At 51.4% G+C, this 70,083-nt stretch overlaps 1 protein-coding gene and 1 long non-coding RNA gene across 5 annotated transcripts; one reads left to right on the plus strand and one right to left on the minus strand.

Annotated features, from left to right (window-relative positions):
* Window positions 1-16,780: 16,780 nt before the first annotated feature.
* Window positions 16,781-29,917, minus strand: LOC118569947. The gene is made up of 3 exons (XR_004943105.1): window positions 29,873-29,917; window positions 28,828-28,941; window positions 16,781-16,928 (listed from the first exon to the last, which is right to left on the minus strand). It is a non-coding gene; the product is annotated as an uncharacterized LOC118569947 (long non-coding RNA).
* A 6,394-nt stretch (window positions 29,918-36,311) lies between these two features.
* Window positions 36,312-48,251, plus strand: Vegfa (vascular endothelial growth factor A). 4 transcript variants are annotated; one of them, XM_036167333.1, is made up of 7 exons: window positions 36,312-37,672; window positions 38,403-38,451; window positions 41,238-41,434; window positions 42,217-42,293; window positions 42,656-42,685; window positions 45,605-45,736; window positions 47,863-48,251. In XM_036167333.1, exons 3-7 carry the CDS (start codon window positions 41,249-41,251, stop codon window positions 47,882-47,884), a joined length of 447 nt encoding a protein of 148 aa, XP_036023226.1. In that variant the 5' UTR covers window positions 36,312-37,672; window positions 38,403-38,451; window positions 41,238-41,248; the 3' UTR covers window positions 47,885-48,251. The 4 variants fall into 4 exon arrangements, with proteins under 4 accessions (XP_036023226.1, XP_036023227.1, XP_036023229.1 ...); XM_036167334.1 differs by lacking the exons at window positions 36,312-37,672; window positions 38,403-38,451; window positions 41,238-41,434 and adding an exon at window positions 44,411-44,482 and having other exon boundaries at window positions 41,471-42,293; XM_036167335.1 differs by lacking the exons at window positions 36,312-37,672; window positions 38,403-38,451; window positions 41,238-41,434 and having other exon boundaries at window positions 41,472-42,293.
* Window positions 48,252-70,083: the final 21,832 nt, after the last annotated feature.

Here is a 70,083-nt window from a genome sequence, read left to right on the forward strand (position 1 = left end):
CCCAGCCCCAGTTACAGGTGATGGCTGCAGGGGCAACCAGGAGAGTCCACAGGAGGAGGGGTGTGGCCAGGCTGCACTTTTTGGTCAAGATGCTTTTCCAGAACCCCAGATCAGCACAGGATCTTGGGGCACATAACTCTTTATGGGATTACACAGTGACTGAGCTAAGACTAGAAACCAGAGTCCCAGTTCCTTCGTCTGTAGAGGGATGCTTAGAAGGTTTTCAGACTTCCAGTCTGGATCTTATGGGCTTGTTTGGAGCCTCCCTTCTGGCCTCCTCTTGTTTTCTCTCTATGAGGTGCCTGGGCATACCGGTGCAGCCAGGTAAAGGAAGTAGGCCCCTTCACAGGTTTGGGGGGCCCTGTTTTCACAATGCAGCCCTCACTGTTGACTTAGGGAGGGTGACTGTTGTGACAGTGAGGTTTGGATGGTGGCTCGATCCCTTCTGCTCGGTTCCTAGCTCAGTGCTTTGCACTGGGACATTCAGCCTGCAGCCTGACAGGGGCCTTGTATATGACCCCTGTCCACCCGTGATCCAGGCACCTCAAGGATGTGAACAGATGATGAAGGCAACGATGTGAGCAGGAGTCTGGGGTTAGGAGTCACAAAGCCAAAGGAGGCAGGTAGAGGAACATCTTTAGATGAGACCAATTGAGGCAAGGTGTGCACATGGACTTTTGCCCTGCCTCTGCAATGCTTAGGACCCAGGCCAGTGTTGGAAGGTGTTTGAGGTCACAGAGATCTATCTCCCCTCTCCCAGCTTTCAACTACTCTGCTTGAAAGAGTGAAAGGGTCAATGAAGGTGGATCTCGGGTCTTCTCATTGGCCGGTGCTGTAGACTGCGTTGTGTCTCTTAAGATCACATCTTACAAAGGTCCATTCCCAATGTAATGGTATTTGGGGATAGGGCCATTGGAGGTGATTACATTTAAACAAGGTCATGGGGATGATGTCTCCATGATAGGATTAGTGTCTTTAAAGAAAATACTAGAAAGAAATAAGGGAGAAAAGATACTAAAGTGTGCCCCCCTTCAAATCCACACTCCAAGGACAAGCAAGAAGAAGAGCCCTCATTAGGAACCAATGGGCCAGCGCCTTGAGCTTGAACTTCCAACCTCCAGGGCTGTGAGCATGAAAAGCCGAAGTTGAAGCACTCAAGCTGTGGTTTGCACAGCCTGGGCTGATGATGACATTAGTGTTTGACAATGGTCTTCCCCTTCATGGACTGCATGTGACTTCAGGTGAGTCACCTGAATATGGGTCCTTGCCCTGCCTCTCTTGACTGAAAGTCAGGATGGGAGACTCCAGGAAAGAGAGGGTGTATTCTGGGGCAAGACGGTCTTCATGTGCTGCCTACCATCGCCTCTAGCCAACCCTGGGCCTCAAGCACTCCCGATTTTAGCGAGTCCCTGACACAGGAGGAAGCAGTAATGTTGCTCTCATGGGAGCCATCTGGAGCCAGGAGCAAGTGCTGGAACAAACAGAGGTCTCATCTATACTCAAGGGAGGCAGAGGAGACGCCGCTGATGGCCACGCCAGATATAGTGATTGGCAGGCTCTTTTGCCTTGTAAAACCCCAGAAGACCCATCCCAACCAGATGAAAGGCAGTTCTGGTCCTGCCTTTTCTTCTCTTTTCTCCCTCTGTCCTTACCTCACTACCAGGTACATGTCCTCTGCTACCAGGCTTGGAAAGCCACAGGGCTTTGGCATTAGTGTCCGGGGCTTAGCTTGGCACCTGCACGTGCGAAGGTTCATGTGGTAAAGCACATGATGAAGATGGTAGAGAGACCCATTTGCAGCCTGACCCCCTCTTCCTCAGACCAAGCCCCTTGCTTGGCTGTGACTCCATCAGGGATAGGAAGTTTCATGGTCACCAAGCAAGTGATGAGGGAGAGATGAAGGCTGGGGTGGGTTGAAGAGAAGAAGAGAGAATCAGCGTTTCAAACAAATCCTGATGCACTGGAGGATCCTGGTAGACACCAAAGACGGTGGTTGGCAGGGGCCTCTAAGAATTGTGCATCCCTGTCCCTGCTATCTAGTTTGAAGCTGTATGCTGTGGGGTGGGGTGCTCTAATATCAAACAAGCACTTTCAGAAGCTGCTGCCAATCTAGCTGAGGGGCTTAGAGCTATGTGTGGGGTTAGTGTGTATGTATGCACATTTGGGTATTGTGTGTGTGGCACATGTGGAGGCCAGGGGGCTGACTTTGGGTATTGTCCCTCAGGATGTTGTCAAGCTTGTGTTTTGGTGGAACTTGGTCTGGAACTTGCCAATTCAACTAAGCTGGGTGGCCAGCAAGCCCCAGGGAGCTGCTTGTCTCTGCATCCCCAGCAACAGGATTGCATGCATGCCACCACACCTGGCTTTTAATGTGGGTTCTGGGGATCAAAGTCAGGTCCTCATTCTTGTAAGGCAAGCACTTGACTGGCTAAGTTATTTCCCCAATTTCACATGTATGTATGTATGTATGTATGTATGTATGTATGTATGTATGTATGCATGCATGCATGCATGTCTCAAACACTGCTTGAACCAGGGGTTCCTTCATCTTTATTTACTAACTTTGGTAATCTAGTCCCAAATCCACCATAGCTTTGTCAGAGGCCCTTTTCTGCCTCCTCAACTTGGGGACAGCTTGGGTGCAGGCAGGTTGCTGTCCTGCACTGGCAGACCCTGGACAGGATCCAGGATGTGGCTCCAGGTCAGATGGTGGTGACAGCAATAAGCTGTGATTCAGGGTGTATGTGTGTGTGTGTGTGTGTGTGTGTGTGTGTGTGTGTGTGTGTGTTTGGCGGAAGTGAGCTGGACAGTGACAGAGCCAGAGAGACAAGACGTTTTTCTGTGGGTTCTTGACTCCCCAGACTCCTTGCCACTGTGAGCCTGAGTCACTGGGGGAAGGGGCTGGGACGGGCCAAATTTTTCCACTCAGCCCCTATGCCTGTCACCTGGCTCACCTGATGGGCCCCACCCACCCAGAGGGAAATTCCAGCCTAACCTTGCCTTCTCTTCTGGGCCAGCCAGTTCTCACTGTGGGCTGTGGAGTTCCTGGGGTCAAGGGGACAACCTGGGAGAAGAGAACCTTATGCTTAGAGAGAGGGGCCTGTTGGGCCAGGCCTGGGGCAGCTGGGATGTCCAAGACAGCGACAATGCATGCAAAGATTCCTCTTAGGGCTGGGAAACAGCCCAGTGTGCGAACGTGCTTGCTGTGCTGGTGTAAGGACCCGAGTTCAAATCCTTAGAACCCGATGCATAGTGTGCCTGGAACCCCAGGACTCCTATGAGAAGATGGGGGGCACAAAATTCTCTGAAAGCTGGAAGGCCAGCTTGTGTGGTGTACACAGTGGGAAAATAACAAGAGCCCCTGTCCTGAGCAAGGAACAACATTTGAGGTTGTTCTCTGACCGCTACATGTATGCTGTAGCCTGTGTGCATTTGTGAACACACACACACACACAATTTCTCCTGAGACCTTTTGGGTACAGCTAACACCAATTTAAGACTATCCCCAGCCCAAGGGTGTATGTACATGTGTGATTGTGTATGCTTGTACCCTCTCAGCTGAGTGCTGGTGGTGTCCAGTTTGCAATTACAATGTTATTGCAAACACAATGCCCTTATTTTTCAGCTCAAAGTTCAAGGCCTTTTGTGTTCTGACCTCAAAGAACCTTCCCATGGTTACTAGCTGCTAATTCCCCTTGGTGTCCTGGGCTCTACTCCAGGTCCTCTAACTTAAATGTTTACAGGAGCCAGACAGGTAACTGGGACAAGGGAAGTGGGCTGAGAGGTGGGGGAGGTATGCTGTTCAGCCTGAAATGGTTGTGCATTTCTGGAATGCAAGGCTCTGAAGCTCCCCCCATCCCCACTGTTTACCTTCTGGCTGGCAACTGCTACGCCCTCTTCAAGGACTCTGTGTAGCATTGAGGGTGGACCAGATGAAACATGCCTGAGGACCGGATGTGGTCCAGGGGATGCAGCTCTCCCTCCCTGCCACACCAAACCTTGTGAATACCCATCTTATTCTTGGCTTTGTGCCAGAACCGGGTTCAAATGATGACTTGGCTCATTTATGACAGTTGGGTGATTCTGGGCCAGTTCCTTCACCTGAACTTCAGCTTTCCCATCTGCAACATGGGTATGTTAGAGGGCATCTATCTCAGAGGGTAATAGAAGTAATGTAGGCACAGTGATATTTGCTGCACCCATGACCTTGGGCTGTAGGGCCTGAAGGAGGTGGTGATTCCTGCCATTGTACTGACCTCTCAAAAGATCTGCAAGATGGATTCGCTCCCAGTCAGATCAGAGAGTAACTTCAGCTGTCTACTCTGTTCTATATTTTTGAGTGTATTTCCTCAATTTACCTTAATAAATTTCCCTAATACTTCTTAAACAGACTCCTATGGATTTATTGCTTTATGTGGCACCCAACATGGGGCATGAACTCATGACCCTGAGATTAAGAGTCTCATGCTCTACCAACTGAGCTAATTATAATTTTCCTTGATTATGATAAAAGATAAATTAGATGTGAAACTTTAGACTCACAAATATAGGATAGATAATAGAACATTTTCTTTAATTTTGCCAAATACATAGAAACTAGATATTATAACTGTAATTCTTACTTGATAACTGTTCTATTATATGTAATTTTACTATGTTAAAGTTAAACCTCCCTTTTTGATTAGACAGAAAAAGGGATCTGCTGTGGGATGTCTTTCTGTATGCTGTGAATATGTGTTGCTCTGATTGGTTGACAAAGCTGCATTGGCCTATGGCAGGGCGGGATAAGGTTAGGTGGTACATTCCAACTGAAGAGCAGGAGAAGAAAGGAGAGTGGGGGAGACACAAGCCTGCTGCCAAGGAGCAACAAGAAGCCAGCAGACAGGCAACACCATGGCCACATGGCAACATATAGACTACTAGAAATGGGTTGAGTTAAGTTATGAGAACTAGCTGGTAAGAAGCATGAGCCATAGGCCATATAATTTGCAATTAATATTAAGCCTCTGATTACTTTATAAGCGACTGCAGGATCTTGAGGCTGGGCAGGCTGGAGAAATACAGGACCACAGGGCGGGGTGGGACTGGAGAAGCTTACGGCTACATGTAGATGTTATTAAAAGCACCGGGAATTATCCAATAAGAAGAAACCACAACCATCACTATTGTTGTAGTTATTACTGACCAGCATAATTGCTGCCTCCTCCATGAAGCCTTCCCTAGCTCCCAGGTGGGGATCCATTTCTTCTTCCACTGGGATACCACTGTTCCCTATCTGCCTTGTATTGTAACACACCAGACTCTCCCATCCAATGCCCTCTTTTTTGAGGCAGGTCCATGCCTCATTGGTCCCAGAGTGATACATAGAGACACCAAGTTACCAAGTGTCCCAAAGAGCCAGACCTTATGCCAAGGGCTGGAGAGAGGACCGGTGCTTGCCATCTGGCATCATTTTCAGATTCCTGTTCAGAGTGTCTAAGCGTGTAGGGTTACTTGGTGTCTCCTTGTATCACTCTGGGTGGGTGGAACATGATGGGTCTAGCAACACCCAGGCTCAGGCTCCACAGATGATCCCAAGGACAGCTATCCTCAGTGTGGCCCTGGGTTGAGTAGGCACTTAGTGAGCAGTGAGCAGAAAGGGCATAGGTGTGTTCCTTATTTCTGCTTGCTTTGGCTCCTTTGGGTGGGAACTGGGATAAGACCAGTGTCTTAGGGTTTCTTTTGCTGCAATGAAATGCCTTGAGCATAAAGCAAGTCGGGAGGAAAGGGTTTATTTGGCTTACACTTCTACATCACTGTTCGTTATTGAAGGAAGTCAGGACAGGAACTCAAACAGGGCAGGAACTAGAGGTGGTAGCTGATGCAGAGGCCATGGAGGGGAGTTGCTTACTGCTTGGCTTCCCATGGCTTCTTCAATCTGCTTTCTTATAGAACCCAGGACCACCAGTCCAAGAATGGCACCGCCCACAGTGGACTGGACCCTTTCTCTCATTTATCACTAATTAAGAAAATTCCTCACAGCCCTCATGGAGGCATTTTCTCAATGGAGACTTCTTTTCAGATAACTCCAGCTTGTGTCAAGTTGACACAAAACTAGCCAGCACACCTAGCAAGATGGAAACATCCTCTCCCACTCCTGGGTCAGCCCCAGCACCTCAGGAACCAGGCGAGTGGTAAACATCTGGGAGTCAGGAGGGTCAGGAGTCAGGATGATCCTCGGCTACTCAGTGAGTTTGATACTAGCTTGCACTCCATGAGACTCTCTCCAGTGGGAAAGGCTAGTGTGGCAGCACATGCCTTTAGTTACAGAACTCAGGAGTCAGAGCAGGCTGATCTTTGAATTCCAGGTCAACCTGGTCTACATAGTGTGACCCCATCTAAAAAAAAACCAAACCAACCAACCAAACAAACAAAACCAAAAAACTCAAAAGCAAACAAACTCCCAAATAACTAGAAAACAAAAATACAAAAGAAGATATTAAAATCTCTAACTGACCCCAAGACTCAATCTCACACCTGAGCTACAAGAGCAAGATATCTCAAGTTCAAGGTCCAGACTCCCTGGAGTGACACCCAGCAAGTTGCTTGGCTTCTCTGGACCTCAGTTTCCCCATTTACAGCTTATTTGAGTTGGAACCTGGGCAACAATTAGGAGAGTTATGGCCTGGAGACGCTGGGCTGAGAGCCAGGGACTCTACCTTGGCTCCTGGCCCACCTCTGGGTCCCTGGGCAGGTAAAAAAGGAAGGTCCCTGGAAAATCCACCTGCAGATACACAGTGTTAGACAGGTAGAAGGGGCAGTCTTTGGCCCCAGGGCCCAAAGCTATGTGGCTCTGGAGAGGCCTGATTTCATAGTCCTGGTGGCCACCAAGGCGAGGGACGCCGTTCTTTTGGGCTCCCACCTACACTCCAGCAGGATCTATTAATTAGCCTCTCAAGTCAGGGAGTCCGGAGGACGGCCCAAGTCAGCATGAAGAAGAGCTGTCTGTCCTCCCTACCCAGGCCAAATGAAAGCTCCCCTCCCCAGCCCTTGGGCTCCTCGTCCTGGTCCTTATTAATGAAGACCCTAATCCTACCCAAAGACCCCTCCCCCCAAAAGAAGAGGCTCCACCCCCAAATCAGGCTGGGAGGGACAAGCTATTATCTTTGACCGTCCCCAGCAAGCTGGGCTTAGGTATTTGCTGTAGTGGTCAGTGGACGTTCATGGCCCCTAGGGCCCCAGGACAAATGTCCCGGAAAGTATAGGAAGTAGAAGAGGGGCCTTTGGCTGGAGGAGTCCTGGGAAAAGCGGCGAAAGAAGGAGGTGGCAGCAACTTCTGACCAAGTAGGAGAGTCCCTGGCACGAGTCACTTCTCCCTTACTCTCGCCCCTTACCCTTGGAGATCCCCTACCCATGGGGCCCAGAGGGCAGGCTCAGGGATCTGCTCAGCGTAGCTGCTGGCATGGGACCGACAGGCCTTTCAGGACCTCTGTCTCCTTGGCTTTTCACTGGGGCTGGTCTTTTCCGCCTTTGCCCTGCCTTTTCCTCCTGGGCCAGCTCGAGGGCAGAGGGCAAGGCCGAGGGGGGCATGTTTTTGGCAGGTAAACACAGCCTAATTGGAAGAGGCTAGGCCAGCCTTGGTGACGGGTTTGCAATTGGCTCCTGGTCCCGATGGCCCGGTGCCTGGAGCCAGTGTGTTTCCATTGGTGTGAGGTTCCTGGAGAAGAGTGGAGCAACACTCCTCTTCCCTTTTACCTCTATCCCCCATGGGGGCTGCTGCTCTGAGGGTGCTTCCTCCTCGGACGGAAATGGCTTCATTGGAGGCCCAAGGTTTCCTCTGCCTTCATCAGCTTGGCCTTTAGGTGTGCTGGGCTTGTGGTATCCCTGAGCTCTGCGGAAGAAAGACAGCCTCTTTCCCAGGAAGCTCCCAGGTTAATTCACAGGCTCTGTACCCCTGCACCCCCAAACTTGGAAACCAAAATACACGTTCCGTGTGTCGGCCATTATCGATCGAAAGGCATAGATGGTTCACTTAGGTGGTTCACTTATTTATCCAAATAAAATGAAGGCTGCTAATTAAACTATGACACAGTGCCTTCTTGTTATTGGTTGCAAGGGATGTCCTGATTTCAAAGATGCACGAGAATGGGAAGAATGTGTGTCAGGGAATTGAACTAAAGTTAAAAACATTTTCATCAACATCTCTTGTACACATTCTTCTTTCCCTACGGCAAATGGTGTTTACTTAGAATTTCATGGAATTAGATGTGTAAAGCCAACAGCACAGTTCCTGGTTTACAGTGAACTGTGCTCATTAAATGTCAACTCTTCAACACTATTTATATGTATACAACTGTGTTTGTGTCTGTGGATATGCACACACATGTGAGTGCCCTCAGAGACTGGAGTAGCTGCGGGCTGCCTGACATGACATGCTGGGAACTAAAAACTGTGTGCTCTTAGCTGCTGAGCCTCCCCGCCAGGCCTGTCCATGTGTAGTTATTGCTGTTGCAATTTTAGGTATATAGGTTTCATCCACACACGAGAGGCTGTTGCTACTTCATTTTTATCATCAACTCCACACAAACTGGAGTCGCCTGGGAAGTGGGAGCCTCCATGGGAGAACTGCTTCCATCACATTGGCTGTGGAGACGTCTGGGAGACCGTCTTGATTGATGACTGATGTGGAGGGTTCAGCCCGCTGTAGCTGGCACCATTTCTAGTGGGCAGGTGGGCCTGGGCTGTATAAGAAAGCCAGATGAACAAAGCCATAAGTAGTGTTCCTCCATGGTTTCTGCTTCAGCCTCTGGCCTCAAGTTCCTGCTTCCCTTGACTGGCTGTAACCTGTAAGCTGAAATGAGTTCTCCTCCTCAGATTGCTCTTGGTGGTGGTGTTTATCACAGCAAGAGAAAGCAGACCAAGACAGGTGTGATTTGAACCTTGTAGTATTCAGAGGTCTTTGAGGGGTTGGAGGTAGAGGGGCCAGGCAAGTGCAGGGAGCAACTTGGAGGTGAAATCTGCAGCATATTTAAGACCTTTGGAGAAGTTAGAAGCGGGGTTGGAAAGCCAGATTCCAGCCTCATTCATCAGGTAATTAACCAGTTCATTCATTCAGACACTGGTGAGCACCTACACCTGGCACATCACTGCCTCTGAATCCGCTCAGTCAGTATCCCTACCAGACTGGCCTTTTCTATTAAAAGTACCCTGGCTCAGCTGTTCCAGGTGCCAGGCATGTGAGAGGGAGATTGGCCCTGACTCTCTCTGTCAGGGGCTTCTCTCTGTGGATCAATTTGAAGAGGCGGCCATCTCTCCTCTCTCTTTGATTAGAACTCTCTCTTTCTCTGGCCACCCTGCCCTGCTATTGGAAAGCCAGGCACTGTGATGGGCACTGGGGTGGCTCTGCCCTCAGAGATTTGTCATCTATATCAGCAGGGGACCATACCTTCCTCCTCTGGGAGAACTCCTTCTCAGAAAAGGCCCTGAATCTATGCCCCATTACCCAGAGCACACAGGACATTGCCTTACCCTTTAGCAGTCTCTCTCTCTTTCATATATAAACTCTCTCTCTCTCTCTCTCTCTCTCTCTCTCTCTCTCTCTCTCTCTCTCTCGGGATTACATATTGGGCCTTACTCAATGTTAAGCAAATGCTCTACAATGGAGTTACATCCTCAGCCCCTTTTAAAAAAATACATTTTATTTTGAGATAGGCTCTAAGTTGTCTAGGCTGACCTTGGTCTTGCTCTATAGCTCAGGCAGGGCTTGAACTTTTGATCTTCCCACCTTAGCTTCCTGAGTGCCTGAGTTGACAGGCCTGTGCCACCAGGTGTGGCCTGTGGTCCAGTCTTACCTAGCTAGATCCCAGCTAAGAAAAGATAACTCACCTGTCTCTAGGGTACTGTGCTCCTGACTTAAATCCCTATCCCGTACTACAGGCTATTGGGGCACTGTGATGGATCATGGGGTAGCCCTGCCTAAGAGCCCTCTCAGTCTGCTGTGGTAAACATCCTCAGCATCTTCCTCTTGCTTCAGGTCCAGCCTCTCTAGTGGGAACAGACTGTGATACCCCTGAAGGAGTTGTGCTGTTGCGGTGAGCTCATGGTGAAGGACCGTGTTCCTCCAACTCCACACTTACCACACTGCCTAACCTTGTGCCCCTCCACACACACGCACGCTTATGGTTGTTTATTGTTCCACTGCAGACCCCAGGGGCCCAGGCCTCTCCAACACCCAGAACTGAGTTGTCCCGTCCCTGGCTTTCCAAGAACAGGGCTCCATCAAACACACACAGTTGTGAAACCACCCTGCTGGGCTCTCCAAGGGATGAGGCCATTTGCGGGCTGAATGGGCTGCTGAGGGCTGCCAAGGGTCAGGCCCTGGACCCGGGTGTGCCGGGAGTCAGGGCTCCGGGCAGTCACCGCCCTGTGGCCTGGGGGTGGGGAGCTGGGCCCTCCTGTTGTCCTTCACTCTAACTTTCTTCTCCAGAGAGAAACAGACCGTGGAGCTGTAGACAGAAGGCTGCGGGATCAGTGTACCCAGTGCAAATGAAAATGTTAGTCTCTGGTTGGACAGCATAGATCAAGGCCTGCTGATGACAGACCCTGTTCAGTCGAACAGGTCACTTCAGGGCTCACACTGCTGATTGAGGGGGAGTTCAAGCCAAGAAGTGCAGGCCTGCTGTGGCTGCTGTCACTTTGGATGGCGGCAACATAGTTGTCAGGAAGGATCAGGGTCCTCCGTCCCTTGTCCACGGCTTATCCACACTCTGCCGTTCTAGGCAGGCCTTGCTTCAGTTTCACGGCTGGCTTTGGCGTTTGTCCTTGGCCTGTCCACAGGTCTTGCCTTCCTTGCTTAGCCCTGGGCCTCCAGAATGGCCCTCTGCCCGTGCCCATCCACCCTGCCTTGGGAAGGTTTTCCACCTGGTTCAGATTACCTATTTCTACAACAGGAACTCCTTGAAGACAGGGCAGGCTCCCTCTTCAGACTAGGCTACTCCAGGATTGTGGGATTGGAAGTTTTCTTGGAGCTTCCCTCTGCACAGTGGAGGTACCCAGACATTGCACTAGAGAGATATCTCCCCCACCCCCCACAGATATGCGTGTGTATTCCCAGTTGGGGTTTGGTCCTGTTGCCTCCCACCCTCCTAGTCTTTTCCTGGTGAGGTGGTTGGGGGAGGGGAGGGGAGTAGGGGGGCAGTGTGATAGCCTCCTTGGGTGTGAGGAGTCCATGTGGGAAAAGTGGCTACTGAGCTGAGACCAGACACTGAAGTGAGGCTGGTCACTCAGGCAGGGTGTGTGACATTTGGTCCTGCCTGGGAGAGGGGAGGGAGGGAATGTGAGGAATATCCTGACTCAGCGGTTGCCCCCTCCCAACTCAGATGAAACCTGGGGGAGGGATGGCTGCTGAGAAGATGCAGATGGTGGTTCCCCCATCTCCCCTCCCCCATGCCCCTGGGTTGTTTGGAGAGTAAGCCTGGGCATTGAATTCTCCCCAAAGATACTGGGGAGGCAGGGAAATGATTGTAGAGGGGGACACAAGGGTTTTTTTTTTTTTTTTTTTTTTTTTTTTGACACTGTCAAAACTGAACATCAGTGACATGCAAAGGAATGTCCATCAAAAAAGAGGATTATTCCTTTGTGAGATCACTGGGGACAGTGAGAGGATGTCCCATTCTGCTGTGTGTGTGTGTGTGTGTGTGTGTGTGTGTGTGTGTGCCTTTGGGGAGCAAGAGTTTTAGAGGCAGCGGTGGTCACTGGCAATGGTAGATGGCAGCTTGCTTGGGCAGAGTCCCGGCACCTCTCCAGAACTTGGTTTCAGGCTTCATTAAGGCGGGGACAGCTCATAACGTCTCTTAATTGCCTGGCAGCCCCTCCACAGGGCTGGGCACACACGGGCACTCTGCCCAAGCTTAAGTTTGAGCATGGTTAAATTATTTTTAAATCGGTCTTGTCATATCAGATACCCCCAATTAAATTCATAGTCATGATCCCAACTCTTTATTACACAGCTCTTGTACCTTCCCAAGACTTGATAGGTATATGCTTACGTAAGACTGACTTATGTAAACTCAGCCCTGACTCAGGAGCCTCGGTGAGTAGTGAGCAGACACGCACGCATGTCAACCTCCTATGCTCCACAGTAACTCTTGCTCACAGGCAGGGAGAGCTGACAACACCCTCCTTAGACAGGTCTTCAAGCTCTCCCCTCAGTTGACATGGCTGCCAAGCAGATACCTGCTTCATTTATCCTCTGATGCAAAAATGATTCTGACTTATGTAAAGATGGACTTACATAAGACTTGCCAGGACAGAGTGCTCATGAGATTTGGGGACTGTGAGTGTGTATATGCTTGTGTGCACGTGCACACACAACCATTCATTGCATTCATGTAGAAATCTTCCCCCTTTTCTGTGTACGTGTTCGTGCACACCCATGTACGTGGAGGTCAGAGGTCTTTGTCAGTTGCTCTTCACCTTATTTTTGAGAAAGGATTTCCCACAGAATCTGGAGCTCACTGATTTGGATAGACTGGCCGGGCCAGCTAGCTCTCAGAATCTTCCTGTCTGCATCCCTGGTGCTGGGGTGACAGTCCATGCCAGGGAACCCAGCTTTTACCTGAGTTCTGAGAACTGAATTTGGGTCCTCATGCTTTATTGACTAAGTCACCTCCCCATCCATCTTCTTTTTTTGAGACACTTAGCCAAGGCTAGCCCACAATGGCCTTCCTGATCCTCCTGCTTCTACCTCCAGAGTGCTGGGATTACAGGCATGCACCACAACACCAGAATCAATATTCCCAGTTATTTTGAACTAGAAAACCCCATTTTAACAGTAAACACCTTCAAAAAAGTCTAAAAGACAGTGGTCACACAACAGGTAACCCATCATTAGAGAAATATCTGCTGAAAGTTAGGCATAATTTGAAATGAAATTGCATATTATGAATCTCCATGCTACCTATTAAACTTTGCAGGAACACCACCAAATGCACGCAGGCATGCTTTCACTCCACTGTGTGAGCCGAGACATTCATTCCAGCTTCATAATTTAGAGTGAAAGAACTCGGGGTCGCTGAGGGCCTTGTCCCTTATCTGGGTGACATGATTTAACAGGAAGCATGGTGTGTGTGGGCGGAGCTGGGGAGGGGGCCTGTTAGAACACAGTCATTTCTGGGAAAACTTGGGGGAAGGATGAGGCTAAGGTTGAGCTATGCTACCCATTTCTAGTGTGTAGGTGCTTCAGGTCCATTTGAAACCGAGCACTTGCCCTGGAGTTCTTCCTGAGAGGGGAGAGGAGGCTGAAGAGGCGGGCAGGGGCCACATTGCTACTGCGCTGACCCAAAGCGAAGGAGCTGCGATTCCTAGAGCCTCTGGGGAGGCTCTTCTCTGGGGAGGCTCTTCTCTGGGGAGGCTCTTCTCTGGGGAGGCTCTTCTCTGGGGAGGCTCTTCTCTGGGGAGGCTCTTCTCTGGGGAGGCTCTTCTCTGGGCTGCGATCCGTTCTGCTGCAGTGACCGGTGACCGACCCATCTGCTCCTTGCGTTTCTCAGTTGGTCACCGAGCACAGAGCAGTTGCAGATCTTCAGCTGCATTCCCAGGGATCTTTTCCCCAAACTCCAAATCTTAGGAGTCCCAGAAGAGCTGTGGGGATTATGAGGCAGGATATGTAAAACCAGGGCCTGGTGGGAGCACTAGTGGAGGGCTGGGGCCCATTCCCACTCCCTGGCCTCATCTCTTCTTGGGGGGTGAGGAACGGTTAGTTGGAGGCGTCTGTGAGTCTCTGCAGCACCCTGCATGAGGCTCCTCTGAGAGAGCACTTGTGAGCAGTGAGGGCAGGAGCAGGGGGCAGGGGCCAGAATGCTTTTTAATTTCTTGTTAGTGATAACAGCTGGAGAGCTGCAGCAATTAAGGAGGAAGACTCCCCCAGGATGCCAGAGAGCCCCACGCCCCCACCAGAGCTGCACACAGCTTCCTCCCTTTCCATCACCCGCCTCCCCTCTTGGGGCCCAGGAAGCTGTGGACTACAGTTTAGAGGAAGAGAGGGATGTGAGTGGGTTCCCTCTTGGGACTTTAGTGGGGAGAACAGTACAAACTGAGTAGAGGGAACAGGGATCTGGAAGCGGCCTTCCCTTCCCTGCCACCAAACACTTGGGGGTGCTCTGGCCTTCTCTTTGGCCCTGGTACTGAGAATTGTGCCCTAAAAATGACAAAAGGCAGCAAGTTGTAGTAGCTCACACCTGTCATCCCAGAACTAGGTGTACTGAGGCAGGAGGATTGTCCTGAGTTCTAGGCTAACTCAGGCTACATAGTGAGTTCCAGGCTAATCTAGGCTACAATTTGAAGATCTGTCTCAAAAACAAGTAATGACTGGGTTGGGGGATGGTGGTTCAGTGGGTTAAGTGGTGTGTGTGTGTGTGTGTGTGTGTGTGTGTGTGTGTGTGTGTGTCTGAGTGTATTATGTGTATCATGTGTGCAGTGCCCGTGGAGGCCAGAAGAGGGCATCAGAACTGCTGGAACTGGGGTTACAAACGGTTGTGAGCCACTGTTTAGGTGTGGAAACCAAACCCAGGTCTTCTGAAAAAGCCATCGGTGTCTGAACCAGTGAGTCGTACCCCAATGCTCGCTCTTTCTATAGGCCCTCACTCTGGCCTTTGGAATTCTGGATTACAAGACAATGCTGCCACACCTGACAGGAGATTGGAGTTTTGCTTTAAAAACTTACTCACATGTCAGCTTTCTTTCATGGTCTTCAGAGGCTGGACAATTTTTCCAAGCAACTTGCCTTTGGTCAAAAACTTTTGCCCACTTGTAGGCTATTTCCTGGGTATCTGTCTATGAGGGTGGCTGTTGTAGACATGTAGACCATTCTGGAAGCTTTTCAGTGATGTGGGAGGAAAAGAAAACAAAACTCACTCTTTAAAAATTGTTATTTATTTATTTATTTATTTATTTATTTACTTACTTACTTATTTGACAGGGTTTCTCTTGTTAGCCCTGGCTGTCCTGGAACTTGCTCTGTAGACCAGGCTGGCCTCCAACTCACAGAGCTCCAGCTGCTTTTGACTCCTGAGTGCTGGGATTAAAGGTGTGTGCTACCACTGCCCGGCCTAAAAGAAGTCACTTTTAAAGTTATAAATGAGGCTAAAGAGACAGCTCAGAGGTTGGAGGAGTGTGTGCTCCCTTTCACAGGGTCAGAGTTCAGTTCCCAGCACCCACAGGAGATGGCTCACAACTGCTGGTGATTCCAGCCTCTGGAGACCTCCTCGGGTACCCATACACATGTGTATATACACATAAATAAAACTAAAAACCTTTTAAAACTTACAGGTGCCTGTGGCTTCTCACATAGTCTGTTAGTTTTTGTCATGAAACAGATGACACTCCATGTGACAGTCCTATGGGCCAGAAGTCTGGCAACCTGCAAGTAGGCTTTCTGGCCAGGGTCTCACAAAGTCTGACATCGAGGTTTGGACTGGACAGACTTTTAGTGGCACCCACTTCTGAGCTTCCCTTCCTCCAACCTGCTCTGCGATTGAACCCCAGGCCTGGTCTGTGGTAGGTGTGCTCTCTATAACCCGAACCCTTAAGCTCATCCTCCTGGGTGGGTGCAGTCTTTGTGACTGTGGGCTGTTTTCCTGCTGGCTCCCAGCCAGAGCTGCTCCTAAAAGCATCTACATCTCTGCCACATGCCCCCTCCATCTAGAAGTCAACAGGGCAGCTGCATCTGCGCCCTCAGACTCCCCACTTCTTACCTCCTCTTTAACGGCGGGCGATGACTTCCCAGGGCAGACAGCCTCTCCCAGGTCTCACTATGTAAGCCTGGCCCGCTTAGAACCAGGCAGTCCTGAACTCACAGATCTGGGGCCTGTGTCTGGAGCGCTGGAGTTAAAGGCAAGTACCACATTCCTGAGCACTCAATTGTATCATATAAGACAGCCTCACCTCAGGAGTGAGCTGATGAGAACGACAAGTCCTGAACTTATCAAAAGGGGTGCTACTGGGGTAGATTTTGTGGGACTGTCTTAGAATTCTACTTGCCATACTTCAAACTAAGTATTGAATTTCACAGTGGCCCTATAAGACTTACCTTTTTTTAAACTTTATTTTGTTTGTTTGTTGTTGTTGCTGTTGTGGTTTTTCCAGACAGGGTTTGTTCATGTAGCCCTGGTTGTCCTGGAACTAATTCTATAGACCAGGCTGGCCTTGAACTCACAGAGATCTGCCTGCTTCTTCCCAAGTGCTGGGATTAAAGGTGTGCGCCACCACCGAAAGACTTGATGTATTTTGATCCCTCACTATTCTCCTCAACCATTTAGGTTTTATTTAAAAAATGTTTTTTATTTTTTATTTTTGATTATGTGTATGTATGTATGTATGTGTGTCTGTGCCAGGGTATATGTATCTGAGTGCAGCCTTCTGAGGCCAGGGAATGTCAGATCCCTTGAAGCTGGAGTTATAGTTGGTTTCAAGCTGTCTAGTGTGAGTGCTAGGAACCGAAATCAGGTCCTCTGCACAGGCTCTTAAACACAGAGCTGTCTCTCCAGCCATGTTAAGGAAAAAAAAAAAAAAAGCCAGGCATGGCGGGGCCTTTAATCCCAGCACTCGGGAGGCAGAGACTAACGGATCTCTGGGTTTGAGGCCAGCCTGGCCTACACAGTGAGTTCCAGGCCAGCCTGGCTACACAGTGAGACCATGACTTATGAGAATGCATGCACATGCATGTGCACACACACACACACACACACACACACACACACACACACACACTAAATAAATAAATAGAAAAGAGTTACAGGACTCCGTGCCAGCACTGTTTATTCTCTTGACTCTTACTTTCAGAAGAGCTGGGATTGCCCGCTTTAGACCTGCAGGACTACAGGCTGTATGTAGGCTGCTTGGTTGTGAATTCCCCAGGCCAGCTCCACGCTCTGAGGAGGCCCCTCCCCTTCCACCTACAAACCCAAACCAAATGAAACAAGGTTAAGAAAGCCTTCAGCTTTGCTTTAGCACGGTTTCAGGATGAAAGGGAAGCTGACACAGGTGTTCAAACTGCCATGTTTTCCTGGAAGTCTTTACTCTATTATTAGAGAATTTGACTATTACTAGCTCAACATAATTGTACTGAAAACTGAACCAGCTATGCTCTGGGCTTGCATCATCGGGGAGAGCTCCATCTCCAGCACAGGTGCTGGTTGGGATCAGCACACATTTCACTGTATTAAGGAATCAATGAGCAAACAAATGAGCAAATGGGTGGCCTTCAGAATCTTACAGCAGTAGGAAACAGTCCAAGAAGCTGGGTGTGGTGGTGCACGCCTTTAGTCCCAGCAGGAGGGAGGCAGAGGCAGGTGGATCTCTGTGAGTTTGAGGCTAACACCATCTATATAATTAGTTCCAGGCCAGCAAGGGGCTACATAATGAAATCCTCTAACAAACAACCAAAACTCTGAAACAGTCCTAGGCTGGTGAGATGGCTCAGTAGGAAATGCACGTGCTGCCAAGCCTGAGGATGACCTGACTTCCATCCCTGGGTCCCACATTGTAGAAGGAGAGATTTGACTACCAAAAGTTGTCCTCTGACCTCCACAAGTGTGCAATAGCACAGGCACATGCACACACACACACACACACACACACACACACACACACACACACACACACAAACTACATATTTTCAGGCCAGCCTTCTTGAAAAACTCCTAAAGAACCAGAAACAAAGACCAATTACCAGTCCTCCATGATACCAAGGCTTTGTCAGCCCTGGGAACTAAACAGAATGTGGAAATCACCAAAAGTTGTCTAGTGCCAAGCCATGTGACTGGGGAGACTGAGTAAACGGAGCAGGTAATAATAGAACGTTTTTTTTTTTTTTTTTTTGTCTTAAACAAGGTGTGGCACCAAATTGTGAGATTGATTTCCTTGTTTGGTGTACACTAAGTCTGAGGTCAAGTCACAATAAGAGGTAAAGATAAAAAAATGTTTTCAGCCAAGTTGATTTCTCTGGCCTAGGCATGGAGGACTCATGGCTGGTAACTTTGCCTGTGAGACTGATTGATTCTGTCTGTGGTTCGAAGCCAGCCATTCAAGTCACAGAGGGTGCCTTCATTCTCAGAAAAATGAAGCTGGGTATGGTAAACACCTGTGGTCCTAGCACAGGGTGGGGGTGGGAGAGCTGAGAACAGGCAGTTCTAGGCCTGGGTCCTAGGAGTTGGGAGGAAAAGGACACTGTGTGGCACCCCAACAAGCTGACGTGACATTGTCTACAGCCCAAGCATGTATGATGCTCACACTATGCCAGCAGGCACTTTATTTTATATTTATTTATTATTTTTTCATTAAATTTTATTTATTTTGTGTGGGGGGATGCTTGCCACAGTGCGTACAACCAGAGCTCAGAAGACACTTTTGAAGGTTGGTCCTCTCCTCTCACCATGTGGATCTCAGGGACTGAACTCACGTCACCACAGCCACGTGCTATAAACACGTCACCTCATGGACTAGGGATCTCTCCATGTGGAGCCCTAAGTCTTTTTGAAACAGGGTCACGTATAGCTGGCTATACTCTATGTAGCCAACACTATCCTTGAACTCCTGATCCTCCTGCCTCGGCCTCCCAAGTGCTGAAATTAGTCATGAGCACACACTGGGGACTCATAACTTTATGAGTCCCCCCAACATTGTTGAGCCACTAAAAGAGGAAAACAAGGTTTAGATCTATTCCCAGCTCATTTGAGCACGGCGAGACCAGACGGAGGCAAAGGTGAATGGAGGACACGGAGAGTGACGGACATGAGTGTCAGCCAGTGGGGGGTCATCTGGTGGTGACTCCATGTGCTGTGGTGCACAGTTATCTGAGAGTCTACATCTCACTTTCAGTCAGCTGTTCTCATCACAGCTCAAAGACCCTCCTTGTAGTAGACGGCCAATAGCAGCCTAGCACCATGGTGGAGTATCTACGGCATTCAACGTTCTTTATCTCATCTCCTAGGCATGGTCCTCACTTCACAGTGCCACAGTCAGAGGGGTTAGCACTGCACAGGGAGGGTGGGCAGAGAACTTGGCTTTCATCACAGCACACCAGCATGTAATTGTTCAATTTTATTGCTAGCTATTGGTGAGTTCTTACTCCAGTTTATTTGTGTGTGTGTTTTGAAAGCAATATATATTTGTTGTTGGTTTTTTTTTTTTTTTTCCCAAGACAGGGTTTCTCCGTGTAATAGTCCTGGCTGTCCTGGAACTCACAGAGATCCACCTGCCTCTGCCTCCTGAGTGCTGGGATTAAAGGTATGAAAACACCAATTTAAAAAAAAATTTTTTTTGGGTGTGTGTATTATGTGGTATGTGATGTGTATGTATATGTGTATGGTGTGTGTGTGGTATGTATGTGGTATGTGTGTCACATGTATGTATGTATGTATGTATGTGTGTATGTGTTGTATGTTCAGGTGTGCATATGTGCATGTGGAGGTCAGAAGCAGGCATTGGCTGTCTTCCTTGACTTCTCTCTTGCTTTATGTTTTGAGACAGGGTCTCTCACTGAACCTGGAGCTCATTAATTCAGCTAGGCTGTCTGGCCAATGGATTTCCGAGGTCTGCACCCCTCCCCAGCCCTGGGGTTATAGACATCTGTCATTGTGCTGGGAGTTTTACATGCGTTTTGGGAAGAATCTGAATTCTGAGCCACCTCCCTAGTCCTAATCTTGTTTTTTTTTTTTTTTTTTTTTTGAGACAAGGTTTCCTACTGGCCATTAGGCCTCAGGGTTTTTCCTGTCTTCTGGTTTTTCCTGTGCATTGATGTCTTGCCTGCATGTATGTTGCTGTGAGGATGTGGGATCTTCTGGAGCTGGAGTTACAGACTGTCGTGACGGTGCTGGGGGTGCTGGGAATTGAACCGGGGTCCTCTGGAAGAGCAGCCTATGCTCTTAACTGCTGAGCCCCTGACAGTCAGCTTTTTATATGGAGTCTAACTATAACTTAGCAATTGTGTTCCTGACTGAGCTGTCTCCCATCACACTCAGCCTAATGTCTTTCTTCCTTTTTTTTTTTTTTTTTTTTCTGAGACAGGGTTTCTCTGTGTAGCTTTTGTGCCTTTCCTGGAACTCGCTTTGTAGACCAGGCTGGCCTTGAACTCACAGAGATCTGCCTGCCTCTGCCTCCCAAGTGCTGGGATTAAAGGCATGTGCTACCACCACCCGGCTCAGCCTAATTTCTAAACGAAGCTTATTATAGGCACTCACAAGTAGGAAGCTCCTTGCATCTGCTGGATTTCAACATCTACTGGAATCTTAGGATGTACCCTTGAAGGCAAGAGTTACTGCTTAAATATTGCTAGCTGACCAATGCCCATTTAGTGATTCAAAAGTTGTTAACTTGTCAACCAACAAAGGGACAGTTATACTATAGATAGGATCAACAGGAACATGATTGATTTTTCTGACCACCAGAGGATGGAATATTTTTAAAAAGATTTGTTTATATGTATATGGGTATTTTGCCTGCACGGATATCTGTGCACCGCCATGTATGCCTGATGCCCAAGGAAGCATGAAGGGGGTGTTTCTTCCCCTGGAATTGCAGTTTCAGACAGTTGTGAGCCACCAAGTGGGTGCTGGGAACTGAATCCGGATCCTCTGGAAGAGCAACCAGTGCTCTTAACCACTGAGCCCTCTTTTCAGCCCCTGGGCTATCCCCATCCCCAACCATTTGTTAGATGTTGTGAGCCAGGCGGTGGTGGCACTTGCTTTTAATCCCAGCACTTAGGAGGCAGAGGCAGGTGGATCTCTGTGAGTTCGAGGCCAGCCTGGGCTACAGAGTGAGATCCAGGAAAGGCTCCAAAGCTACACAGAGAACCCCTGTCTCAAAAAACCAAAACAAACAAACAAACAAACAAACCCCCCAAACCAAACCAACCAACCAACCCAAAACAGAAGCTGTGTGAACCCTGGTAGACCACTTGAGTGACATTTTCTGGTTCTGGGGTGTGTGTGATGGGGTTTGAGGCCCTGTGCACTCTAACTAGAAACTCTGAAAAAATTCAACTAAAGTTCTGATGTCTGTTTGCTTCTTCCAGCACAGAAAGGAATATCTGATTTGTTGGTGGTTTGGTTGTCTGAGGTACTGAGGACCAAATCTAGGAGCTCACTCCCACCAGACAAGTGCTGAGCTGCAGCCCAATGGTTCATTCTTTATCAGAGCCATGGCGGCTAAGAATGCTACCTTTGGAGCCAGAAAGACCTGTATGGTGCTTCTTCGACCCGTGACCTTAGACAAGTTACTTTCACGGTCTTAGCCTTTGGCTTACAACTGTCTCCTACCTCCCAGGGTTATCATGATATTATGTACCTACTTCCTCTGATTTGATGTACACCGCCTTGCAGGACAGTTCCCTAGTTAAGCCTCAGGGTGTTTGTTCTAAAAAGAGGCTAAACTTTCTCTCCTGCATGGCAGCTTGTTAAGATTGAGGAAGCAACCAACTCCATAGACTCCAGAAGGCCCTGAAACTGACCAGCTACATTAGGCTCCCCACACTTCTTTATATAAGCAATAAGAGCTGCTAAGAAACACACCTAGACAAGTAGATTTGTCTACAAGATTCTTTGACCAGACTAGCTACCTGAATGACAGAGCAGCTAGCTGAATTGCCTGGAAACAGGCTAGACCAAGTAAGCTATTTGGAAGAGACACTGCCCAGACCTGTTGAGCTACCTGAAGATGGTGCAGTGAGCTCCAGGGTTCTAGCTCTCATGAGCCTCATATGCTGGGGTGAACTTTGGCAATGCCGCTGTCTTTGAATCATTTCTGCTCCTGTAACCCCTCACCCATACTCCTGTGAGTAACCCCAATAAATCTCATTGGTTCACCTGGTTGTCCTTTGGTGGTATCCATACTTTGGTCTGTTGTTGGTTGGCTTCCTACCTGAGGGGAGTAGACATTTGTTCACGCTCCCTGGGAATCCTGTCACACAACACATGCTGACTCACGAGAGACTGCTTCTGCCCAGGAGGGACGCAATTAAAGGCAGTAGCTGCCGTGACTATTATGAACATTCATAGAATACAGAGCTGGAGTGTGGCTCAGTGCTTGCTGTGGATGAGGGGCCTTAGTCCCCTCCCCAATCCTGCAAAAAACAAACATTCCCAGAATTCTAGCACTTGGGAGGTTGATGCAGGAGGGTCATGAGTTCAAAGTCAGCCTGGACTACATGAGACTCTGTCTCAAAGCAAACCAAGAAACAGACAGACAAGAAGTGATTCCTGTTCACTCACTCATCCTTGTTCTGGTCAGGTTGGTTCTACACGGGGTTGGAGGAGCCAAGTTTTCTTCCAAGGTCAGGAAGAAACTCCTGAGGCTCAAACCAATGCTCTACTTCTGTGCCCATAGGACCCATAGGGAAGGCTTTACGCTCACATAATCTTTCCCTAGCAGAAGCCCATCTCTCTTTGGGGTCCCCAACAGTACAGGGTAACTTTCTAGTCCATGGACCCTCTCAGGAATCTCCTGTCTTAGCCCTGACCCATTCTTCATGTTTTTGTCCTGAGAAGGCCAGCCTGGATGGTGCGCTTTCCCAGGGGCCAAGGGCCTGTGCACAGAGCCATCAGCATAGGCCCGGGGCATTGCTCTCTAGCGCCCTCTAGAGGCTTGGGGTGACAACAGGCAAAGCATGCAGGATGGGGTTTGTAGCTGACCCAGAAGGCTCCATGGTTAGGTGATTGCCACATCTGAAGCACCTGGAAAGTCTGTCCTGTGGACTTGGGTTCAAGGTGATATCCCCACCTTTGTCAGAATGAGGTGGGCCAGAGCAGCCCTGGAGTAGTTCTTCCGGCTCCTTTCTCCCCTCTGTAGATGCCTGCCCAGCCTTTGCAGCCGTACACTGAGGTTGGCGCTGGCTGAGTGTCATCTGTCTCTAACAGTGTCTCTGGGTTCACACTGACGTTCCAGTGAAGCCTCAGGCTCTGCCCCAAGGAAGCCTTGTAGTATAAGAGTGGGGCTGGGGGTGCCCAGGGTCCTTCTCACCTTCCCCACCAGGAAAGGTCCTCTGTATTTGCCCACAAACCCTTGCTGCTTCTCTTAACAACCTTCTCATTGGATCCCCACCCTTCTTCTGGATTGCTGTCAGCTCTCTGCTCACCTACCCTGAAGCATTCCCGCCCCTATTTCAGCTCTATGGGGGGGGGCAGAGTCCCCACCTTGCATTTGTCTGTGTCTTGCCTCTCATCTTGGCCTAGAAGTGTCTAGACAAACATCCTCCAGCTATCGCCCCACAAATCCTGCAGAGAAAAGGACTTTGGGAGGTCTCTGCCTGTCTGACTCCAGTCTGTACTGCATTTCCTGCTGTTGATTGGTGGCAGTGGACAAACTCAGGCTGTCGTTCAGACAGTTGGCGGAAGGGGCTGTTTTTCTGTGTCCCTGCCCACTGGGATCTGAGTGATCTTTTATAGCACCTTTAAAGGGTGGTACTGGGGTGTCATTCCTGGATAGACTTCTATCTTCTGCAGCCAGCCCAAATGCCAGTGCCCTAGTGTCTACAGCTTCCTCGCTATCCCCTCTGTTCACGTACTGGAACCCTAGCAGGGCTGGCAGTCAGCTTAGGCTGAGGGCACTGAGGGCAGTGTGGTGCTAGGCATCCCAGCACAGGCTGGGAACAGGGACTGATTTTGTGTTTGGGCCCAGATGGGCCTCAAACTGGCTCACTATATAGCCAAAGATGCTGTTGAACTCCTGGTCCTTCAGCCTCTATCTGCCTCTCAAGTTCTGGGACTGCAGACATGCTTTGCCACACATGGTATTACCCAGGGCTTCATGCATGCTAGGCAAGTACTTTACAAACTGAGCTATCTGCCCAGTCTCAGGTCTTGGTTCTGATTACATGTGACTTCAGGGTAACACTCAGACTTTGGCTTCCTGGGCAGTGGCAGTGTAAGGACAGGGCTTAGAAGTCCCACTGGTCCACAGAGTCCTTAGGGTCATTTTGCCTGGACTGGCAGGGTTTCTGGGAATACTCCTGTCTCTTCTATGGGGCCATGTCATGGGTGGTGGGGGTTGTTTGTGTGTGTGTGTGTGTGTGTGTGTGTGTGTGTGTGTGTGTGTAGCTATGTGGTTTATTTTTTAAATAATTTATTCATTTTTATTTAATTTGTGTTGGTATTTTGCCTGCATGTATATCTGTGTGAGGGTGTCAGATCTTGAAGTTAGAGACAGTTGTGAGCTGCCATGTGGGTGCTGGGAATTGAACTCAGGACCTCTGGAAGAGCAGTCAGTGCTCTTAACCACTGAGCCATCTCTCCAGCCCGCTATGTGGTTTATTAGTGCTGTGGACTTCAGCATGGTCAGCTGAGGGATGTACTGGGATAGAAGATTGGTGGAAGGCAGTGAGTGGCTCCCTGGCTTTCATCAGCAATGGGCAGAAGGCAATGTGTCTACCCCTGTCCCCTTTAGAGCCTCAGGTCACAGCAGGGCCTTGCAGGAGGGGCTGGACAGCTCACTCCTGGTCCCCCAGCTGAGCAGGAATGTGGCCTGTACCCCCCAGAAGCTTTCCACAAATCCCCTCAGGTCCCAAGGGATCATGGGGATGAGGGATTTGAAGACCATTTCCTCTGGCTTGTCCCCCACTTCCCAGTGTGTATCCCAATAAGAAATGAGAAATGGGGAGATGTCACTTCTCAGGAGCCTCTTAGAAGCTGAGGCTGCTGACAATCTCAAAAGGGCAGTTAGCCAATAGAGTTGTCCCAGGAAGACTCCTGGGACAAGCAGGCAGGCCAGGAAGAGGGAGGGAGACAGTCAAAGGAAGAGAGGAGGGAGAGAAAGGGAAAGTCCTGGTTACCATAACTGTCCACAGGCCTGCCACGTGGGCTGGAATTTCAATCCTTAACCAGTTCGCCATGCTTTCAACCTGACCCGGAACCTGTCAGTTCATCTCTCCAAGCCTCTAGAGGGTGCTGGAGAGCAAAGATGGACGTCTTGCCCCAGGGGCATATGCAAAGTGGTTGTGTGTGCACACACCCAGAGGGAGGCACTGGGTTTGGATGGTCCCTGCTGTTTTCCATGTTGGTCACACTTGCATCTGGAAGTTAAGTGGGAGCCTTAGCCTGGTCCTTCTAAGAGCTAAGAAGACCTGAGCCAAGAGGGGCCTCAGACAGGCCATGGGCATAGTATTGTGCATTCTACCTCTGAGCAGAGAGTGGTCCAAGGCAGGGTGGGCATCTAGCTGATGTCCTCCATCACAGCTACCTGTGGCAAAAAACTGCCTTGGAGTCCCCTACCCCTATCCCTGTGCCTTTCTGGCTGCTCTGATCCTTTCCTAGGTGCCCTGGGGGCTCTCCTGCAATCCAGAAACTAAAGGGTTTTCCTTAGCACAGCAGATGCCCCAGCTCTCTGTGTAATGTGCCCAAGACACACCAGGAGCTAGATGTTTTAGCCCTCTTTCTCAGAAGGTGGGGAAGGTACCCCTCCTTCCCACGGACTAAGTGTGCCCTTCCTTGCCTCTCCGATGCATCTAGGTGTGTTCTGGAAGGACATGGGTCCTAGTGAATGGACTGGTGTGGAGGGAGATGTAGACAGGCTGACTGACTAGGGGGCACCTACGTAGAGCTGGACATAGGTCATACCAGCTGTGGCCTCAACAGAGAACTGCTTGGGGTGAGGAGTGCCTCCGGGAAGGAGCAAGGAGCCTAGCTGCTCAATGGCTCCAGTGCACACTAACTCCACGGCCAGCCTGTCAGCTCTTGGGTCCAGAAGCCTCAGCATCCCAAAGGCACCTGGCTCATTGCTGGGCCCCCGGTGACCTGGCAGCTTTTGGAGAGGTAGAAAGAAAGACCGGAGCTTAGGTTTGCCTTCTGTTTGGCTTCAGCCAGCTCTGGGCCTCACTTGGCCACAATCAGGGTTTTCAAACTTCCTTAGTAATGAGCAGTTTCTTCGTGTGACATTCCAAATGAAACATCAATAAAGGCAAAGAGATAAAACTGGGGGTGCTGTGCCTGCCCACGCTCACCCCTGCCACTGCCTCCGAGGACCCCAAGGCTCTTAGAGCAAGTCTGACGTTTTCCTGGCTCAGATATCCTATGAGTAATCGCTTTACCCTTTATCTAGTAGGGACAAGGCCAGGAAGGTTCTGGAAGCTAAGGGAGGTCTCCCTGTTCCCCCACACCCAGCCCTCCCTGCACTTCTGGGTGTGGGAAAGCTGGGAGGCTGGTGGGATAACCCCTCTGGGGAGCAGTCATTAGCTTATTATCATTGTGAAGCGTCTTATTGGGCCAGGCTCTCACCTACATCCTTGCTGGGAGAGGGCACTGGACCCTGACTTTTTCCTAACTTCCCTGAAGGAACCCACCACGTTGCTGCCAACGCAGTGATCATCGGTGGCATAGCTGCTTCATGGAACGACTAGAGCAGAAACCAAGTTAACACATCCCCAGCCCTATCATCCAGTGTCCGTTATGTGATCGGTTGATTTCCTCCTTCCTTCTCTCCGCTCTCACCCCTCCATCCCTCTGCCCCTCCCTCCTTCCCTTTCTTCCTTCGGTTTCCTTCCTTTGTGACAGGGTCTCATGTAACTCAGACTGGCCTTGAAAGCAATATGTAGGTAGGATGGTCTCAAACTCTAGCTCCTTTGTCCGCCCAAATTCTGGGATTATAAACATGTGCCCCTCCGCCCCCCTCCGCTCCCCTCCGCTCCCCTTCTCTCACCAGAGCACGGAGTAAATCTATCCCCTCGCCCTGTACGCCCTGTACGACTCTGGCCACATCACAGTGGGTTGTGCAATAAGAGGGGTCAGCAGAGGAGCTGGAGAGGGAAGTGAGAAGTGTGTGAGCTCCACTCTAGGCGGGAAGTTCATTGCATATCCATCAACTCCCCACCTCTCTCTACAACCCTGGCAGGCCGGCACCACCACTTCCGTGTCACAGATAAGAAAACAGGCTGGCGGCTTGGAAGTAGTGAGGCAAAACCTGCTCTCAGCCTGCCATCACTTGCTATGGGGTGGGGAAGCAGTGGGGGCTTCTCACAGTGAGGGGTCCCCAACCAGTGTCTTCATAAAAGACAAGAGCCAATTGGCTGTGTGCATGGCTAATTCCTGTAATCCTAGTACTTGAAAAACCGAGGCAGGAGGATTATGATTTCCACGCCAGCCTGAGCTACATAGTGAGACCAAAAGATAGAGGGAAAACAGAAACAAATCCAAGGGCCCCAGCAGGTGACAGAAGATGGAGTTCCCTGCCTTCTGGGGTCCGGGTGTATGTCTCCTCATTGCTCAGTGGTGTGTGTGTGTGTGTGTGTGTGTGTGTGTGTGTGTGTGTGTGTCCTCCATTGCTCAGTGCTGGGCCCCAGGTGTCACCATTACATTCAATGCTAGATTTGAGATAATTGTCGCCTCTTCAAGAGCAGTAAGGACACAGGCCACTAGAAGATGTGACATTTGGTATCAAAGAACAGTCTCAGCTGTCACAAGTTCCCCATGACTCAGAGCTAGGGAATCCTGCCTAGAAGCTGAGGACCAGCAAACGACCAAGGTCACACAGCATGCAGTTTCTCAGCTCTCCTGGAGATGTGTGTGAGTGAGTGTGTGTGTGTGTGTGTGTGTGTGTGTGTGTATCAGAGAAAGTGTCACCCTGCTCTGTGTTCTGTCTAGCCAAGTGGCCCTGGGCTTGTCCCCGACTGGTGCCCCCGGGACAAACAATAACCCCAGCACTCAATATATGACTAGACCTACCTCTACTGTCTGCCTGTCTTTAAATTCTCTGGCGACACATTGTTGTGCCCCCCCCTACCCTCCAGAGGTGAGGCAGTGGTCAGGGAAGACATCAAGTAACTCACCCCTGAGGGAGTAGTGATGTCCCTGGGCTCTCTCTGTTTGGGATGTTCCCTAAGGCAATCCTGGCCTACCCGTCCAGTCTTTATACTCAGACCCAGAGGAGGACTTGGAAGGCAGCCTGACAGAAATTTCTAGAAATCCCTTGCCTCTTCTTTATCTCCAGTTAACTCAGATAGTTAAACTTCTGAAATGCCTGCTTTTCCCTCAAAACCCAACTCAAAGTGTCACCTCCTCCAGGAAGGCCTCACCTGCTCCTAACAATTCCTTGCCCTCACTGGTTTAGTCTTTCGGTTCCTGGACAAGAAGCCTCTTCCATACTGTGCAAAGCCGGGGTCCTGTCCAAACCAGAGCTTGTTGGGTGAACACAACAAATACTTGTAGCGTGCCTGCCTGCGCCACCCCATGTGGGAAGCCCGGCCTGGCAGCCAGTATGGCTGCTCACTTGGTAACACTGAGAGACCTCTGCCCACCCTTGGTCTGTCCACAGCAACTCTGCAGTGTGACACCTGGTTTTCCATTTCGGGACTCAGGGCTCCCTGTCTCTCCCGTAGCGTTGGCACAGAGCAGGGTGTACCGGGGACATTGGAAACCAGTCACAATTAGAACTGAATTCAGTCCCTAGGCAGGGCTTAGGTGCAGGGAGGACCCTGAGACTACCTTCTTCCCATTGGAGGACACCCAAGACTGGGGGGGGGGCGAGCGGTATGAACAGGGGCCACCATAAACAAGATGGGGGTAGAGTCTGGGAGAGTGGCAAAGAATGGGGTACCAGGCTGTGGGTGTGCCCAGGGTATTGGGTGGGAGTACATCAAAGACAGCTGCTCATACTAGGGGCCATACTGGGATTCCTGAAAGTGGTAGAGACTTGGCCCCTGAGGGCGCGTGGGATGGGGAGGTATGCGTCCTGAGAGAGGGACTGGTGGCAGCCTCTTCTGCGGGTTCATCTCCTGTCCAGCCCCTGTCTGGACTGCTCCTCTTGGTGAGGGGTTAACCTCTCTGGCTGTTGTTTCCATAGCCCTTTTACCAACTAGTCACCATTAATTACCTCTCACGCCCGGCCCAAACTTGCAGACACACAGCAGGCTTTGACACTGGCCCTGGGCGGGAGCCTTTCTTTGTCAACTTCTCTTTGCCCTCTATCGTGTTTCGGTGAAAAGACCTGGAGAAAGAGGGGAAATGAGAGGGGGGGGAGGGGAGGGAGGGGGAGGGGGAGGGGGGGAAGGGGAGAGGGGGGAGGGGGAGGGAGGGGGAGGGGGAAGGGGGAGGGGAGGAGGGGGGAGGGAAAGGAGGGGGAGGGGGGAGGGAGGGGGAGGGGAGGGGAGGGGGAGGGGAGGGGGAGGGAGGGGGGAGGGGGGGAAGGGGGAGGGGAGGAGGGGAGGGAAAGGAGGGGGAGGGGAGGGGAGGGGAGGGGGGAGGGGAGGAGGGGGGAGGGGAAAGGAGGGGGAGGGGAGGAGGGGGAGAGGGGAGGGGAGGGGGGAGGGGGGGGAGGGGAGAGGGAGGGGGAGGGGGAGAGGAGAGGGAGGGGAGGGGGAGGAGGGGAGGGGGACGGGGGGGAGGGGGAGGGGGAGGGGAGGAGGAAGGAGGTAGGGAGGGAAAAGAGGGGGAGGGGAGGGCAAAAGAGGCGGAGGAGAGGGGGAGGGAGAGGGGAGGGGAGGGGAGAGGGAGGAGGGGGGAGGGGAGGGGGAGGAGGGGAGGAGGGGGAGCTGGGAGGGGAGGGGGGAGGGGAGGAGGGGAGGGAAGGAGGGAGGGGAGGGAAAGAGGAAGGGAGGGAGCGGGAGAGGGGAGGGGGAGGAGAGGGGAAAAGGAGGGGGAGGGAGGGGGAGGGGAGAGGGGAGAGGGAGGAGAGGAGAGGCAGAGGAGAGGAGGGGAGGAGGGTTAGAGGGGAGGGAGGGAGCGGGAAGGAGAGGGGAGGGCGGAGGCCGGGAGGGGGAGGGGAGAGGGGAGGGAGGCGGAGGAAGGGAAGGGAGGGGAGGAGAAGGGAGGGGAGGGGAGTAGAGGAGAGGAGGGGGGGAGAGGAAAGAAGGGGGGAGGGGAAGGGAGGGGAGGAGAGACTGATCGAGGCAAGAGGTGGGGACTAGGTGAAGCCTCACTTCTTCGCAGAGTTAAGCATCCCATCCCTGCAGATCTGGGTCCTGTGGCACACGAGGGGAAGAGGAAAAGGAAAGAAGGTCTTTCTTCTATCACAGTGAAAATTCTTCTAGAAAATACCCAGACTGCAGTCTGGCTGCCCAGCTCCCCTCCCCAGGACTGGTACCATCCACTTACCTGCCCACACCCACACAACCCCAAACTCCCTGCATATTGAAGGTGACAGGTCAGGGCAGAGTACAGCTTCCTTTGTCTAGGCCACTGCAGGCTTCCTGCAGTCAGTCCCAGGCTTCTCCACCCCACCTGTCCCTCTTCCTGTGGCCTTATGTGCCAAGTGCAGAGCGATAGGATGTGGCTGGTCACGCCATCCTTCCCTCAGCTGGGACCTCCCATAATTCTGCTGTGCTACTCTTGGCTCTATTGTACCCCCAATTTGTGTCTTCTCAGAGCACATGGGGTGGTACTCTGAGGACTCTGCTCATCTTTTCAAATTTGGTTGTGTGTATGTCACAACCTGTACCCCAAGTCAGACCTGACCACCCATTCTCAGTAAGTCAATTAAAGAGTCAGATTAGACGCCTAAGCAGATAAAGGACTTAGCCACTATGGCCACACTGGGAAGAGGGGCAAAGATCCAGTGACTCCCCCAAAAATCTGTCCTGAGGTCCTGAAGTGTGATTAAAGTTTTGAGGACCAAAGATGTGCACATCCAAGCAGTCCTGGCCAAGGTGTGGTCCTGCCCACCAGTGAGAATTCTTAGGAGTTAGCCTGAGAAGTTGTTAGAGACCTGTGAAGTCTCAGTGCTGGAGAAAAGCTCCTCTCTCACTGCAGTGCTTTGCTTCTCCTAGCATGAGATGTGGGGAAATTCCCATTTCATTAAGGTCCATTGTTTCAATAGTCCAACAGCCAGACTGATCTTCTGTCAGGCTAGTTAAAATCCCCCCTTTGTTTTAACATTTCAGCCGTGAGTCGGAATGTACCCACCTCATGAAATAAACAGAATAAACAGAATGTAAGTAGGGACTAATGCAGTTGGTACCAGTGGCCATGCCTAAGATCCATTTTTCATAACCTTCTGGCTGTTAGTTATTTTGGAAGGATGGACATGAGCAACCCCATTCTGCTGGTTTGAGACAGGGTCTCTTCATGAAGTCTCTGCTGTCCTTAAGTTTCTGATCCTCCCAAGTGTTTGGATACAGGCAAGTACTCCCATGCCCAGCCTGACTTCATTTCTGTTCTGATGATTTCCTCCCTGTCTCTGAATGATATTTTCTGAAGATATCACTAACTAGTCACCTAATGGATTGTTCGCTCTGGTTCCCTGATGCCAGGAAAAGGTTCATCCTGGTTGGTTTGATTTGTGTTGGCCAACATGAGATTGACGGGGAAAATCCCCACCTTTTGGGGTCCATTGTTAAAAGAGTCTAATAGGATGGGACACACAACCTATTAGAGTACTTTCATTTCTGACAGGCCTGTTACACTCTGATGTCCCTCATCTTGCAGTGACCTAGGGAGGGAAGGTGAATGGTACAAAGAGTGTTCTGGGAAATGAGCCCCCAGGATGAGCAGGAGCGGTGGGACACAGCACATGACCTGTTTCTTCCTCCCCACTGCTTTCTAGACATCCAGTTTTCATCTGGTGACAGTATGAACATGACATTTTCTAGGTCCATATCAGTGTACAGAGTGCATCATTGTGAAAGTTGGTGATAATGTGCAGCTCATATGGAATCCAGAAGTGACCCTTCCTCTGACTCACCTCCAAGTTGTGTCTCTAAAATGCAGGGTGGAGGTGAGCAGCCCATCCCTACCCTCATACGGGTTACTTAAAACCCTTCAGGCCAAGTTGAGTCTTAGCATGGCTTAGAGCTTTGGAAAGGGAAATCTGTACCATCACTGCCCTGGCTCCTGAGCATAAGACCCCCGGGAGACTTTAAGGTGGTATCGATCCCACCTTGTCATATACACCTGGCTCAGGATAGAAGGATTCTAGAGTTGTGAAGAGACAGATGGCCAACCAAAGCCTCTTCATCTTCCTCTAGACCTCGGGATCCTTTAATGAGTTCTGGAAGCCCACGGCCATTCCGAAGACAGTAGACCAGTGGTTCTCAACCTTCCTAATGCTGTGACCCTTTAATACAGTTCTTCATGTTGTGGTGACCCCCAATCATAAAATTATTTCATTGCTACTTCATAACTGCAATTTTGCTACTGTTATGAATTGTAATGTAAATATCTGATGTGAAGGATATCTGATATATAACCCAAAGGGGTTGCAACCCAGGGGTTGAGAACCACTGCTGTAGAAGGTGGCCATGAGTGGGATGGAGGAGCAGGTTATTGGGAGTCCTTGGTGTCCAGAACCTCTGTTATACCATGATGAGGGACGGGGCTCCCTGACGACAAGGCCTCGGGATGTTAGAGGCAGACAAGTGAGACATTTGATGTCTTTCCTTTCCCTGTGCCTCAGCAGCATGGTCATGGACCAGATGAGGAAACCCATGTGAGGGCTCTGGGTCAGCAAACATTGACTTAACAGTAAATGTCCCTGCTGTGAGAGAGCCATCCAGGAGGTGCATTCAGGACAGAGATGATGGGCATGACTGGACGGGGTGAACAGGAGCCAGCTTCTCTCCCCATAGGAGCCCTGTAACATTGCTCCATTGGAATCGGGGTACCCAAGAGGTAACTTGGGATCCCACCAAGCTCCAGTATTGTGTGCAGAGGGATGCGGATGGTGGTGTAACCTTTTCAGGCCCAAAGGGAGATTGCTGGGCTCCCATTCTCAGAGGCCCAGCAGATCTGGGTGAGGGTTGGGACTGGTTGGTCCCTCTCTTCCCACAGGTATCAGAGCCCCCTCTTGTTCCCAGGGGAGCCTGGGAACAGCTGGGCCAAAGCCCAACCAGGAATTTTTCCAGGCTGGTTCCTATATCCAAGGGTGGGGGCTTTGGGGAGCTCCTAAGGAAGACACAGGAGTTGGAGAAGGGGACTTTGTGGAAAGGGTACAGAGCCAAGAAGGGTGAGTCTGTAAGCAGAGAAGTAGCCAAGGGCCCTAGGGAGAATGGGGGTACTGAGTATATCCCCAAATTCTGTTCATAAGATGAACTGTGAACCTGAGCTAGGTTCTGATAGAACTGATAGAGCTTTGCCTTCACCCTCATCCCTCCCTGGGCTTGCAGCAGCTCTGGGCAGCTGGCCTACCTACGTTCCTGAATGCTCGGGTAGGTTTGAATCACCACGCAGGCCTGGCCTCTTTCCGCCCCCATCATCCCCCTGGCCTCAGTTCCCGGGCAACATCTAGGGGGTGGTGATCAGGAGGAACAAGGGCCTCTGTCTGCCCAGCTGCCTCTCCCTTTGGACTCTGCCAGACTCCACAGTGCATACGTGGGTTTCCACAGGTCCTCTTCCTCCCGGCCACTGACTAACCCCAGAACCGCTCAGCTTCCCGTTCTCAGGGTTGCAAAGTCCGTGCCAAATTCTCTCCAGCGAAGCTTCCCTGGAAGCTTCCCAGAAGATCCCCATTCACCCCTGGGCCCTAGCTCCTGATGGCTGCAGACCAGACAAAGGCTCAGATAAGCATCCCGCCCCTCCCCCTCCCCCAATAAACCAAGATTTCTGCCTCGGAGGTCTAACACACAACTGTTAGAGGGTGTCAGAAACATGCTACTGTTTGGGAGGCCAAAGAATGCAGGCCCGCCTAGCGGTGGGGGCACACTCATCCCAGCACTCAGGAGGCAGCGGCAGGAGGATATCTGCGAGTTTGAGGCCAGCCTGGTCTACAGAGGGAATTCCAGGACAGCCAGGGCTACACAGAGAAACCCTGTCTCGAAAACAACAACATCAGCAGCAGCAGCAACAACTCAAAACAAACAAGCAAAAAGAATGCTAGGCTCAGGCGTCAACTCTCACCCTCTTCCCAAGACCTGTGCGGTTCGAGCCGGAGTTGAGGAGTGCATAATGTAGTCACTAGGGGGCGCTCGGCCACCACCGGGAGATCGTGAACTTGGGCGAGCCAGTCTGCGTGAGGGAGGACGCGTGTGTCAATGTGCATGCGTCCGTGTGTGTGTGTGTGTGTGTGTGTGTGTGTGTGTGTGTGTGTGTGTGTGTGGTATGTGAGGTGGGGGAGAAGACCAGGGGTCACTCTGGGATTCCAACAATCTGCGTCCCTCTCCCCACGGGTCCCTCCAGCTCTCCGCCCTCCCCCCACCTTCTCCAATAATCCCAGGAAAGGGAATTGCTCTCAGGCCCTGTCCGCACATAACCTCATTCCCGTGTCTCCCCTGATTCCCAACACCCAGCGTGTCCAATGTACCCCTGGACCCAGTCTGAAGGGGTGCACGGATAATTTTCAGGCTGTGAACCCTGGCGGGGGTTTGAGCTCTCCACTTCTCAGTGGTGGCCTAGGGGCTCCTAGAAGGCGGTGCCTGGCCCGGCCTGGCCTCGCCCCCGGGGCGGGTCTGGGGCGGGGCATCTGGGGGCGGGGCCAGGCCCCCTTTTTTTTCCACCGCTGTTAGCGGTGAGAAGCGCAGAGGCTTGGGGCAGCCGAGCTGCAGCGAGGCGGTGGCGCTGGGGGCGAGCTGAGCGGCGGCAGCGGAGCTCTGTCGCGAGACGCAGCGACAAGGCAGACTATTCAGCGGACTCACCAGCCAGGGAGTCTCCGCGTGGGCTTTGATATTCAAACCTCTTTTTTTTTCTCTTAAACGTTTAAAAACTGTATTGTTTTGCGCTTTAATTTATTTTTGCTTCTTATTCTCGTCTCAATCGTGCCAACGGTTTGAGGAGGTTGCTCCTTCACTCCCTCAAATCACTTCGGATTTTGGAAATCAGCAGAGAAAAGAGGCAGCAAGAGCTCCAGAGGGAAGTCGAGGAAGCGAGAGACCGGTCAGAGAGCGCGCTGGCGAGCGAGCAGAGAGAAGGACAGGGGCAAAGTGACTGACCTGCTTTTGGGGGTGACCGTCAGAGCGCGGCGTGAGCCCTCCCCCTTGGGATCTTGCATCGGACCAGTCGCGCTGACGGAAAGACAGACAGACACCGCCCCCAGCCCCAGCGCCCACCTCCTCGCCGGCGGGCTGCCGACGGTGGACGCGGCGGCGAGCTGCGAGCAGGAGCCGGAGCCCGCGCCCGGAGGCGGGGTGGAGGGGGTCGGGGCTCGCGGGATTGCACTGAAACTTTTCGTCCAACTTCTGGGCTCTTCTCGCTGGGGAGTAGCCGTGGTCTGCGCCGGAGGAGGCAAACCGATCGGAGCTGGGAGAAGTGCTAGCTCGGGCCTGGAGAAGCCGGGGCCCGAGGAGAGAGAGGAGGAAGATAAGGAAGAGGAGAGGGGGCCGCAGTGGGCGCTCGGCTCGCGGGAGCCGGGCTCATGGACGGGTGAGGCGGCCGTGTGCGCAGACAGTGCTCCAGCCGCGCGCGCGCCCCAGGCCCCGGCCCGGGCCTCGGTTCCAGAAGGGAGAGGAGCCCGCCAAGGCGCGCAAGAGAGCGGGCTGCCTCGCAGTCCGAGCCGGAGAGGGAGCGCGAGCCGCGCCGGCCCCGGACGGGCCTCCGAAACCATGAACTTTCTGCTCTCTTGGGTGCACTGGACCCTGGCTTTACTGCTGTACCTCCACCATGCCAAGGTAAGCGGTCGTGCCCGCCTGGTGTCGCCGGGCCGTGGCGAGCGCCTCTCCCGCTTGGGGACGTGCGTGCGTGCGAGCGAGCGCGCGCGTGGGGGCTTCGTGCCCCACGCGGGTCCTTGGGCACCGGGCGCGAGGCGTCCCCCTCTGTCGTCGTACGTGGAGGGGGAGGGGGTGCGCGCTAGGTGGGAGGGCGCCAGGATAGTCTCGCCGCCCACGCGGGCCCTGCCCACCCACCAGAGTCACCGCACGTACGATCTGGGCCGAGCAGCCGAGGGCGGGAGCCAGAGGAGGAGGCCGAGGGGGCTGGGCTTGCGCTGTGGCTGGCGGCAGAAGTTTGCTCCGGGTCGCGGGTCCCCGGAGAACTGGAAGTCCGGGCAACGGGGGCGGGAGTCCGGAGCCCAGCGGGCATGCCTGGGGGTGCTCGGACCTTGGACCGGGGGAGGGCAGAGATCGTGGAGGGGGCAGGGAGCGAGCGACCGAGGGGGCTTTGCTGTCACTCCGCTCGGGTCTCTTGGGCCCTTGCAGTGAGTTTGGGAAAAGTTTTAGGACGGATTGCTGCGGGGACCCTATCCCACCCCTCCAGCTTGCTGGGCCACCTGCGCTGCGCCACCCCCTCCCGTCCCCGCTCGCGTCCCGCGCGGTGCCCGCCCTCCCCCGCCCGGCCGGGCGCGCGCGGCGCAGAGCCGATTACATCAGCCCGGGCCTGGCCGGCCTCGTGTTCCCGGAGCCGCGGCTGCGGGAGCCGGGAGACCCGGGCGACCAGCGGCGCCCCTCCCCCCCACCGGCCCTCCTCAAGGAAGGTGACCTCTAGAGGTATCCCCAGCCCTGTGACCCGGAGAAACTCCCATACCCTTTTCCTCCGACCCCAACTTGTACCCGTGCCTTGCGCTAGGAAGAATTTCCCGACGCCCCTTCCCCTTTTCCCCGTTTCCTGCCTGGGGTGGAGAGAAGCCCTTCCCACCCTTTTATATTTCCCTTCTCTCGGAGAAGACTCTAGAACCATTTCTGACCCCCGGGTCCAGGAAAAGGACGATGACTGTCAGAGGTGGGGGTGCTGAGGCCCACCCTCGGGCTCTTTGTGGAAACGCTAACCTAAGTTTTGAGTCGGTGGAGGTTGGTGTGCTTTCCTCCTCTCCCCAGCCGCTCTAGTGAGCTGTGTGCTCCAGCGTTTATGGGGGTCAGTGAAGGGTAGACTGACATCACCCCACTTCCCCCTTTTTGGAAAAATGTCTTGATATTTGCTGTGACAGGGGCAGCCTGGAACTAGCCTTTCCCACACCTTTGGCAGGATCGCCTGTCAGTGTCTCACACACATACTTTGTCCTGGCAAAACCCGATGCTCAGAGAGCAGGTGGTTTAACTCTGAACTTGCCCACCCAGTTTGCTTCTTAAGGGGTCCTTTCATGCTCTTTCCCACTAAGACTCAGCTAGAGAGCCTTCTTGGAGAGGGGGCAGAAGGAAGGAGACAGGCAGGGGTCCCTGCCACCATCCAGAGTTCCTCAGACCCTGGCACAAAGGCCTTGGCTCTGGGCCTCCATGTGGGGAGGAGGGGCAGGAGTGCCTGGCCACAGTGTGACCTTCAGAGGCCCCCAGAGAAGGGCACCTGGCCAGTCCCTGCCTAGAACCTCCCCATCTGGGAGGGGGTTCAAAGTTTCTTTTCCTTTCTCCCTTGGGCCTGAGATAGAGGACTGAGGGAGAATGTCACGAGGGTGTTGAGCTTGGTAGTTGAGAGCCTGAGGAGCAGAATCCAGGGCCTGCCTGAGGTAGCTGCAGTGGGAGGCTAGCTCTTGAGTAGGGCCACCTCTGACCTTGGCCCTGGTGACGAGACTGAGGGCTCTGGAGAGACTGCTATTTGGAGACTGTTGGTGGAGAAGGAGAGAGACAGATCAAGGGTGGGAATCATTCTCAGGGCAGTTGGAGGTCCAGGTTGGTGTGGGGCATGTGGCTGGGGAGTTGGTAGGACCAGGAGACCCTCAGGAAGGCCTAAAAGCATTCCCTTGCTCGCTATTGCCAGGTCCACATGGCCTTTTTGTTGACCTCCACAGCTTCTGGGGAGGGGAGAAAGGAGTTGGTGGAGATCAGAAGGATGGGGGCTCAGGCCCAGGGTGGAGCAAGAGACCCCCTGGAACTGGGCAGTTCTGAGGAGAAAGCTTTCATGGCTCCATTTGAGCAAAGTGCTCTGCCTAGGTGAGAGGCTTGGGGATGTGGTGATGGTGGTGGTGGGGGGCTGGCCAGGCTTTGGAACTGCATTGAGGCTCTGGGCAGGCAGGGGTGGGGGGGACAACGGGACTCCCTTCCTTAGGGCCTTCCTCCTGGCTCTTCACCCCTTGAGCAACCTGTGGGCATGCTGGCTGTTCCTGAGGCCTGGGAAGGGTTTGGAGGGGGGGAGGGCAGTGAGTGCCCTTCGGTCCCCTGCACCCCCTCCCTCTTCAGCACCAGCTCACCCTGGTATTTGTCCTGTCAGCAGGAGAAGGTCACCATGTTGTTTTTCTCGCCCCCAGTCCTTCCTTCCTGCCCCAGTCCAAATTTGTCCTGCCTGACCTCACTCCTTACCCATGGCTTTGGACCAGGGCATCAGGGGCAGTGAGGAGAGAGAGGAGGCAAGAATGAGGTGCTGGGGGCCTGCACAAGGCAGGGTTCTGGCATTTCCCTCCTGAATTGTGAGCGCCCCAGCACCTGGTTAGACTTTCACTTCATGGGTTCAGACCTGAGGCAGTCCAGGGGTAGTGGGTATGCTCTGGACCTGCGGGGACCCCTGACTCTTCCCTGTTTGGTTCAGAAGCCATGGAGAAGCTGGAGGCTGGGGGCTGGGAGAGAGGCAGGAGGGGTCAGGGATTTAGTGGCCTGGCCTTTGCCTCCTGTGGCTGCCTCTGTCTCTTGCCCTGCCAACACTTTTCACTCTTTGTTTTGCCCTTAGTGGTCCCAGGCTGCACCCACCACAGAAGGAGAGCAGAAAGCCCATGAAGGTGAGTCCCCATGCTCGGACTGGACCCCTTCCCTTGTCCCGAGGGTGCGTGGATAAGCCCCACTCCTCCTTTTCAGACTTGGGGGTGGGGCGGGGCGTAGGAATATGAGGATCAAGATTTCGTGGGTACTTTGGGTTTAACTCTTGTGTTTCTTAAGGCATCTCCTCTTTGGCTTTCAGCTAGAAACAGGACTTGTTGCTTTTTCTAACGCCCTGTCCAGTAAAATTTTATCTGGAAAGGCTGCCGTGAGCCACAGATGAGGAAGGCACTGTTCAGGGTTTCCAGATGTTCAGGGAGGTATCCCTTGTATCCCCTACTCCCAGGGTAGGATAAACGTTTAGTACCACTTCCTACTCAGCCATGGCCCACCCGTGGGGGTTGTGACCCTTCCTGTGTGAGCTGGAGACAGGATAGGGGGACATCCGAATAGTACTGCCCAGCCCTGGGTTTGCATTTCTCTGAGGATGGCAGCTTCCGCAGACTGGGTGCTGTGAACTTCCCTGCAGGACCAGCAGAGGGCCGGCTGTAGCTCTTGGGCGCCCCGCCCCCCCTGCCCAACCCTGAGTCCGCCTGCCTTTTGTTCCAGTGTGGTTTGGAGTACCGGGATCCTCCCATTTCTCTGGGGGACGCCCTGGCTCTCCCCAGCACTGAGTGTGGCCTCTGCTCCAGCCGGATGCCACGCCCCCAGTGTCCTTCTTCTGTGTAGGGAAGGCCCTGGGGTCTTCCTCTAGGCTAATTTCCCTGACCCAAATCCAGTGTGGCTGCTGGAGCCAGCCAAGGAAGGCTGGTGATGTCCAGCCGGTTTTGCCTCCTCCCCCAGGAGCTCTTTCTCTGGCCCAGGGCCTGGCTTTCTGCCACTCCCTGGCCCCAGCCACTGACAGGCCCCCACTCCCAAAGTGCTATCCACCCTTTCTGCTTCCTAGTGGGCTCTGTGGTCTGGGAGAGGCGAGACAAATGGTCTTTGTTTGATGGAGAAAAGGTTGTCTGCCATGAATAAGGAAAACCACGAAAGCCTGATGCTGGAGTGTATGTGTGCACACGTCCGGAGTAGCAGGACAGCTTTCCTTGGGGGCAGGGGCAGGCTTCCATGGGTACTGGCCAAGGCATGTCCACCACCCCCTGTGGCCCTTTAGAAAGAATTCCTTTTACCTGCAGCTCCCATCCCCAGTCATTGCTCGGGTCATACCTTTCTGCTGCCTGCTCCTGTGTGGGGTCACTAACCGACCTGGGCCACCCCTGCCCCAGCCAAGATGAAGAAGGGTCAGTTAAAACAAAAATTCTGGGTTAGTCATCTTCTATACAGACTTGCCTTGAAAAGAATTTTTCAGATCTGATCTTATGGACTTTTTGGGGGGCTGTGTTGTATGTTAACTCTTTGGGGGTATACAAGAATTCTGTGCTTGTTTGTCCACACAGAAAAGAGAGCCCTTGAGCAAGGCAGGGGGTGGCAGGTAGGTCACCCCCATTCCTTTTTCTATTTGACATCTGTGGACATCACCCCACCTTTCCCTCAATGCCCAGTTTCTCCCCAGCCAACCTGTCACACTCCTGGGTCCCAGCTTCTTTACCTTTCTGGGAAAAAAAAAAAAACCCACGAAGAGCCAAGGGAGGTTTGGCTGTGGCCCTAAGTTGAGAGGGAGGGGGGCAGTGTAGTCTCTGGAGCGAACACTTAAAATGCCTTGGTGACATTCCAAACTTTGTCACCTGGAATGAGAAGAGAAGAGTTGTTTTCAGGGCTAGCAAAGAGAGACGGAACCCCACCTTCGTGCTCACTTAAGTGTCTTTAGAGGTCAGGCCAACCTGCTTCTACAGATAGCTGGTTGGAGGCCCAGAGACTGAAGGGACAGGCCCAAGGTCACACTAGCTGCTGGCAGAGCCTGGGCCCTCGTGGGCTTGTTCTCTCTTCTCTCACTTCAGGGGCAGGCTTCTGTCAGGTAGTGTTAGGGATGTGACCAGAGTGGCCAGCTGAGCCACCATTTGGTGTCCCAAAGAAGTCCTGCACTTCTCTACTGCCTGCCCCCTTGGCCCCGAATTCCCTTCCTGCTGACAAGTACGTCAGGCTGCCTGGGAAGTTGTCTCTCCCCTATCTTCCTCCGAGTCAGCTTCTAGAAGTGCTTTGTACAGAGGCGGCTCTTGTTTCTTCCATGATGCAAACAGTTTGCCCTCTTGGGCGGGGCTCTGAGTGCTGGCATGACCTGCATAGTGTGCTGCCCGCTGCCACCTGCTGACTTACTTGGAGTCTGGGGAGGTGGGACTGGCGACTGTGAGGTGACTCTTTAAGCCTCTGTGTTTGTGCATGTTGTGGGCGTGGAAGTCTTTGCTATCACAGCCCGTTCTGACTGCCTCTTACCAGCAGTGTGGCCTTTGGGACAAATTATGGAGTTTGTCTGAGCCTCTAGGTCCCCATTTATAAATAAGGTCCTGGTAGTACTTAGTAGTACTTAGGACTTACCGTGGGGTCCAGCATGTACTTGGTGAGTGGCTGTTGGCCTGGTGGGTGTAGTGGCCATAGCTGTGAGATGAAAGTGGAAAGCTGCTTGCTGTACCCACACTCAGACTGTCCTCTGGTACCATAGTTGGCCCAGGAACTTGCTTTGTTTTACAATGAGGAATGGCAGGCCACCTCCCCTGGACCCAGACCTAGAAACGAAGGAGGTGCTTCAGTTAGATTTTTAGAACTTACCTGATATGGAAGCCATGAGGAGCGGTCTTACAAAGCTAGGTGGGGAGAGAGGCTGATCATCTTTGTGTTACCAGCGGGCTCATGTGTTATCCCTCCCATGCAGTGGTCAAGTTCATGGACGTCTACAAGCGCAGCTACTGCCGTCCGATCGAGACCCTGGTGGACATCTTCCAGGAGTACCCTGATGAGATAGAGTATATCTTCAAGCCATCCTGTGTGCCCCTAATGAGGTGTGGGGGCTGCTGTAACGACGAGGCTCTGGAGTGTGTACCCACCTCGGAGAGCAACATCACCATGCAGGTAGGTGCCTGTGGCGTAGGGGACGGGGTGCAGGAGGGGAGGGTGGGGCAAAGAGGGGCATTAGAAGGTTGTCTGGGCCTCTGCCTGGGAAACCCTTGATAGGAGGAGCTGAATTGGGGGTGAGGAGGTGAGGTTGGAGGTTCTTTTCTACAATGGGGAAGAAGATGGCTGCCTTTCTGCACTCCCCTGCTCGAGTTCTCGACGATCTGACCATGTCCTCCGCTTTGATGACCTTGCTCCCTCGGCTCAACAGGGGCTGATGCCTACAACAAGTGCTCTTCTCCTTCCCTGGGAGAGCAGCCCCAAAGCTTTCCCTGCTTGAGGGCTCCATTTTGGAAGCTGGATGGAACTGTAGAGTTAAAAGCTAGTCTTTTAGCTACATAGTGATGGGTGGATCTGGGCCCAGACGGGGTGGAGAGTGGGAGGGAGTTGAGTGGCATGGAGTGGGTAGCTCTTAGGTAGCTGGTAAGGGTTAGGGTGAAGCTTGGGAGGGATGAAGGAGGGAAGGGATTGGGATGGTGAGAATCCAGGACCTGAATTCCCAGCCTGGCCAACCCTTGCAGCTCAGTCTGCCCTCAAGAGCAGGCGCTCCTTAAAGCCTGCAGGGTTGGGGGAGTTGGGGTGGCCCAAGGCTCTTTTCTGTTAGAGCCTTGATCCCCCTACCTCCACCACCTATGCTCAATAGAACCCCTGGGTGCTGAATGACAGGAGCCCCGGGGTGTCCCATATGGGTATGGCTGGCTGGGTCACTAACCTCTGTGATCTGTTCCTTCCCTCTCCAGATCATGCGGATCAAACCTCACCAAAGCCAGCACATAGGAGAGATGAGCTTCCTACAGCATAGCAGATGTGAATGCAGGTGAGGGCAGCCCCCCCACCCCCCGCCCCCCTCAGGCAGCACCGGGCCGTGGCCCGCTCCAGAGCTGAGCCTGTTACACTTGTTAGCCCATGTCAGCCTTCCGACGAACTGTGACCTTGGGCATCTGACCTCAGTGTGCTTACCTCATGTGTTTTCCCCACTTCTAGAAAATGGGCACGACAGTTCAGTGTACCTCACCACAATGTTACAGGGACCGACTTTGCTGTGATGCATAAAGATTGAGATAGCGTTGCTAAATCATCAACATGGTGTTGTTACTGGGTTGTTGTCTTCTCTCCCCTTATTATCACCATCTGATTCCTCTGTGTCTTGTCTTCTTTCTCCTTTCCCTACCTTTGCAGACCAAAGAAAGACAGAACAAAGCCAGAAAAGTAAGTGACCACATGTTAGCACTTTTGTCCAGTTGTCTTGGTTTGGGGCTTTCGGCTTCCTCTCTGGGGTGCTCTGATGGCCTCAGTGGGTTGGGCCACTGGGTGGGTGGTGACATGGTGACGGTGACACAGTGGCCAGAGTGGGATGGAGCCAGCTTCAGGCATATAGCTCCAGGATGATGAAGACATCCAAGCTGGAGTCTGCTCTTTGCTCTGAAGAAGATGGTGTCCCCCCCCCCCCCCCGGGTTCAGGTCCCTTCTGGCCAGCACTCACTGTTTCAGTGTGGGTGGCGGAGGGGGTGCTGTGGGCACCCACAGTGGAGTGAAGGACAGGGAGCTGGTGTTAGAGGGATTTTCTGTGTATCAGAGGACGTGGCCTTGGCCTTGTTCGGTGGTGACTGTGGCTGTCCAGGTTTCTTAAGGTCCCAGGAGATTTCTTGGTGTGTGTATGCTTTCCACAAGAGTGGGGCAGGCAGCAGACTCCGGCCTCTTAGTAGGGTAGGAAAAGTGGTGCGGTGGCCATTTTTTGAGGCTTCCAGTTGCTTGTTGTGTAAGGATGGTGGGGGGAAGGGCTGACACTGATGGGGAAGTGAACTTGCAGGGAAGGAGCGACTGAGAGAGAGCACCCATTCCTCCCCTTCCCCCCACATCCCTTTCTGTCTGCCCTACCACTTGGGGGACTCGATGCCTCTCCCTAAGTCCCCAGATTCCAGGACCACTGTGTCTGCCAGAGCAATGGTCTGGGAGTTTATCAGTGAGAGAGAGAGAGGGGGCATGCTCCGGGCGAGTATCCCTGTGTGGAGAGCTTTCTCCTTTCATCCTTCTAGGGCTTTCTCCCAAGCAGGACAGACTTGTCCACTCCCCAGGTCCCTTCCTGTCTCTTTCCCTGTGATAGACAGGCTGCCATGTCTTTTCTGGGACCTGGCATGCCTAGAGCGTGCTAGTTCCCTAGAGGGTGGCAGGCAGTAGCCTGTCTTCTCAGCTGTTCACTAGATGCCTGCTTTGCCCACAGGGAGAGTGGTAGGGCTCTCCTGAGCTCGGAAGAGGGTCTAGTGGCAGGCTCTGACAAGCTGGAGAGAAGCATCTCTGCCAAGTTCCCTGGCCCCTAATCACACCCCCATGCTGCACTCTCCTTCACTGCCCCTGGCCCCTCCATCAGTGCTGGGCTCTGAGGACACTCAGACCCCACTCCCATCCCAGGTGACTGCTGGGCAACTGGTGTCCCCATGCCCTACCTGGCTTTTGTGCCATCTCCCAAGTAACTGTCCCCTTTTACCAAGGACACAGTGAGGTGGGGTCCCCAGAGGGACCCCTGCTATCACACTTGAGACAAAGGCAGACGTTTCTCCATCTATAAGGTTTTGAACCAGACTTTCATGGAACCTCCTGGCCTTCAGGGTCTAACTGTATTTATTGGTTTGCTGGGCAAAGGTCTTGCCCCTGTGGCTTTGAGCCCTGCCTGGGACCAGGGGCCACATGAACCTAGAGGCTGTGCCTTGCACAGTCTCTGCGACTCGCCCAGAGCCCTACAGTGGGCAGAGTGAGGAGAAGGATGTATGTTGTCCCAGCCCACCATGCCTGTGGTCCTTCCTGGAGGCTGCTCCAGGAAGTGGTGACTCGGGTGGCTTTGGGCCTCCTGATCTTGCCTCTGTCTTCTTCATTGTGCCTCTGTTCTTCTCTCCCCCTCGTTCTCTTCCTGTCTGTTTCTATTTTTATATTTTCCAGAAAATCATTTCGAGGAAAGGGAAAGGGTCAAAAACGAAAGCGCAAGAAATCCCGGTTTAAATCCTGGAGCGTGTACGTTGGTGCCGCTGCCGTCTAATCCCTTGGAGCCTTCCTGGCCTCCAGACAAGCGCCTGCCGTTCCCCTAACCCTGCCTCCCCTCCTCAGCTCCCCTCTGGCTCTTGCCCTGGCCTCCTGCTGGCCTCAGTCACTCTCTCTCACTCACTCCACTAATGGCACCAACGGGTAGACTTGGTGGTGGCATTGCTGGACCAGGGTTGGGATGAGGTGGGTGGAAGGTGAGTAGGTCTGGAGCACTCAGGGAGGGGACTCTGGCTTGGCTGGGCACCGACTTTCTCTCACCCACTGGGCATTGGTGGTGGGGCCATTGTTGGCATGGGTGCTGGGCATTGGGGCCCTCTCACCCAACTGGTTTCCACTGCTCTAGGCTCCTGCACACGTCTGGAGGTTAGGGTGGTGTGGAGGGCAGATGTGGAGTGAATTACGGGCCTGATGGTTGGGAAGTGGATGATGGTGGTCTGAGGAGAAGCCTGGTGGGCCAGGCCCTGTGTGTCTGCCATTCTCACCTGTTGGAAGTGCTTTGACACTATGACCTGAGGCCCCAGGAGGGGAAAGCCCTCTATTTCAGTCCACCGAGATCACCCACTGAGGTCTTCGAGGGTAGCCACTTCCTCTGGGTTACAGGCTGCGCTGGCTCTGGAGGCCTTGCTGGTGGACAGTGCCTCTGGATTTGGCTTGCCCTTGGTAGAGGGTCTGGGCAGAGGTCCTTTTCCAGGGAGAAGGTGCCTCTGGTGGTCTCATGGGCCACTCATCACTGTCCCCAGCAGGTAGAGTCAAGACATGTTCTGGGAACAGCAGCTGTTGGGGCCTGAGATAGGCCCGTGCCTTGGTGGGACGCAGCATTGCCCCCTTACGGCAGCCTTCTCCCTGCACTCTGCCCGCCTGTGCCCTCCTCTTCCTGTAGGCAGATGCCCTGCCAGTGCCGCGTCTTTCTGCCACTCTCTCTGTCTTCTGCTAGGGCGCTCCGATCTTTCCAGGATGTGGAAAGGGCCGAGGGGCCAGCAAGCTGGGTGGGGAAGCCGTGGTGGCCACGTTAGGGGGTGTTGCATGGGTTTTTTTTCTCTCTCTCTCTGCTGATGCTCTAGCTTAGATGTCTTTCCTTTTGCCTTTTTGCAGTCACTGTGAGCCTTGCTCAGAGCGGAGAAAGCATTTGTTTGTCCAAGATCCGCAGACGTGTAAATGTTCCTGCAAAAACACAGACTCGCGCTGCAAGGCGAGGCAGCTTGAGTTAAACCAACGTACTTGCAGGTTGGTTTCCAGAGGGCAAGTGAGAGAGTCAGAGAGGCCATCGCAGACATGGGAGAGAGAGAGAGAGAGAAAGAGAGAGAGCGAGCGAGCACGCTTGTGACGGGCCAGCTGCTTGCTCAGCTTCTAGCTGCCTGTGTGGTGACTGCTGCCTTCTCTGCCCCCGAGGCTGTGTGGGGCCTCGGGCTCCAGTCTGGCCTGGCAGGCCTGCTCTGAGATAGCCCTGGTTGCCTGAGCGGGTAGGCTGCTGTGGCTTAATGTGATGGTGTGGACGCAAGCTGTGTGTTGTGTCCTGCAGTCCTGCTGCTTGTGAAGGCTGTTGGTGCTGGTGTTGTTAATTCTCCCTTCAGTGCAAATGCTGAAATCTGAAAGAAAGTCCTTTCAGCTGTGGGATGTCTAATGGCGTTCCCTGGCTGTACCTCTGCCCCCGAGAGCCTGCACAGCTGAGCCTCTCACCACCCAGTGGTTTTTCCTGGGCTTGGAGCCTGAGCTCCTGCAGTCTGTGCCCCCTTCAGACTATGGCTTCTTGAAGACAGGTTGTCTCTCCCAGAGTGGGAGGCCTTGAGGACAAGTTGTGGCCACCTCAGACTGGGGCTTTGTGATGACAGGCTGTGTCCACCTCAGACCGGGCCTCTCTGAAAGGGGGCTCTGTGGTTGGTTTAGGATGGGAAATTCTCTCTACATACATCTGAGGACACTAGATAACTTAGTCCTGCATCAGTCATGGTGAAGAGGGACAATCCTGAACAGCCCACACATTTCAAAAATGCTTCCAGGGTGGTTGCAGGAAAGAGCCAGGCCCCCTTTCCTAACAGGACTCTGTAAGCACCGTAAGCCTGGGCCTGGTTCATAACACTTTGGGATGTCTAGGTATCTGTACTTCTGTCCTTTGCCCCGTGAACCAAGGAAAATGTCAAGCTCTTGCGTGAATGTTGTATATGACCACATTCAGTGGGGAGGTCAAGAGCATTGGGCTGTGACTGGCAGCTCATAGTCTTGATATCTAGACATGTGTTTATATCAGTATGGCCTGTCCTGGGTAGGAGCATCACCCAGGACAGAGGGCTTTTCAAGGGATGACCCCAGATAGGGCCAGGGTTCTTAGGTGTGTGCCCTTCCCTGCCTGCATTCTTGTGTCTTGTGGGTGTTCAAATGAGGGAGCTGGCCTCGGTTGTTGGTGTGGAGTTGTTCCCGTGAAACACTGTAAGAACACTGAGTACATACTCAGTATTGTGGTAGGGACTCTTCCAAACAACAGGGATGGGGAACAGGGCTCAGTTCCCCAGACAGTTTTAAGAAGATAAAGACCTTGGCATTATAAGGTTTCTGGAGTGAGCTGGGGAGCTAATTGAAGTTACCTGACTTCCAGAGACTTGACCCAGTCCACTACAACCTGTCTCTGGGAACTGCATTTCCAAGACTGGGTGGGACCCGTGTTCTCAGGCTGTCCTCAGGGCACCAGACAGGGGCAGGAGCATGAGGAGAAACTCCCTCTGCTTCAGTCAGAGGAGCAAAGCCACTAAGTTGTCTGACCCCAGCCTAAGCTAGGCATGTGGTAAAAGACAGGTGGCCCCATGCCTGGGCCTGCAACTGCTGGGCAGCTCAATGTGGAAGCTAAGGCTGAGAGAGGTGTGGGGGACATAGATGTTTCCTTACCTTCCTGGAGCTCCAGGACTTGTCTGCCCTTGGGCAGAACACATCCCCAGGATGGTCCCTCTGTCATTGGTCTAGCTCAAGGTATTTTTCCTGTCCACTATCTACTCTTTTAAACCCACCCTTAGGAGCCAGAACTGAAAATCCCTCTGCAGAGACCCTCTCCCAGCTAACTACCTCTAATCTTGTCGCCCATGCGCTGTGGAATGTCACATGGGGGCTGTCCTTTTACTGCTCACGTGTTGCTTTGCAAAGATTTCCATGTCTGTCTCGTCTTCATAGTTTGCCATCATGAGAAGGCAGGGTCTCTCTCTCCCTCCCCACTGGGACTCTGTCTCACCTGCACCTTGGGGAACCCTGCTCCTGTAGTGCCAGCCTACAGGGACCCAGGGGCTCCCAGGCCTGGGGAGGCTGTTTGCCTCATTGCCAGGCTCCTGTGGCCCTAACCCCCTGCCTCTTTTTGCCACTCCCCACAGATGTGACAAGCCAAGGCGGTGAGCCGGGCTGCAGGAAGGAGCCTCCCTCAGGGTTTCGGGAACCAGACCTCTCACCAGAAAGACCGACTAACCATGTCACCACCACACCATCATTGTCACCATTGACAGAACAGTCCTTAATCCAGAAAGCCTGACATGAAGGAAGAGGAGACTCTTCGAGGAGCGCTTTGGGTCCGGAGGACGAGACTCTGGCAGAAGCATTCCCGGGCTGGTGACCAAGCACGGTCCCTTGTGGAACTGGAGTCGACATTTTCTTTTACTTGCTGCTAAATCACCAAGCCCGGAAGATTAGGGAGTTTATTTCTGGGATTCCTGTAGACACACCCACCCACCCACATACACACACATATATATATATTATATATATAAATAAATATATATGTTTTTATATATATAAAATATATATATATTCTTTTTTAAATTAACTTTGCTAATGTTATTGGTGTCTTCACTGGATGTGTTTGACTGCTGTGGACTTGAGTTGGGAAGAGAATGTCCCTACTCGGATCCTGATGGGGGAGATAGTGGGATGGAAGACTCTGGTGTGGTCTTTCGCCCTTTCGCCTGCCAGGGAATGTGTGAGGCCAGGGCACGGGGGCACACTGGCTCACTTCCAGAAACACGACAAACCCATGCCTGGCCCCGAGTCAAGAGGACAGAAAGACGGCAGAAAAAGAGACAAAGACGCTGGTCCCAACAGGAGTCTGGGGAGCCTCAGGACATGGCCCGCTTCGTGGATCCCGCTACGTGCTGCCCTCTGGGCACTGCCTGGAAGAATCAGGAGCCTGACCAGCCTGCAGCTCTCTCCTCCACTTGTGAGGTGCCCAGGAGGCCCCCCACAGGTGTCCTGGCTAAGAGAAAACACGTTGGTGGAGGAAGAGGCCTGGCAAGGCTCCCCCTCCTGGGAACCCCTTCTCTCCCTACCCCACTTCCTGGGTACAGCCCAGGGGAACCTTGTGTGCTCAGACCATTGAAACCACTAGTTCTGTCCCCAGGAGACTTGGCCGTGTGTGAGTGGCTAGCCCTCCCCCATCCCGTCCCTTCCCGAGGCACAGAGCAGTGGGACAGGACCCGCAAGCCCCACACGGAGGCAGAGAAAAGAGAAAGTGTTTTATATACGGTACTTATTTAATAGTCCTTTTTAATTAGAAATTAAAAACAGTTAATTTAATTAAAGAGTAGGGTTTTTTTTCAGTATTCTTGGTTAATATTTAATTTCAACTATTTATGAGATGTATCTCTCGCTCTCTTTATTTGTACTTTTTGTGTGTGTGTGTATGAAATCTGTGTTTCCAATCTCTCTCTCCCGGATCGGTGACAGTCACTAGCTTGTCCTGAGAAGATATTTAATTTTGCTAACACTCAGCTCTGGCCTTCCCTTGTCCCCTCCACACATTCCTTTGAAATAAGGTTTCAATATACATTTACATACTATATATATATTTGGTAACTTGTGTTTGTATATAAATATATATATATATATGTTTATGTATATATGTGATTCTGATAAAATAGACATTGCTATTCTGTTTTTTATATGTAAAAACAAAACAAGAAAAAATAGAGAATTCTACATACTAAATCTCTCTCCTTTTTTAATTTTAATATTTGTTATCATTTATTTATTGGTGCTACTGTTTATCCGTAATAATTGTGGGGAAAAAGATATTAACATCACGTCTTTGTCTCTAGTGCAGTTTTCCGAGATATTCCGTAGTACATATTTATTTTTAAACAGCAACAAAGAAATACAGATATATCTTAAAAAAAGCATTTTGTATTAAAGAATTGAATTCTGATCTCAAAGCTCTCCTTGGTCTCTCCTTCTCTTGGGTTCTTCTGTCCCACCTCCCCTCCTCCTTGGGAGCATGGCATTTGTCTTAGGTCTGGGAAACGGTCGCTGGGGTAGAGTATATGGGGTGACCCATCCATTCCTGGCTCAGTACAGAGTGTGTGCTCCGGGGATGGGTGGAGGGTAGATGGCTTCTTAGCAAAGGGTCCTTACACTATGCAGAACTCATCTAGCCTCCTTGTCAGACAAGGACCAGGCCGTGTCCCCAGCTGCTCCCTGGAGACTGGAGAGAGCTGTTGGCTACAGCTGGCCAGGAGAGGGAAGTGGGTCCAGCTGGGGGTTGGGGGGCTGTGACTCCAGTGTGCAGTTTACTTGTGTGTACTAAGTGTAGGAGTCCAATAATCTGTTGTCCCCAGGCCAGCCTTCCTGTCCTGCCCTAGTCCCAGGCGAGGTGGACCCTGCTTGGGTCTTTGACACAGTGATACTGTGTCTCAGCCTGCTTCTAGCACCTTTTCCTTCAAATTGCAAATAGGGCTGGGTACACACTGGGCTGGCTGCTGTGGTACACCCTAGGGCTCTCTTGTGTGTAAGATACACCAGCAAGAAGATCAGTGGAGGGTGAATGGTGGGAGATAAAGAGATGTGTTCCCACAAGTAAGAAAACACGTCGACATTGTCGGGGCTTCTAGCTTGGGCTGGGGTCATGGTGCAGATGCTTTCTCATGACATAGCCCGAGGACACTCTTAAAGGATGGATGAGAGGCGTACTGGAGATGATTCTGAGTGGGTATTGAACCCTAGGCAGAAGGGTGGAGCAAAGGTCTGGAGGTGGTACTCCAGCAGGGAGTGGGGGCTGCCACAAAACAGGAAGTGCTTGTATCAGAAAGAGCAGCCGGGGATGCAAATGGGCATCTTGATTGCAGATGTTTTTACCAAGGTGCCGGGCATGCAGGGAGGGCTGGGGCCAAGGTCTTGCCTTCTGGAAGCTTCGGCTTAGTGCCTGTCCTTTCCCAATCACTTCCCATGTGGGTTGCTGTCTGGGGAAGGCCCAGTGAGGTAGGTGATCTTGTATCCACCTGGAACTCGGCCTCTCAGATTCTTCTCTGGCCTCCCTTGGGCTGGTTCTCTCGGAGAAGCCGGAGTGAGCCTGGTAAAGGGGGAGCCAGATCATAACACTTTCTGGTTCAAAACTCTAAAGAGACTCCATTTTACCCGGAGAAAAGGAGCCCTGCACCACCCAGCTGCCCCTGCCTTTCAGTGACTCACTAGATTCTCACTCATCTATCTTGAGTGTGCAGCTTCTTCTATCCCTCAAGTTCTTTTCGTGTGGCCTTTGCAGAGGCTGTCTCCTCTGTCTGGCACACTGTAGCCCACATAGGATATGTTTGATTTCAAACCTTCAAGTCTGATTCACTTCAGTCTTTGGACCTCAGCACTTACTACCAAACCCATCTGCCCCCGGACTCTTCTGTTCTGTATTGTGTGGCGTGTATGTGCATGGGGAGGGCAGAGGTCGATGGTGGGTGTCCTCCTGAGCTGCTCTCCACCTTGTTTTTGAGACAGGGTCTCTCACTGAGTCTGAAGTTCACTGATTTCACTAGACTGGCTGGCCGGGGCCGTGCCTCTCTCTGTGCTGGGGACGGAGCTTAGGTTCTTGAACTTGTGGGGCAAGCATTCTATTTATTGAGCCGCCTCCCCTCCCCTCTTCCTCCTCTTTCTCCTCATCCTCCTTTCGAGACAGGGTTTCTCTGTGTAGTCCTGGCTGTCCTGGAACTCACTTTGTAGATCAGGCTGGCCTCGAACTCAGAGATCTGCCTGCCTTAGCATTCTTAGTGCTGTATTTAAAGGTGGGTGCCACTAACCCTGGCTCCACCTCCTTTCCAGGACCCCTTTTTCTGCTACCTTTTTGCTTAGCCAACAAAGTGCCGGCCAATAAAAATAACATGTGGGTCACATGTAATTTATTTGTTGTTTTGATCTGGTGCTGGGAAATCAAAGGCCAGAGCTTCATGAGATCTAAGCATGAGTCATATTTCTAGTCTGTACATTTTAAATTTTTTCAGAAGTCAGATTTTTAAAAGAAACAGGTAAAATTCATACTTATATTGTGCTTTATTTACCAGTATATGTGTGAAATATCATCTAAACATTTAGTCAAAATGAAAATTATTAGTGAGAGAGTTGTCTATATTTGGGGGTATCAATTATCTATCTGTCTATCTATCTATCTATCTATCTATCTATCTATCTATCTATCTGTTTTTGAGACAAGGTCTCACTCTGTAGCTCTAACTAGCCTGGAACTCAGTATGTAAATCAGGCTGTATTTGAATTCACAGAGAACTGACTCCCTCTGCCTCCTTGAGTGATGGGATAAAAGTCGTGTGCCACCACACTTGGCCTTGGTATACATGTTTTTGTTTGTTTGTTTGTTTTGTTTTTGTTTTTCAAGACAGAGTCTCACCATGTAGCTTTGGCTGTCCTGGAAATCACTATGTAGACCAGGCTGGCCTTGAATTCACAGAAATCTAATCGCCTCTGCCTCCCAAGTGCCGGGATTAAAGGCATGCGCCACCACACCTGGCTGCCCCCGTATGTATTTTATACTTACCACATATTAAAATTGGTAGTGGCCAAATCTGATAGACATACACGCCTGGCTTGGGGCTACTACCACTTTGGACTGTGTAGCTCCAAAATTCACTCTTCTCTTTGCTTGTCCCTTCACACACACACACACACACACACACACAGAGAGAGAGAGAGAGAGAGAGAGAGAGAGAGAGAGAAAGAGAGAGAGAGCGCTTTGAAGCTGGAGCCTGAAGACAGACACCTTCATTCTGAGACTGGCAGTGGTATGTCTGCAGAGATGCCAGGAGAGGTTGGTGATGGATAGTTTGGGGGTCTGACCAGAGCAGTTGGGGCTGGGAGCAGAGACCCGTCTCTAATGCCAGCTATTGTCTCCTTTTAATCACCCTAGCAATGGGGCTTGTTACTATTGCTTAGCAGAGGAGATGCTGGAGACCCAGAAAAGGTAAATAATTTGCCTGAATTTTTACACAGCTGGTAAACAGCCTAGTGAGAATTTAAGCCAGCTTTCTTGACTCCAATTCCAGTGCTCTACCCACCCCACCACAACCGCCCCGGGCTAGGGCAGGACACCTACAAATAAAAACGAATCGTCTAGACTGAATCCAAACAGGCAGAAGAAAAGTGGGACGCAAGGAGGGTGCAGTGGTGGCCAAACCCGGGGCCAAAATCCAGCTTCCTATGCACGGTGAGGCTCACTAGGCAAGCAGCGTCTCCAGGGGCTGGGGCGCAGCAGCTGAAGATTGGAAACCTAAGCACGCAAGAGGTTGCAACACGCGGCCTTTGACAAGAGGAACAGTCTTGAAATAGACTATGGAGAAAATAATAAAAATGCTGTCTCCGGATTCTCCCAGGGGCCCACAGAAGACCCGGCCAAGGCTAAGACCTGCCCTACACTGAGCTCCATTTTACGTTTTCCCTTTGTCCAAAGGAGCGCTATCCAGTCACGACCCACGAAAGCCTTGAGAGTCTTCTCTTTTCCTGGGCCCATGGACCCACTCACTTCCCTCCCTCAGCTTTTCCCGCAAGGCAGTGGCTGACCCCTGCAGAACCGGGTGATCCTGGGCCCATGTCGCCTGTTAGGACTATCACGGTGATGTGCCAAGAATTCTTCCTTAATTCATGCTGTGTCTCCCAACACCAGTCAGCAAGCCCTGCCTTTTCAGTCTGTGTTGCCCACATTTCTAGAATGAGACAGTAGCTCAGTTCTAGTACTGTCTTTCCAGAAGAACGTGGGTTTCACCGATAGATCAAGGATAAGAATAGCTGGAGAGAAAACAATTTGGTCCAACATTTACCAAATACCAGCCATGTGTACTGAGCCTTGGTAGGGAATAATCATGTGCTATATTGTAGTAGCTTTTGCCTGTGCTAGTCTAGAGATGAAGGCTGGGTGAGGTAACCTTTGGAAGGCACCCCAAGCTGGCTTCAGTCACAGGGAGATCATTCTGTTGCATCCACAGGACATTATCTGTCAGGATGGGGGTTAGGGGTATCCAGGGGAGGAAACAGTAAATATTTATCATCTTCCTGGACATGGGAAATACAAGACAAAGACAGCTTGAGGGAGAATGAAGTGTGGGGGAGAAGATGTGATTCTGAAGGGACAGAATTAGAACTGAGGGGTTCATCAGGCAAGGACACCTTTGGGGCAAGGCTGGGTCTGGGTCTCCCTCCGCAGTATGGGCGGGCTGGATCTGAAGACTTTGAAAGGCTTTGGAGAGCTGGTATGTTTGTGAGGAAAGGCTCCCTGACTGAAGCGGGGCAAGCTCCTTGCTTTCAGGATGCTCCCTGATCTCACAGAACTGCTAGTCAGAGAGAGGAAAGAGAGCTGCCATCAGATTCTTCTTTGACCATGAAGATGGAAACTAAAGGTTTGAGGATCTGGTTCAGGGGTAGAGCATTTACACAGCCATGCAAGGCCCTGGATTTGATCTCTAGGACTGCAAAAAAGAATAAACAAAAAGATACAAGTTATATGTGGGAGGCAGAGGCAGGCTGGTCTCTGTGAGTTCAAGGCCAGCCTGGTCTACATAGTGAGTTCAAGGCCACTCAGAACTTCTTAGAAAGATCTGGTTTCAAGAAAGATAGACAATTGATAGACAGGTGATAGATAGATAGATAGATAGATAGATAATAGGTAGATAGATAGATAATAGATGGATAGATAGATGATAGATAGATAGGTAGATAGATAGGTACATGATAGGTGGATGTTAGATAGATGATACATGATAGATAGGTAGATAGCTAGGTAGGTAGATAGATAGATAGATAGATAGATAGATGATAGATAGATAGATAGATGATAGATAGATAGATAGATAGATAGATGATAGATAGAAGATAGATAGATAGATAGATGATAGATAGATAGATAGATAGATGATAGATAGATAGATGATAGATAGATAGATGATAGATAGATAGATAGATAGATGATAGATAGATAGATGATAGATAGATAGATAGATGATAGATAGATAGATAGATAGGTAGATAGATAGATGATAGATAGATAGATAGATAGATAGATAGATAGATAGATAGATAGATAGATGATAGATAGATAGATAGACAGATAGATGATAGATAGATAGATGATAGATAGATAGATAGATAGATGATAGATAGATAGGTAGATAGATAGGTAGATAGATAGATAGATGATAGATAGATAGACAGATAGATGATAGATAGATGATAGATAGATAGATAGATAGATAGATGATAGATAGATAGATAGGTAGATGAAAGAAAGAAAAGATACAAACTAGTTTGGAGAAAGTACCCCCTGAGCTTTGTGTGGCTTCTGAAGACGGCCTTGGGCATCACTGCATGTCGGTTCCAGGGTGTCCTTTCAGACTCTGTAACCCTATCCTCCCTTCTCTCACACGCTCACAGTCCCCACAGGGCTCTCTGCATTTGTCAGGAGCCATGGACGGCTCTGCTATTTCTCTATACTTGCCCTGAAGGTTCTCCATCTGGCTTCCAAGCAGGGCAGATACCAGCACGTGCCTCCTTCTAAGGTCTGAGGACCTTCTTTGTTATCTCTCCAGGCTTCCTGTAGGAAGACCATACCCCTACTCCCCACCTCACGTGTAGCTGGTCTAGCTATCCTGGCCCTGGGTGTCCCCCAAGTGACGGCCCGAGAAGCCCAGCCCACAGGGACCTTTCCTCAGATGCCTCACTTAGCGCTACCCAGAGTCCAATTCAGGTCACTAAGTCCCACTGAGACTTCTGATTCAGGTTGGAATCTTGGGTCTGACTAGGTCATTTATTTCCCTGAGCCTTGGTTTCCGGGAATAAATCTAGAAAGTGGACACAGTAACACTTAACCCGTGAGCCTGAGGGGATTAAGCGGTGGCATGTGACTGTTGTGGACACTGTCATTACATTGTCCCGGGTCTCATGACGATGCTTTTCATCTCCTCTGAGTACCACTTTATTACATCTGGGTGGTTTGTTTTTCTCACTTTTTCACCCAACTGAGATACTCTCACTGGGTTCGACAGCCATCTTTGCCTCTTGCTGGGGAGGAAGCCAGGCCAGGGGGGGTTGGACTCTGGAGAAAAGAGAACGTTGCTTGGAGAGGGAGGTAGGACGGAACAGGTCTTCCTGATAGGGATGCTGCCTCTGAGTTGAGCTTGTGTGAGTATGCGTGGAATTAGTAAACAAACAAGACAGGCCCAGGACACACGCAGTCTCCCCCTATCCCAACAGACACTCCAGGAGTGTCCATCCTGACAGGAGACACCCTCTGTCCACCCTTACACACACAGCTGGCCCGGGAAGAATCCTTTGTGACCTGGATTAGCAGACCTCCTGGGGTGGACAGCTGAGGCCTGCAGAGGTGACTGTTCCAAAGTGACTCCTCTATCTTTCAGGGGCTGGAGCTTGGGGACAGGCTTATGGAACACATATAGGGAAGGCCTTGAGATCTAGGCTGGGGAGAAGGCTTTCCCTGGGACTTTAGGAGGGGTTATTTCTTGGGAGGGAGCAGGAATATTCTTCTGAGGGAAATACAAAGTGTGTGGTCCTTTTCTCTCTTCTGGGTTTCCTTCCCAGCTCTGCCTTGTCTCTTGGTCACCTGCATGCCAGGCCTGCAGAACCCCTGAGGCAGGGTGTGTGGGGAAGGTTTGTCTCTTGCAGACACCCTCCAGAGGTATCCTCTCTCCCACCGCAAGACTTCTGGTCATGGATCTTCCACATGAGCACATCCGCACGAGCTCGCAAGCACACAAGTGTGACAGGGGTCACTATTCCTAGTCACGGGGTGGCTGCCTGGTTGGGTAAGGGCTCTCAGGGGCAGGCTGGGGCCCAGCTGGAAGCCAGCTTCTGGGACGAGCCCCCATGGGGCTGGGGGTGGGGTAGGGGCTGACCTGGCCTAAGTCCCATGACCCTATGCTGCCCTCTGGGAGTTGCTGATTGCTCAGTAATAAACACCTCGTGGCTATCAATAACCCTCTCTCTGGAAGGGACTGACTTTATAACGTGGAAGGCACTCTAGCCTTGCTCACCCCTCTGCCCAAGTTCAAATCCTGACTGCTCTTTCGGGATCCTGAGGTCCCAAACTCACAAACACAGCTCTGATTTTGCCTTAAGGCAGAACTGCCTTTCTGAATCTGTTCTCACATGTAAAACTGACACCACAATATGGATTTCCTAGCATTTTGTGTACCTAGGATCACTTCTTCCCAACACTAGCCATAGACAGTAGAGCTCCCAATCTAGAGATGGATGCTGGTGTATAGACAGATGTGGCCAGACCCAAGAGGGTGACTGGCAAGAGGGTGCATGCAGATGAATGTAGAGTGAGGAAAGAGCATTTGAAGCTGAACAGACTCGAGCTAAGCACATAGAATTTTCCGACTGTGTGACTCGAGCCGTGGGTAAACCTCTCTGGGCCTCACTGTGTTACTCTGTGTAACTGACATGATACGAACTATCTCTCAAGTACAGGAGTGGGTTAAATTGGGTAAAGAACATAGATAGGCTCAGAGCCAGGAATGGCGGCACTTGCCTGTAATCTCAGCACTCAGGAGGCTGAGACAGGAAGGTTTTGAGAGTTGTGGGCCAATCTGGGTTACATAAAGCATTTGGGGCTGGTCTGGATGATAGAGCAAGACCTTGTCTTAAACACCCCCCACCCTGCATCTGCAAAAGAAACCCAAACCAAATCAAAACCCCAAACAGAAGGAAAACAAAACGAAGGAGGGTTTAATAGTGTTGGTTGTGTGGCTCAGTGGTAGAGTACTTGTCTAGCACACGTGAAGTCCTGGCCTTTATCCTGGGCACTGCAAGGGAGAGGGGGCTCAGTAAACACAGCATCTGTTGACTAGATAGATGGAGAGATAAATGGGTGAATGAGCTATTGAATAAGCGGACCTTGGCTGGCTCCCTCTGCCCAGGTCTGCAGAGCAGGCTGGTTGTGCTGTGTCAGCCACTCTCCTGCTGCCTGAGGTGAGGGGGAAACTTTGTCCTCGCTCCCTGGACGCTGACTTACAGAACCAGCAAAGGCTCAAGTGGTCTAGATGTTTCGTTCCCTTGGCGTGATAAATGCCAGGGCAGAAACAACTCCGGGAAAAATGGAAGTCATTTATTTCTCCCTTGTCTCTCAGTAATGGGGGGCCATCAGGGCCCGGGACAGGGGACCCTGCTCTGCAATCGAGACTCTTCCAGGATGTGGCTCCCAGCAGGCTCCTGGCTACCCTGAGCCTTCTGGGACCAGGGAAGGAGTTTATTGCCCATATATCCTTGGAGTCTTTCCTCCCAGCTGTAAGTACTCTGGTCATACCCTGAGCATCACCTGATACAGCAGCCACATTAAAACACAAATTGAAGGGTTCAGGGAGAACAAGGGAGTCATGGGAAGAGGAAAGATCAGTTTCACACTGCAAGACCCTTCAGATCTACAACTGTGGAGAAACTGGTCCTTCTCCCAGCCCCAGCCCCAGACACTAGGGGTATGTTGGCCCTTGGCAGTTGCCCTGTGGGAAAATCCCAGGAGGACTGACCTGCGGTGGCTCCTGAAGTGACCACGTGCACTCTCAGCCCCCATTACATATCCACTCAAAAGCCTCCTGTGGCTGTCCCCTTGTTTCTTCCCATTTTTAGAGGGGGCAGCTACTTGACTCGGGGACATCTAAGATCTGATGATTGCTCCATGGAGGCTGGGTTGTGGGTTAGTCCCAGAGACCTTAATTCTGCCCCACCACACCCTGGATCAATATTGAGTTTCTAGAAAGTTCTTCCTCCTACGTGACCTGAGTTCCTTCCGCTGTCTCTTGGTTTTCCCTGGGCCTCAGGGCTCCCTAAACAGCTGGCCCTCTGGATCTGAAGAGGGAATATCCTGGAGGCACTTGCCAGATATAGCAAATAAAAACACAGGCTGCCCAGTAAATGTTCACTGTTTATCTGAAATTCAAGCTTAGCCATGTATCCTGTACTTTGTCTAAGCATGCTCCTGGCTCCTGGAGGTAAATTTCTCAGGCACTTTGCTGCCCTTCCTCCTGCTGTGTGGTGAAGTTACCTGTGTTGACACCATAGGTAGTCCCTGTTCTGGGTATGACTTCAATTTCTGCCTGCACCAGAGATTTGAGACCAATTGGGAGCTCTGAGGGCAGCGGCAGGGCCGCTTCCCTCAAACTAGGAGCCTCCTAAGCACCTCAGACTGGCAGCTTCCCCCTGCCTTCCAGGTGTGCCCTAGGGGGCTTCAGGAAACCTCATGGACCAGAGTGCCCCAGACTCCTCAATCCTCTTTCTCTAGGCGGCCATCTTGAGAAGCCCTTGGCTCTGGAAACTTAAAAGTGAACTACTTCCTGGGAACGTGAGCTCTGACAGGGTCTCCATCACCTACTAGCCCTGTGTTCTCAGAGAACTCTTATCTGCTCTCTGGGCCACAGTGTCTCTGCTGTAGAATGGTTATATGCCTAGCCTGCTGATCTAGGGTAGTGATTTCCAAATTGCACACAAGGATCTGTTGGTGAGTCAGGAAGTTAGAAGCTTGTAACCACCACTGCCTGCTTCCATCCTCTTCCCCTTTGTGAGGTGGTAGCTTGCTATTGTAGTCCAGGTTGCCTCAAACTCTAGATCCCCCTGCCTCAGCTTCCTGAATGAGGAGATTATGGGCAGGTACCTGGTACACTCTTTCTTTAGTCCTGTCTGTCCTGGAACTCACTCTGTAGACCAGGCTGGCCTTGAACTCAGAGATCTGCCTGCCTCTGCCTCCCGAGTGCTGGGATTAAAGGCGTGGACTCTTGGTTTATGGTATACTTTTTCTTAAAGGTAAAGGGAACCTGGGCAGAGGATTCTCTGTGAGCCTCGGAAGATTAAGAAAACTGCTGTGGAAGTGTGTGGACATGTGCTCTGTAGGGGTCACAACTGGAATGTGGACTTCTCATGGGTTGCAGTCAGATGAAAAATCTGGATGATACTGTCTTGGTGACAGGGGCAACTGTGAACCCTAAGGTGGGTGATAGTTCTCCACAGTGAGGATGCAGACCCCTGCGTACCATCCTCTCTGGAGCCTTTCTCTGCTCTTCTAAGATGAGACCTATCTTTCTGCTCTGCCTCTGTGGGGCCTATGCCCTCACTCTCCTTGGGCTGGACCCTCATGGGTGAGAGCCTCCAGAGGCCAATTTGGTTTTCCAGGCTACTGCAACAGGAGGAGAAGGTTCTAGGCTCCAAGAGCCTGCCTGGCTGTGCCAGTCTGACTTTGCCAGTAATCACACTGGATTGGGAAACCACCACTGAGGCAGAGTGGAGAAACACACTCCCTTCCTAGGTTTCTCAACCACCCTCCACCCTGGGAGGGCCAGGAGCCATAACCCCTTCCTGAGCAATGGAGGAGGTGGTACTCAAGAGTTCTGGGGTCTGGGTAAGTGGGCCAGGACCAAGAGAGAGTGAGGGCCAAGGACCCACAGCTATAAGGCTCCTTCGAAACCTCTGATTCTTCAGGCCTCTGTGCCTGCCTTTCTTCTGCGGAGTCATATCGGGTGTGACCCACATCACCTCAGAGGATCTGAAGATGAAAGAGACCCAAAATGGCACAGAGCTGCTAAAGACCGCTTGGCAGATAGCTTTGTCGCCCTCCCTGTGGGGCTGTTAATGTGAGAGTCTGAAGTAGAGACACAGTCTGGCTTAGGGAGCCCTGGTCTGAGGGAGACACAGTCTGTCTTCAGAGATTCCCAGTCTGAGAGAGGCATAGCCCTAACTTTAGGGAGTCCATGTCAAACTGCCCCCAAGGAGCCCAGTTGGATGGTATCAATGGGAATTCATCTTTTTGTTCCTTCTCTGAAGGTGACTGCTTTAGTGGGACTTGGCAGGACATCTTCCAGAGCCTCTTACCCTTTGCTGCCCGACTGTGGTTAGAGGTGCCGTGGTGTCTGGAAGGGCCATGTGGTGATGTTGGGGCTGGGGGACATGCTCCCAGCATGACTGTAGTTAGAGGTGTGATGTTGTTGGAGTTGGGGGACATGCTCCCAGCCTGACTGTAGTTAGAGGTGTGATGGTGTGGGGGCTGGGGGACATGCTCCCAGCCTGACTGTAGTTAGAGGTGGGACAAGCTCCCAGCCTGACTGTAGTTAGAGGTGTGATGATGTCTGGAAGGGCCATGCACCCATCTTTCTTTCCCTACTTCCATGTTGCTGTCATGCTCCTGGGTTTCTTGTCCCTGACAGATTACAGGCGTGTAAACATCTTATTAAAATCCCTGCTTAGGGGCAGAGAGATGGCTTAGCGGGTAAAGGCACTATTTGCCACTAAGCCTGACCTGAGTCTGATCCCGGCAACCCACACAGTGGAAAGAGAAAACTGCACACACGTGCAACACACACACACACACACACACACACACACACACACACACACACACACAGTAAATAAATAAATGTAATTTATATTAAGAACTAGAAGATATCTTAGCCAAGTGAGTCCCAGATCAGAGGAGATTGAGGCTGAGAGAGGGAGTGTGTGTGTGTGTGTGTGTGTGTGTGTGTGTGTGAGCACATGGTTAATAGCAGAGTTCAGTCCTACCCTGGCAGGCAGAACTTATGAAGACTTGGGCATGTGGGGGTCTTCTAGCACAGGTGTGGGTGGAAGGTGCCACAGGGCATGTTGTGATGGGTACACACCTGCGCTAGGTCCTCTGTGGGAAGTTGTGTGTTCACGTGAGTGTCGTCTTTGAGAGGTCTGCTTGTCCCATGTCTGACTGTGGGGGAAGGGAAGGCAAGGCTTGTGCCAGGAACATCAGGCTGGTCTTATTCCATTCAGAACTGAGTCCACTTGGCCCATCCCTCTTGAGCCAAGGGTAGAGGGCAATGAGTCACAGATGACTCAGGTGCTGGAGGCCACAGCCATGCATGGCACGTGACATCTGAAGGCAGCCAGATCTGTTCTCGGACAGACAGGTCACCCAGGAAGCTGACATGGAGCCTTTGTTCCTAGAGAACAGGAGGAATTATTTGCAGGCTGGCATGGGGTGACAAAGGGCAGGGGCTTGCCTGTCTGCTGGCACTCGGATGCATGGCCTACCTGGGTGGGCAAACATTGTCCTGACCAAGCCTCTCTCTCTCAGACATCCAGGTTGCCATGATAGGAAAGGACTTTCCATGCCCCCTGGAAGCCAGCATCCTATGGTAAACTACACGTGCATTGCCCTGCCACATGGCAATACCTCTTATGGCTTGAGTAGGGACTTCAAAGCCCTGCCCTACCAAGGCCTAACCCAGAAGAAGCAGCATCTGTGATTGGTCCATGTTCTGGGTTCAAATCTTCTGTGTGCTCTGGACAGCATCATTTCCTGTTAGGGACCTCAACACTTTGGGGTACCCTTTAGGCTTCTCTCATACAGGCTTGAGGGCCCAGAGCTTCCACAACGTCATCTTGTGGAAGCTTGTCAGCTTGTCAGGTTGGTGTTGGGGAGGACAGCAAGTGCCGGCCTTGCAGGGGTGTGGTCCAGGGTCCTGTCCACCTGCAGCCTGTGATGATTACAGGGTGAGCCGCTAGGACCAGACACTGTAATCTGCTGTTCTCCTCTGGCCGGGCCCACTGGGACGTTCTTCTGTCCGGCTCACTATCTTCTGAGAGCGCTCCGAAAGCAGGGCTGCCCCACTCTGTGGGCTAAGCTGAAGGCGGAAGGAGACTTCTGACAAGCAGGACTGTGGGGATGGAGAGAGGACCAGGGCACAAAGGGGAGGCAGGAGGTAGGATTACCTCAGAAGGCTCTGCTCTGGCTGGCAGACTAAGAAAAGAGGAGAATGTCCCGCCCCTCTGCTCCCAGCCCAGTCCACTCCAGACCTCACTGACGTCCTTCCCTAGAGTAGCCACCCCCTTGTCCTGTCACTTTCTGTCTGTCACTTCCTGTCATGAGGAATGGGTGGGTCATATTGGGTCACCTATGTCTCAAATCCTGGCAATGTCTATTGGTTTTCCTGAGAGTAAAAGCCAAACCTTATAATGACGACCTCAAGGCCACTATATGATCCCATCCAAGAGCAGTCAGTGTATTCTACAGACACAGCCAAACTGCTCCTGCCTCAGGACCTTTACACAATCTTGGCCCGGGATGTTCTATGCGTAGATATCTGCAGGACCTATTTCTTCATCTTTGAGTTTTTGTCACAATCACCTTAAAATGATATCTACCCTAGGAACATTCTATGTACATGTGCATGTGCATATGTGTGTGTGCATGTGTGTAAGCCATAGCATGCATGTATCTCGGTTTTGCTCCAATGCATCTAAGCTCCATAGTAGGCACTCATTCTGTCCTGTGAGTAAATGTCCTCTGTTGCTGGACCTAATGAGGACAGGCCTGCAATCCCAGTGACTCAGGAGCATTGTAGTTCAAGGTCCGCCTGGTTTATAGACTGAGTTCAATGCCAGCTTTGGCAACTTATTGTGCTACTGTTTTCAAATAAAAAGTAAAATGTGGCTATGGCAGGTGATTGGTCAGCTCTCCCGGGCGAGCCTGTATAAGGGCCTAGCTCTGTCCCCAGCATTGGAGCTGTGTGTGGTGAAGAAGGACGAGAAGGAGGCGCTGGCTGCAAGGGTCAGACAAAGGATATGTCTGGGGTCAGGGGTGGGGTGGGGACCCAGGAGAGAAGCAGACACCAGGCCAGGGCTAGTGGAAGCCCAGACCTAGGCTGGAGGTTCCTGTGTGATGCCCTCTTTCGCTTTCTGCTGTTGAGACAAACTGTGATCAAAAGCAACTTAGGGAAGGAAAGGTGTTGCAGACCGTTAGCTGAAGATGGGTCACGTCTGTTTATGCTGGGGAACATTTGTTTAATGATGCAAAGATGTGGTGCATTCTTTTACAGTGCATTTGTTAACTCCGTGAAGCTGTGTTACTGTGCCTGTCTAAAACACCTGGTTGGTCTAATAAAGAACCAAACAGTCAATAGCTAGGCAGGAGAAAGGACAGGCGGGGCTGGCAGGCAGAGAGAATAAATAGGAGGAGAAAAAAGAGAGAAGAATGGTCAAGGAGCGAGAGAAGGAGGAGGACTCAAGGGGCCGACCACCCAGCTACACAGCCAGCCACAGAGAAAGAAGGAAAGAAAAGATATAGAGAATAGAGAATAGGAAAAGAATAGGGAAGAGCCCAAAGGCAGAAGGTAGATGGGATAATTTACGTTAAGAAAAGTTGGCTAGAAGCAAGTCAAGCTGAGGCTGGGCAATTATGAAAAAGAATAAGCCTCTGTGTGTGATTTATTTGGGGGATAGGTGGTGGGCCCCCCAAAGAACCAGAGTAAAGAGTAAAAACAACCAGTTACAGAAAGGTTTGTTGTTGTTTTGGTTTTTGGAGACAGGATTTCTCTATGTGCCCCTGGCTGTCCTGGAACTCACTCTGTAGGCCAGGCTGGCCTCGAACTCTCAGAGATCTACATGTCTCTGCCTCCTGAGTGCTGGGATTAAAGGTGTTCACCACACTCATGCTTTCTTATACAGCTCTGGACCACCGCCCTGCCAAGAGATGACATTCCCCACAGTAGGCGGGGCCTCCTCCATCAATTAGTAATCAAGATGATGTCCCATTGACACGTCCACAGGCCGCGCTGGTCTAGGCAATTCTTCAAAGAGCATTTCTCTTCTCAGGTGTTCCTAGGTTGTGTCAAGTTAACATAAAAACTAACTATGCAGGTAGGACCCTCACAGGAGATGGGGCTGTAGGAAGTGGCTTTGCAAGTAGAGTCCCTCTGTGGCCGCTGACAGACAGGCAAATGGTCTGTGGTATCCTAATTTGGAGGTGCCTAGCAGAAGCTTGCCCACAGGGCCTAATGCCTAGGACTATACAGAATGTAGTGCTGGGAAGCAGTTTTGCGCATGATCCCAGCTGGGACTTTCGTCCAAGAAAAAAAGAATTCTTTTTTGAGTTAAAAAATGAACAACATCAAAATCCAGTGGTGTGGATCATCTGCTGTTTAGAAGACGTGAAGGAGGGAGTCTGAAGGAGAACGGGAACAGGTGCCTCCGTGGCCTTCTCCCTGACCACACTGACTTCTGTGCAAAGCAGAGGTGAGGCTCAGCCAGCTGCATACAGGCTGCAAAACCCAAGGGGAAAACACTGTGGTCGTTTTACCTGGGACTGCTCCTCCTCCTCTTCCTCCTCCTCCTCCTCCTCCTCCTCCTCCTCCTCCTCCTCCTCCTCCTCATTATAGCATCCTTTGAATTCCTTCAGTGGTGTGTATATGCATATGTGTGCACGTGTACAGATGCACGTGTGCATACCTGTTGTGGAGGGCAGAGGTCAAGATTGTTACTCTCCAGGTTATCTTTTAAGAATTTTTATTTTATGTTTATCAGTGTTTTTCCTGCATACATGTCTGTGTGAGGGTGTCAGAAGCCCTGGAACTGGAGTTGCAGACAGTTGTGAGCTTCCATGTGGGTGCTGGGAGTTGAACCCTTCCTCTTAACCACTGAACCATCCTTAACCCTCCTTTTTAAAGGAAGCATCTTGCTATGTAGCCCCGCTGACCTGGAGCTCACTATGTAGAACAGGCTGACACCAAACTCAGAGCTCTTCCTGCCTCTGCCACCATAGTGCTGGGATTAAAGGCGTGTGCTACCACATCTGGCCATCCACTTGATCTCACACTGAACCCGGCATCACTGACTGGCTAGACTCACTGGCCAGCGTGTTCCAGGGGTGCATTTGTCTCTCACCCCTCCTCTGCCAAGTGGTGCAGTTATAGTCACATATGACCACATCCAACTTTCCTGTGGGTGCTGGGCTCTTAGCTCAGGGCCTCATGTTTTCAAGGTAGGTAGTTTGCTTATTGATTTATCTCTCTAGCCCCAGGCTTTGTAAACCAAGGGCATGTAGAGCTTTCCTGCTGGGGCTACTTGTCAGATTTGGTGTCTCTCAAAAACCCGTGGCTCTTGCCACCCTTCATCTATCACCTGCATGGTAGTGCAGAATACAGCTTTCCCGGGGAGCTTTCCTTTCATGGGGGATGCTCCTTCTTCTCTGTCTTCTATAAGCAAAGCCACCAGCGGTCCCTGGGTCTGTTCTGCTTCAAAAGTAATTCCAAAGCTGGTTGTGGTAATGGTGTATTCCTATCATCCCAGTTCTCAGGAGGTAGAGGCAGGAGGATCAGAAGAAGTTCAAGGTCATCCTTAGCTCCATAGCAAATTTGAGGCCAGTCTTGGCTGCATGAAGCATGGTCTCCAACACTCTCCCCTCAGATAGATAGATTGATAGATAGATAGATTGATCGATAGATCGATCGATTGATAGATCAATCAGTAAATAGATAGATAGACTGATAGACTGATAGATAGATAGATAGATAGATAGATAGATAGATAGATAGATAGATAGATAGATAGATAGTGATAGATAGATAGATAGGTAGACAGGTAGATAGGCAGGCAGAGGAGTTCATACGTTGTCCTTCTCTTGTTGCTATCTGGCCATCTTGCCTGAGCTCTGTGGCTTTTTTGCTTCCCTCTGGTGTGGCTGGCCCTTGCTCCTCACAGCAGCCGGGGCAGACTCTGACAGGACTGGGCTTTTTACTTCAGGACAGACTGTCTTTCCCCACAGGATGTCAAGAGGACCTGAACTTCAGGTGACTGTCTTTGGGGCTTGGATTGTTGTTTGAGATATTCTCTTTACATCGTCCAGGTTAGCTTTGAATTTATGATCCCCAAATCACACACCGGTGCCACCAAGCCAACCTGGTTGGGGTGACTGACTGAGGGTCAGTAAATATTTGTTAAACACATGAATGAATGAATGAGTACCCCAGCCGTGCATTTACTGAACTTGCAGAGAATTTGTTCCTCTCTCACTTACTACAGAGCCAGCCTTCACCTGGTACTGGCCAGGCGAGTACCACCCTCACCCTTGCCTTGGCTCTCTCGAGGGCCCATTTACTCCCTTGTCCAGCTGGCACTTCCTTGAGTCGGTCTGTTTCACATCTGCCTCAGGGACTTTGAACTTGCTAGTCTTTCCTTTTGGAACATTCTGCCTCCACACTTTTGCAAGATACCTTCACTGTACTTTTTAGAATGAGTTCAAAGAGGCCCTCCTTGAGCTCCGCCTTCCCCACAATACAGCATCACCAGGGGCTAAAGAGCCCTGGCTGCTTTTCCAAAAGTCCTGAGTTCTGTTCCCAGCAGCACATCAGGCAGCCCAGAACTGCCTGTAATTCCAGCTCCAGGGGAGGATCTGATGCCTCTTCCAGCTTCTGTGGGTACTTGCACACATGCTACACACACACACACACACACACACACACACACACACACACACACACACAGATACACACACACGGTAGGGGGAAATAAATCTTTTTTTTTTTTTAAATGACATCATCAAGTTTTCGTAGGTTGCCCTCCTTATAGTATTTATCTCTAGCAAGACTTGATTTGTTTAAAGATAAGCTTTCTTCCTTTTGGGGTGTTGTGGAAGCAGAAAGCTTGTCTAGGTGATTGTCTTGACTGTTTGTCCCCATGGGCAGTGCTTGGGGATTAATCATTATTTGTTGAATGAATGAATGAATGAATGAATGAATGAACAAATGATGCTCTAACCCTCTCTTTGCTGAGTTTCTGGTGATTTTGCAATGTCTTATGTAATCAGGAGCTTGGTGACCCTGTTTACACTTTTCATTCCAAGGATTTTCAAAGTGCTTGGCCAATGTAACTGAAGCTTATTTATCCCTGGTGGCTCCTCTTCCCCCTAGTGAGGACCTGCAGGGATGCATAGTAGGTCCACAGCACACTCACATGAGCGTGGGATGGAGTCAGGTCAGGCCACCTGGCTGCTATTCTGATTATCTCAGTGACTTCAAATGAGTCAGCATACCTTGGGCCATTTACACTTCTCATGAGGTTTGTACAGATGGTCTCTAAGACTCTGTCTGACTTCCAAAGACCGGAATGGAATTCACCAGCTCAGGACATGGCCATGGACAGGAGTTGAGATGGACGACAGAGGATGCATGAGGGAAGGGACAGGAAAGCAAAAAAGGCTTTTTTGGGAAGGGTCAGGCTGCATAAGTATTCTGGGGCCTTGGGGATAGGGCTCTGGAAGATTTTGGGTAAAGTTTGGTTTTGGAGGTTTAGACCATACCCTAGGGGCAGTAACCCTGAGAAACATAATCTAAAGGTTGTGACAGTCCCTCTCTGTTTCAGCTATCTGATCCCCGAGACAGTCTACAGTTTGGGCAGTACATGAGTGAATGTCCTTAGCTTTCATCAGGTCCCTAAGGCCTCTGTGTCCCCCAGCACTGAGGAGCTGAGGTAAGTAATTAGAAGAATGTGATGATAAGCAGAGAGAGCCCCAGTTCTCTATTTTCCTGTCTCTAGTGGACCTTGGTCTTGTGTGACCTGCAGAAACATCTAGCACCTAGAATAACGAAGGATGTTACCTCCTTTCAGCAGCCCTGCACAAGTGTGCCTCCATTCTACAGTGACTCCCAGGCCATGGCGCCTGGGAGTGGCAGAGAGAGTGGAGCCAGAGTGCCAGCTGAGGAATCCGGCTTCCCTTTGAAGCATTCAGCAGGATGGCAATCCAGCAAGGCTGGCAGCCCTCCCTCCACCTTCCACAGCACGAGTCTGGGGTGCAGTGAGGAGTGGTTCCTGCCTGCAGGTGGTGTTGATTTGAGAGCACGGTAGAGAGACACCAGAGGGAAGGTACTGCCCAGGTAGGACCCCTTGGCCTCCTACAGGCCTGCTGCACAATGGACACTTGGGGCTCTGGGAGTGAGGACTGGGGAGGAGAGGCGTTCTCTGTAGAGGAAGGCAGCCTTTACGTGGGTAATCCCGGAACAATGGAGTGTTTATGGCATTGTCTACAACTGCGGTGCAGGTGTGTGTTCCCTGCTGGACTTTGGGCTTTGCTGCAGGCCGCAGGCTTGGGAGACTTTTTGGAATGTGCCCCTTGCCTTCTAGGGCCACCTTTGGCCTCACCTGCTGTTTACCTTCCTCTTGGAGTCTCTTTGCCGCCCCCCCTCCCTTGGCAGACTGAGCCAGTGCCAGGAAATTGTTGGTCAAAGGTGAGGTCACTGAGAGCCTAGAAAAACAACAGGTCATCATTAGCCTTGTCTGCCTGCCAGGTGTCTTCTGCTTCACCCAAGCTCCTCCCTCCACCCTTCCCTCCTTCTTCTTGTTCCCAGAGAAGAGGTCCTGGAAGATTTTGGGGTGTGCCTGGGCTCAGGAAATTCTGTAAGACTGACCATCTTGAGACACTCCTCACTACAATTTCTGACTTGTGAGATACATAGCTATCAGAGTTTAGATGCTGGCCACCCAGTAAGGCCAAAAGAAAGCTGAGAGAAAGATTGTGTTCATTTGCCAGCATATTATCAGGTCAGACTTTTGATAATGTCAAAAGTTTCACTGGCTAGCTGTCTGTCTGTCTGGATATGTGGATGGATGGATGGGTGGGTGGGTGGATGGGTGGATGAATGGGTGGGTGGGTGGATGGATGGATGGGTGGGTGGGTGGGTAGATGGATGTGTTAGGTAAATGGGTGCATGAGTGGATGGATACATGAGCAGATGGGTATGGGTAGATGGATGGATGTGTGTTTGTGGATGCAAACATGAATGGTTCAGTGAATTAGTGGGTTGGGTAGGTAGATGGATGGTTGGATGAGTAGGTAGAGATGGATAGTTGGGTGTTTAGCTTCATGAGTGAGTAGACAGGTAGATATATGGAAGATATGGATGGTTGGTTGGAAGGAAAGGTAAATGAGTGTGTGAGTGGGTGCTGTTATGGGTAGCTGTATGGGTTGGTACACAGATGGATGGGTGAATATGAACTGCTGAGTGGTGGATTGGATGGGTGGGTGGTGGTATAGATGAAAAGATGGATGGATGGTTGGACAGGTCAATAGATGAATGGGTATATGAATGGCTTGGTATTTGGAAGGATAAATGTATGTTTGGGTGAGTGGGTAGATGGGTGAATTGGTGGATAGATAGGTGTGTGTTTGGATTGTTGGGCAGGTGGATGAGTGAGGATGGATGGATTGATGGTTGGTAGGTTGATGGATGAATGGATAGATGAATGGATGGATGGATAATTGGACAGGTAGAAGGATGGAAAGATAGGTATAGATGGATGGTTGGATTGATGATTGGGTGGGTTGATAGACTGGTGGATGGGAAGATCAGTAGGAAGATGGAAGGTTGGGAGGATAAATGGTTGGATATATGGGTAGACTGGTAGGTAGCTGGATGGGTTGTTGATGATGGATAGATGGTTAGGTAGATATTTGGGTGGATAAGTGGATGGATGGGACTAATGTCCTGGCTCAATAGTTGAGAACTCACATCCTCTGGGAACTCCCTTGAAAATACCCTATTGTC

The sequence above is a fragment of the Onychomys torridus genome, chromosome 18 (genome assembly GCF_903995425.1).
Source record: "Onychomys torridus chromosome 18, mOncTor1.1, whole genome shotgun sequence".
NCBI lineage: Eukaryota > Metazoa > Chordata > Mammalia > Rodentia > Cricetidae > Onychomys > Onychomys torridus.

Bases quoted from the DNA above. Each gene is read 5' to 3' on its own strand.
- Vegfa (XM_036167333.1), top strand. From the start codon at position 41,249: ATGGACGTCTACAAGCGCAGCTACTGCCGTCCGATCGAGACCCTGGTG. The intron at 41,435-42,216 runs GTAGGTGCCTGT...TTCCCTCTCCAG, and splicing joins AGAGCAACATCACCATGCAG to ATCATGCGGATCAAACCTCA. The intron at 42,686-45,604 runs GTAAGTGACCAC...GCCTTTTTGCAG, and splicing joins GACAGAACAAAGCCAGAAAA to TCACTGTGAGCCTTGCTCAG.